Source organism: Mugil cephalus, chromosome 2 (genome assembly GCF_022458985.1).
Source record: "Mugil cephalus isolate CIBA_MC_2020 chromosome 2, CIBA_Mcephalus_1.1, whole genome shotgun sequence".
Lineage (NCBI taxonomy): Eukaryota > Metazoa > Chordata > Actinopteri > Mugiliformes > Mugilidae > Mugil > Mugil cephalus.
Genome location: NC_061771.1, coordinates 13033967 through 13098429, shown reverse-complemented (window position 1 = coordinate 13098429; position 64463 = coordinate 13033967). Strand labels below are relative to the sequence as shown.

Sequence of the window (64463 nt, the reverse complement as noted above, 5' to 3'; positions counted from 1 at the left end):
TTTATTAGCGCGCTGTACATGAGGTAATAAGGTTCAAGGTACAAAGTGTTTCATGTTCTTTACAGTAAGGAAAGATGTTTCCTTGTAGGAGTTCAAAATAGATAGATAATAATACAAAATAAAGGCAATTTTAAAAAGCAGCATGGTAAAAAACTGTCAGAAATTCACAATTCAACTGTCTGCTTCCACACAAACTGGCTATGTTCGCATTCTTTACATACATCACTACGGGGAAAAAAAGTTAAATCTATAGATGAATACATGAAACACATTACAGAGACTATGGTAAGTCAGTTATAGGGTATACAAACCTTATATTTTCATTATTACCATGACGATGCCTAACCTGCTTCCTGTGACCTCACAAAGATATATAGATACATACATACATAGATTATCAGTGTATGTATTTATGTGAAAATCACTTTGATTTCATTACATTAAGAACATGAATTTACAACACTGAAGCTGCTTGACTTCAGAAACCAAAGCTAAAACAAAGGCAAGTGAACCCTGTGTTTTTTGTTTCATCGCTCAGACAGATGCCCTCTTTTGTTCTAATATGTGTGTCTTGTCCCCAAGAGTGTCACCTGAAGGACAAGGGACACTCTTTGTCTTGTTGTCCTCAAGAGTGTCTCTTGTCCTTCTGATGTAGGTGGACTGCTGAACTCTCCACCAGTCGTTAAGAACCTCCACAAACTTAATGGTCGTATGGTTTCTTTTGTGAAGTCAAGAGGATCTTAGCGACATTGTTTGGCCATTTTAATCTTTTTTTGTCTTTTTGAAAAAAAGAAACATAAACTATATTCCCCCTGTTTATTTTTCTATTTGCATATTATTATACCAGATAGGTATAGGTAAGTTAACATTTAATGTTTTGAGACAGTTATTTAGCGTCACGTTGACCTGGGTCACCCTGACATACTTCACCCTTCTGAACTGTAGTACAGAAAAGCCCTTCACACCACTGCATCAGAAACTTTCCTTAATCATAATACTGTGATGTTTTTGTTTGTTTGTATTTTCTTTTTTTTTTTTTAAAAAAACACAGCTGTTCTTTATTGCTGTTTTGGTTATTTTCCTTGTATGCAACAAGGGAAGCACGCATATGATTCATTACAGACTGAGTGGGTTTGGATTGTTCAGTATTGAGACAATTTGAAGCTCATGGAGGTAAGTGTGTGGTACAAAACTAATGTAATTTTATTGTGATTTTGTATCTGAAAGAACGTGAATGAAAAGGACACAAGAGAACAAGATGTTCCTTTGTTGACCTCTAGAAGCACAAAGTGAACCGTACAGCAAATGAGCTGCCTTAACTCAGTCCCACACTGCAACAAACAGGAGAATCATCTCGTCACATTGCCTGTATCAGTTGTGATGACAGAAGTATCGGAGTTTTCAGTTTGTAGGTGAAGTTATGGGTTCACGAGAGATATTAGATGAACAGACTTTTTCCTTTGTGCACACAATCAGCAGTGCAGGGCAGTCGCTTTTAAACTGGAATGAGATACGTATCTCAGATATTTGCTTCAATTTCTCTAAATTAAAACTAATTTGCTCAGTCCACAGGCAGCTCTAAACCTTGAATGATGTTCCTTGTTAAAGACAGACTATCCCCCTCCGAGGTCACGGTGACAGCAAAGCAAAAACTACATAAAATTTCTTAATTGTCAGTATTTCATGGAAATACGGTATAAATACATATGAGTTCACAGAAACCCGGACAAGCTATTCAGAGAGTATGTGAGGGATGGTAATACACCAAATTAAACCAGCTTTCAAGTTTGAGTTTATTTTATTTATTTATTTTAGTATGAAAATAATTTCTGCAACGTAATATTTGTTGATTGACAGCTGCGATAGGCTCCAGCAACCCCCGCAACCCTAGTGAGGATAAGTGGTTGTAGAAGATGAGATGAATATTTTGCTGATTTTACCAGAACCAAAATAATTGTTTAGTTCCCAGTAACCTTATACCATGGGATCAGTCCGTGAATCATTTTGGATGGAAAAAGACACTCTGGCACTTAACCATTGCCACGTCATCCAAACATGACCGATTTATTAAGTGCACGGTCAACAGTTCATTAAGTAAGTAATTTCAGCCAGTTCAGGGGAGTCTCACCCTGGCTGTTAGCATACCATAAAGAAAGGGATGAGGGTAGCAGCGATTGTTAGATGTGGGTCTACGTGACTCAAACGCTGAGGCTGTGTTCTGGGCAGGGCTGCAGTCTGACACTTGATCTGAGGTTTCGCAAAACAGCAAAAGGTAAAAAGTTTTGATGCTGTTGTGGCATGAGCGATCATATAAAAAGAAGAAGAAAAGGAAGCATGAAGCTGTAGAATAACCTCTTTCATAAGAAAAATCTAAATGTCAGTCAAGAAGACAATTTAACATAGAATGATTTTAACAATGCAGACAGACATAAGAGGATAAAACATAAGACAAAGATTTGTTGCAAGGTTGTTTGTTTTTGAAACTTCAGATGAAAAAAAAAGGAAAACTAACAGGGTACAAGAAATCAATATAAGCCACAGCCACAGACTAAAATATTGATGGGTTAATGGATGTTTTTTTCTCTTTTATTCTGTCTCGGGAAGAGCTGAAGCGGAGGGAAAGCATTATTTCTTTGTGAGTTCGGAGCAGTTTCATGGAACTGACAGAGTGAAATTGAAATAAATGATTAATTACTGGACTGTTTCTTTTTGTGCTGTGAAGAGAAAGACGTCCACTGCATTGACTGTGTTCAGGAGTCATGTTTTTCACTAAATGAAATGCGACAGTTACTGCACCAGAGTCACAGGGAGGTGATTGGAGTAGATGGCTGCCAATATGTAATTTGCATCCGGACCTGTTAGGTTTATGTAGCAGAAGTGACTTGGTTTGGTGAGAGAAATAAAGCACTTTCAGCTCGGTCACTGTTCCTGTATTAACCACAAACCACAACCTGAGCCCAGTGATGCCGCTGTACAAACATAGCAAAGTTTAAAGTGTTTTCAGACTTGAGTAAATCCAATTCATGTTGTTTGCTGCTTAATGCATATTTCCAGTATATTTTCAAACCTGGCCCTAAACCAAGAATCCAATTCAGAACAGTAAATCTGTCGTGTTGCAGTTGCTTAAAGGTTGAACATTGTTCTCCACAGAGAAGAGAAAAGAGTTTGCTGCCACGATTGACAGTTATTTTGAAACATATACTTTAAATATAGCTCAAATGGAAACATGCGTTTATTTTGCTGCTGTGTTTGTAGACTTCATGGTCATAACATCCCGAATAATAGTTTCAGATATTGCAGCCAGAGGATGAACCATAGATTATTAATTATTGCTTAGAACTGAGTGCTTGATGCAAAGAGCATTAAAGTGTTTTCTTTAAAAATTAATAAATAAATAAAAAGAAAACCTTCTTTCTTTAGTGGTGGTAAAAGACGGTGACTTCAACTTTAATTAAAATTCACCATTTAAAAATCCAACCTGTTATAAAAACAGAAGTACTCAAAACTGAAGTTATAAATATAAGACAGTTACTAGCGTTAATAGTGCTGCTCTTGCTCTTGTAGCTGGAAGCACTAATGGAAGAAAACATCCTCTCTACAAAGTTGGAATCATTAGACGCTCTCATCTTTATATATTTCTTTTTTTGGAGAGAATATAGGGAGTGCCCCCCCCCCCCCTGCACTTTGTGTTGCATTTTTAATGTATGAAAAGTGCTCTATAAATAAAGTTTGATTTGATTTGATCTAATATGACCATCAACTAATTGATTAATGCTGCCAACTCCCTTTCACCTGGAGGTCAGCCCGTGTCTGTCATAAATATTCATTTTAATTCAATTCAGTTCAATTCAATTCAGTTCAATTCAGTTCAATTCAATTCAATTCAATTCAATTCAATTATATTTATATAGCGTCAATGACAATACAAGTTCTCAAGACACTTTACAAAAACCAGCCTGCAACCTCGAGAGCAGCCTGAAGGCAACAGTGGCAAGAAAAACTCCCTTTTAACAGAAAAGAACCTGAAGCGAATCCAGCTCATATGGAGGGACCCATCCGCCGAAGGTAGAAACAGAGACAATAGAGAGAAAAGAAGAACAGGAGAAACAACATAAACAAACTTCTGTCATACAAATGTACGTTGGAGTGGAAATGCAGCTAGAACCAATTCCTCTTTCCCCAGAGCTTTGTAAGTGCGACACATTCGCCCTTTGGTACAACTGTGATTAAATGGATGTGGTGTACGTCAGTGTTTGGTGACTCATCGTCACAAGGCTGTCATTAATGCTAATTTGCAGTTCCGAGATGGCAGAAAAATGGCAGTTTCTGCCTTATCTTTTTAAAATTCTCCTTCACCTTGCCCGGTGGTTAGTACAAACAGAGTTATTGTTTATTATTTACGAATCCTCTTACCTACGCAGAACAAGGCCGCCCACTTTGGCCTTACATTTCTGAAGCTCTTACTGACTAAACTTGAGGAGGACAGACAACAAAATGCTTAAAAATAACATCCCAAAACTAAATAGGTTGATTGCCACATTGAATTAGTTTGTTAAAGGAATGTTTCTCTTTACATTCAGCATTTACCACAGACACTTCCTATTACCAAAAGTGTTCCCTTTAATGGCTCAGGAGGAGATGGACAACACATACAATATAAAAAAACAATATGTAAACAACAACGTAAACAATGTGGATTTGGTACAGCAATAAATAATGTGAAGCATAAATTAAATTTAGAGTGACACTGTAATGAAACGTATTGCACAAGTATAAACTTCAGTTACTGTAACTGCCTTAGAGTTCAGGAGCAGAATAACAAGGAACAATGGTTGGTCTCACTAGGGGGTTGCCTGAGCCTATCCCAGCTGTCGTCGGGCGAGAGGCGGGGTACGCCCTGGACGGGTCACCAGTCAATGCCAATGACATCTCCTAAAACACGGTCAGCAGTTACAGTCTCAAGATCTGACAGTGAAGCGAAGCCTTACTAAAGCAATCTGCTTCCAGGAGGAGACTGCGACTCCACATGCCAACAAGTCTCTTTCCTCTGAGTACATGTATTGCTATGTAACTCTGTGAATGCATGAACACGGTGTCAGATTGTGAATCTCTCGGTTTGTTTAGTGGAACAATAGAATTTATCCAATTTCTGTCTGACAATGTCTCACACAGGTTGTTGCCATGGAGACATTTGAGTGCTTGAAACAGCGAGCATTAGCATGGCCCTTGAGTGGATGAGATAAGAAAATGAAAACATTAAACAAATACAAAACCAACAAGTTATATAAAAGTGTAATTGTATGTTTGTGGTCTAGTGGGAGCAGACTTGGTGGTACAGCCTCACAGGAACAGGAAGGAAGGACTGAGCATTCATCATAAAGTGGCCTAGTGTGGCCAGTCCAGTCCAGTTCTTTGTTCAGGTGAACACCAAGAATCCACTGTCTCTCTGTCTGTTCCCTGGATGCTGTCTGGTCTGTATGGTGTGCGTTTGTGGCTGCAGAAACACACCACCATCTCCTTGGTTTTACATGCATTCAGCTGGAGGCAGTTTTCCTGGCACCAGATTTCAAAGTCTTGGATGGGTCCTCTTGTCTATATTGTCCATCTTCCACATCCTGGATGAGGAGTCAGCTGAGAATTCCTGCAAATGACAGCCAGTTGAAAAGTGTCAGACATGTGCAGTGTGGAGGGAGAAGAGGAGCATCCGACACACAGTCCCTGGTTTTATTTTCTGTTATTAATTCTTTATATTTTATCATTATTTTACCAGGCCAAAACAGCAGCAGCACAAAAAGACAGGACACAACATGTGTTTATGAAGGCTGCTCTGGGTAAAAGGAATCTGTGTATACATTCACATTCATATACAGTCCAGGTTTCTTAATGCTGATGGACTTGCTTCTAAATGTCTGAGTTGTGTGAGTCCTTCCTAAATCATTGTTTTTGTAGCGAATCCAAGTCATTTATTAAATTCAGTGCAACTAATTGTGTAGCCCCTTTTAGCATGAGGCTGGCAAAGCAAGGACAATGGATGCAGAGAGTCAACAAGGTAAACACAACTTAATTAAATTAATTCGTATCTGTAGCGTATACAACCCAAAATGACTGGAGATATTTTTGAGAACCCAGAACTTGAAACTCACAGAGCAGAGTTTCTTCTTTTCTTTATTCCCCCCTGTTGGAAATTCGAGTGTCCGGTAGCCTGTACACGAACAGAAGTCAACATAACACATCAACAAAATCAACACAATAGCAGCACTAAGAGCAGTGCAAAAGGAAAAGGAAGACTGTTAATATGTATAAGACTGTATTAACATGTATGTCTGTGCAAAAGAGCCGAGTTGGAGTTGGTGGTTCAGAACCATGTACAGTTGACCAGACATCTTTACAATTTACAATTTTTTTTACAAGTGAGTATTTCAGCATTTAGACAGTGGCGTTGTACAGTCTGGTGGCTGTGGGGACAAAGGACCTCCTGAACCTCTCAGTCCTGTAGCGTAGTGAGAGAAGCCTCCCGATGTTGCTGCTTCTCTGCCCCTCCAGGATGTCATGAAGGGAGGTGCCTGATGTTGTCCAGGATGGACTTCACTGTGTTGCATGTGTGCGTCTCAACAATAGTCCCCAGTGAGTTCAGCTGTCTGGAAATCAGAAAAAAAAAACAGCCTTCTTAACCAGTCTGTCCAGTCTCTTAGAGTCTCTTTGATTCATGCTGCCCTCCCAGCAGACTGCAGCATGAAAAAGAGCACTGGCAACTACAGACTGGTAGAACAGGGATCTGAGCCTCCGAAGGAAGAAGAGTCGGCTCTGTCTCTTCCTGTACACGGCGTCTGTGTTGGCAGACCAGTCCAGTTTGTTGTCCAGGTGCACCACTAAGAACTTACAGGTTTGCGCCTCTTCAGTGTCCTCCCCTGTGATGCTGACTGGCAGGAGCCAGCAAGTTGGCATGAAAAAAAGGCTTAACAGGAAGAAACCTTGACCATAATTCAGCTTTTTAGCGGAGCGTTTACTCGAGGCTGGCTGCTAGAAAAGTCAGAAGAAGAGGAGAAGAGAGAGAAAGAAAAAAAAAAGAGAAAAAGTCATTATGGGATGTTTCTCAGCAGCCTAGACCCAAACCTGTTCTAGTGTCAAGGTTGTTATTGTCAAAACATGAAGCTACATGAAATGGAACAAAATCAAGTACTAAACAATCTCAAAGCAAGAATCAAAACAGCACTGTCATTTGTGTAAAGTGGATTTTAGTGCTTTAAAAATTATTGGAAGTTTCACAATAAGCACATCATACCGTGAGTTAAATTTTCATGGTGAAAAAAAAAAACTAAAATAAAACAGATGAGAGGAAGCCAGTGAGTGAAATTACTTCAGATCAGTACAAAAATAAAATGAGCAGCAGGAAATACAAGTGAATTATTTAATTCACCCTTCAAATCAAATCAAATCAGACTATGTTTATGTAGCACTCTTCATGCAAAACAAATGCAACCCAAAGTGCTTCACACAAATGAAAGCACAAAACATTGTAACACACACACACACTCAATATCCACATGCCGACACATAAAGTACACTCACACATACACACACTACACTGGCACACACACATGCCAGACATTCGCCTCTACAAACGCAGAGACTTTAAGTAGCTTCATTTCAACATGAATGTCTGTTTATTGTTATTTTCAACCTGTAGTTGCAGTTTTTCACTCCAACAATAACCTGCTGTACAGGTTTGTGTACAGTTCAGATTCATACACAAACACTAGCGTTATCTCCTCTGCCACTGTGTGTCCCATATTTAGAGATCCACTCAGGAATAGCATTCTTAAGAGCTCTGCCCGTGTTCGTGTAACCCGGGCCCCGTCACGGATCTTACGAAAACATATCTGTGATAAAAGCTGTTAAATGACAGGACACCTGCAGAAAGGATTTGTCCATGAACTGCTCGTGCTGCTATCACATCCTGCTGTGGCCACTAGACGCTAGAAAATGAAAACAGGAACTTGCACAAGCGCAAGGTGTTGACCTGACCTCCCAACCCACCAGATCCCAAACTGATAGAGTATCTGTGCGATGAACTGGAACAAACCTGATCTGCAAAAGCCTCCTCCACTCAACCCACAGGACCCAAAGCTGGATGTGCTCATGGAAGAGACCGGCAGCAATGTGGCAATAAGAGGAAATGAAATCAATACACTTCAGTGAGTTGATTTGAAAACCTGTGGCGAACCAAAAGGAAACCAAGTCAGACTTATCTCACTTATCGTTGATTCAAGCGATTAAGGTGTTGACCACAGAAACAAGATGTCGGTCTGGCAGGTTTGATTATTCCCATACCACAATCCATTCAGTGTTTTTAATTTCACAGTCATGGTTAATGTAATTACCTGAAAGAATGATGTTTTGACACAAACCTCTGTTTGTGCTGAGTAAATTATATCTTACGTTTCTTATCACTGTGTTTTCCTTCCCTGGTGATTCGCTCACTACACAAACCTCAAGCCACCAGTGTTCAGCTGCATTTGTTGCTGTTGTTGTTGCATTGTGGGTGAACATCTAGTTGCTCTGGACTCAGCCTACATCATGGGACGCTGTGTCACCTCTTAAAAAGGCATTATCTTAAACCCCTGAGGTAATTAAACTGTTATCTCAGGGTTTTGTTTATGTCATGATAACAGTAAATTGTCTTGCCGGCTAGGGAACACAATTAATTGCAACCTTAAGATAATGAGATGTAATTACTCTTATAAAGTTAATATCCTTTAAAGTCAAATGCATTAAGTTGCGGTCTTGACGTGATGTGATTAAAATATTATATGGCATGAATCTTTCACTGGTATGCAGGTGACACAGTCTGTACATTTAGGACAGTATCATTGCTACATCAGTATTATATCGTGTTTTCAACAGACAGCTAAGTCCCAACTCATCCAGGTCACTTGTGGTGAGGTGGAGGTTTTTAGTTTGTGCGGTGGGAAGTCTGTCTCATTTTAGAGATGCGACTTGGAAATGTACACAGGACAAGAAAAATAGAAAGAGGAAGCAACACAAAAGTATCCAGTAAATGCAGCCCCTCCATTAAGAGACGGCAACAGAAATAACAGTGTGAACAGTGTGGTTCAAAAAATGTTGAATGCTGGCTGCCAGAGGCACCACAGCTTCAAAACAGCTCTTCACTAAACCCGTGGGTTATGTTTCCATGTGCAGCCTAAGATGAGCACCAATAAACATAAAATTCAATTCGACATGAAGCTGGCTCCAAAAGCGACCATGATAAAAGATATAACTTTACAGCAGAAACCACCTCTCTGAACTTCAGAATAGCTCAATGGAATTCATCATTTATAATTAAAGACATATTAGACCTCAAAGAGATGCCTTCACTGACACGTCTGATCTGGAGTGACTGAAATATCGTCCCCGGGTTCTCAGTTAGATCCACTGACTAACTCTAACCCTGACTAACCTCTAATAAAGGTAAATGTAAATAGATAAATAAATTAAAAAAGCAACGTCCAAGTCAAGGTTTTAAACAAATAGATGACGTTGTTAATCTTTTACACACAGTCAGAGGTGTCAAACATATGGCCCACAGGCCAAAACAGGCCCACCAGAGGGTCCAGTCTGGTCAGGAGCATGAACTTGTGGGTATTCATTCATTCAATGAATATTTTTCTAAAGAATCTTTAGGTTGTTCGTAAAATGTTTTGCAAAAGCATAGTTCATCAAATGTATACATTGCCATAAAAAACATTTATAGGTCACTATGGCATTATGTTACTGATCCGGCGCCCATGTAATCAAACTGGGCTGAATGCTGCCCCTGAAATAAAATGAGTTTGACACCCCTGGTATAAGTTTCCCATGTAACATAATGTGCTTTCCTCGTCCCGTAAGGAGCTACAAATTGAACTGTGAGGAGGCCAGGTTTGGGTTGGGGGTGAGGAGCACGACCATGTTGTGGTGGTGGTGTGAGGTCAGGACGAGAAGCACTGTGCAGATGGAACACCTTCTCTCAAACTCATCAACTCCCCCATCGCCCATAGATTGGGAAAATATAGTGGATTTTTGTGAACCAGCTCCCAGTTTGGGTTCAGGAGGCAGACACCGTCTCTACTTTTAAGGTCAGGCTTAAGACTTTCCTTTCTGACAAAGCTTATAGTTACAGCTGGACTTAACCAAGCCTTAGTTATGCTGCTATAGGCCTAGGCTGCAGGGGGACGATGCACTGAGGACATGTCCTCATTTAGGGCCAGAATGCTAAGCCATACAATGCTTAGCATTTATGAGATGGATGTAAGGGTTATTTTTAGAGCCCAAGTTTCGAGACATTCAAAATGAATTATATTAATCAAATTTAACAGGCCATTAGAGTTAAGAAATTACCAATGTAAAAATTCGAACGAAACTTCATACTTGTCATACTTATCGCGGGCTTCAGCTGGACTTTCTTTTTCCGACTGTCTGATCACAAAACCCTCATGCAGACTGAACATTAGAGGAGAAATGGAAATGTCAGTCTACCCTCCCTGACTAAAAAAAGAGAGGAAAAAGAGCTGAAGAAAGGAGCTGTCAGTAGTGACCATTATGACGTGTTGACTGATTGGTGAAGCTGGAGTGAAATCACCTTTACTGACTCAGGTGAGCATGGTGTGGTTTGATGGGATTTGATGAACCCTCTAACTCTCCTCATACTTAAAATCCTGACTGGCGTTAAGAAGCACAGCTCACAGTCTGATGTCAAACCAAATAAACTGTTACAGCTCTGACAGAAATATGCAAGTACATGTTCTCTCATTTTAAGAGGCTGCACATCAGTTTCCAGAACTGGCAGCCATGGCACCCTTTTCCCTGTTTCTCACCCTTTCTATCAAGTAATAGGTGTGAGATGGTATGCAGTCCTTTGTCAAAGACTAATACCAGAGTCTGAGTGAGATTACATACTGTTACACGGGAAAAAAAAAAAAAAAAGAAAAAGACCTGCACTGAATCATTCCAGTGATTCATTCATCACATTTAGTTTGAAATAACCCGAACTCCATGACTGGGTTTAAAAAGATTAACAGAGTCAGCTCTACTTGCTGCCACTGAAAACGAGAGCTGATTCCAATTTGTGTCAAGAGGAGAACCTTGAATAGAAAAACTGGGGACAGGACTTATTTTGTCATGAATGTTGATTTTGCATCCGCCCACTGCAAAGAACATAATAGAACGGAATAGAATAGAACAGAGGGCGGCACAGCGACTCCGTGATAAACGCTGATGCCTCCACAGACGTGTTCGTTAGGCTGATTGGTGACTCTAAAATTGACCCTAGGTGTGAGTGTGAATGGTTTTTGGTCTCTGTGTTAGCCCTGTGATAGGCTGGCGACCTGTCCAGGGTGTACCCTGCCTCTTGCCCAGTGACTGCTGGGACATGCTCCAGAAACCCCCGCAATCCTAGTGAGGATTAAACGGTAGTAGAAGACGAGATGGGATGAGAATAGAAACCTTCATTTGCCCCACAGTGGGGAAATTGCAGTCTGCAACAGCATAGATAGTGCAGACAAATAACAAGAACAAAGAGTGAAAAAGATAAATAATAAGATTAATAAAAGAAGAATAGAATAAACAATATACAAGTATTGGCATATATATTCAGTAAGTAATGAATTGCAACAAAAAGTAATTGGATTGTAACAAAAAGTATTGAATTGCAAACGAATATATAACAGATATTGCACAGGACTGTACAGAATAAGTAGTGAAAGGATTAGAGTATTTAAACCTTGAGGGTTAATAATATTGCACACATTATGAGTGTCAGCTGTAGAGCCTCACAGCAGCAGGAAGGAAAGGCCGTCTATATCGTTCCCTCACACAGTGAGGGTGCTCAAGCTGCTTCTCTGCGCTGTCAGGTCACCCTGCAGGGAGTGGTGCTCGTTGTCCAGCATGGAGGACAGTTTAGCCAGGTATCTCCTGTCACCTCCTGATGACCTTGTCCAGCTTCTTCCTCTCCCCGTCTGTGATGCTGCTGCTCCAGCCGACCACTCTGCACAGAATGACCGATGCCACTACAGAGTCATAGAAGGACTGTCTTCTTCACTCCACAAGACCTCAGTCTCCTCAGAGGGTAGAGCCTGCTCTGTCCCTTCTTGTAGAGTGCACAGATGAGCGTGGTGTCCTTTATACAACTGAGATCCAGATTTTTTCATTATCCATGTGTTAAAAGCATAAATTCAGCAGCTCTCATAGGGGTGTTATGTTTATTTTATTTATTTATTTATTTATTTTAGCAGTACTAGTATGACCACGCGTGTTACTTGTTTGTTTACAGAGGTAGATTGCATGAAAGGACCCAGATGTAGGACACCAGATGAGGCAGGGGTTCAAACAAAAAGCATTTAATAAGAACAAAACCTAATAGAAGGCGGGTAATATTTCCTTATTGCAATTCGACATCAATAACCAGGCTCCGGTCAGACAGTCACTACCATGCTTGTTTATTTGAGTCTCTTCTCCACACTGTTATGACTGAGGTTTCATAATGTTGTTTTTCTTGTACTGAAAAACTCTCTCTCCTCCCCTCCTTTACAGAGAGATTCAGGTGTGTGTGTGTGTGTGTGTGTGTGTGTGTGTGTGTGTGAGCATGAGAGACAGCTCAGGGTTAAACTTATTATTCCTTCTTAGCCTTCTTATGTTGATTCTCTTTCTCCTGTCTGTTAGGAGTTAGGTCAGTTCTTTTTAAACAAATTGCATCCAAACATCCATCTTTAGCTTACAAGTCTGCCTTAACTGCAGAAAGTGCATTTTCATTCATTTTTCTTTGATGTTATAACCTGAATAGTGAGGGGTAGACTACCCTGCCGCTAAGACATATGCTGGGGATTATTCTGGCCCTTTACAGCACTTTCTGTCTGAGTCACACAGTCTGTGAGATGAGTTGGCAGTCTCTTGGTCCTTTGAGGTCTGCTCTTCTGAATCCTTCTCCTCCTTTACAGCATCAGCCTGACGAACAGCAGCATCCTGTAGTGTAGGTTGTAGCTGTGGTTCTGACAGTTCAGGAAGTTTGGTTCTGATCTGGACTGTGACCTGTGACACAGTGAGGGGTGCTGCGATAAGCCAGAAGAAATGCATCCAACTCAGCCAGACTGCGCCAGTCTTTTCCCTGGCCTTACAAAGTGTTCTGTTCTGCCTTTCAACTTCACCATTTGCCTGAGACCAATATGGCGTGACACGGTGATGCGTGATCCCATGCTCCTGTAAATATGTTTTGAATTCCCTTGATAGAAATGGATTGCCTTTGTCTGTCACGATGCATTCTGGGAGTCTGTGTGTTGCAAATGCGTGTCTCAGACGATGGATAATGTTCACAGAGGTGGGGTTCTGAAGGATAACAACACTCGGTTAGTAGCAGTAGATGGTGACCTGATGGAAACGGGCCACACAAGTCCATTCTGTCAGTCTGTTGATGTGGCATGACATGACTCACTGGCTCCTCTGCTTCTTTATCGATTCCTGGCCACCACACGTTTGTTTTTAGTCTCTGTTTCGTTTTCACATTTCCTTGGTTATCTTGACGTGCTAACATGAGGGTCTGTCGTCGTGCAGAATGAGGACTTACAATTCTGGAACCTGTCAACACTATCTTTTCCACAGCGGAAAGCTCAGATTTAACTGTCTCATAAGCACATTTACTCCAATCACAGGTTTTGATACAATTCTACAATAACTACAGTGGGGTACAATTCCAACAATACAAGTAGAATTCCTCCACTGTTGACAGGCTTGTTCACACAACACCCACCATTCCCTCTGAAATGTTGTCCTCAGAAAAATGTGATCAATTTGGTTCTTTTATTTAATAACAAAATCATTACTATTAGCCAAAACATTAGTGCCCTTAAATCTAGCACTGAACTCACCATTCCTTTCTCCAGGAACTACCCCTGTGTCATGTCTCACTTTAACTGTTTAGATCTGACAGAACTTGACAATATTGTTGATCAGCTCAGGTCCTCGACCTGCTGCCTGGATCCTCTCCCAACTGCATTTTTCAAAACTGTCGTTAACTCCCTAGCACCAGAGGTTCTACATATCATTAACTGGTCTCTTCAGTCAGGTATATTTCCCACATCACTAACAACAGCTGTCATCAAACCACTTCTGAAGAAGAACAATCTGGATCACAATGTCATTGCAAATTATAGGCCCATCTCCAACTTACCATTCCTTAGCAAAATACTTGAAAAAACAGTTTACATTCAGCTCAAGAATTGTCTTGCATCAAATAGCCTTTTAGATACTTATCAGTCTGGTTTTCATCCCCACCATAACACAGAAACTGCACTTATTGAAGTTTTAAATGATCTACGTATAAACACAGACTCCAAAAAAATTTCAATTTCTTGTTCTACTTGATCTTAGCTCTGCGTTTGACACAGTTGGCCACAAAATTTTACTGGAAAGGCTTGAAAGGTGGGTTGGCTTGTCTAGCCCAGTTCTAAATTGGTTCAGAACCCACCTTTGTAATAGACAGTTTTGTGTCTCCATTGGTGAAGTCAACTCAAACAAAATGAACATTACATGTGGGGTACCTCAAGGGTCAATTCTTGGACCCCTGCTTTTCAATCTCTACATGCTTCCACTCTCTCATGTCATACGCAAACATAATCTTAGTTACCATAATTATGCAGATGATTCGCAACTTTGCATTTCACTACACCCAGATGACCCATATTATCCCTCACTCAGTGTATCAAAGATATTAATCAATGGATGTCAGAAAACTTTTCACAACTAAACAAAAACAAAACAGAAATAATCATCTTTGGTGCACAGGCTCAGAGACTGAAAATCGCAGTGCATCTCAACTCTCTCTCTCAAAAGCAAAACTGAAGCAAAGAATCTGGGTGTAATTATCGACAGCAATCTAAATTTCAGAAGTCATATCAATCACATCACAAGATCATCTTTTTATCATCTCTAAAATGTCTCCAAATTGAGGGACTTTCTGTTAAAATCAGACTCGGCAAAATTAATCCACGCATTTATAACAAGTAGATTAGATTACTGTAATGGTTTATTCACTGGACTCCCGAATTCAAGTATTCAGAGGTTACAACTAATTGAAAATGCAGCTGCATGTATTCTCACTGGTACCAAAAAATATCAACACATCACACCTGATCTTTGCACTGGTTACCTGTTAGAACAAAAATCAATTTCAGGGCGTGATAGCGATAGGGCTGCAGCCCTAAAGCCCATCCTGGCAGGAGGTTTAGACTTTGGTGAAGAGATCGTCTCCAGAGGTTTATGGTCTGTGACCAGCACAAGTCTTTTCCATAGAGAAATACATGGACTTTCTCACATGCCACACAATAGCGAGCGCTTCGTTTTCACCTTGGGAATATCGACGCTCTACATCAGACAAGGCTCTGCTAGCGTAGTAGACACATTTGTGTGTACCATCATTTTGTTTCTGGCTCAGTATTGCTCCTAATCCCTCTGGACTAGCATCCACCACCACAGGTGTCTGTATCTTGTTACATGTAATACGCCACTACATGTGAACTGGTCAGCTGTCTCTTCAACTTTTCAACAGAAAAGCTGTTTTCTGCTCTGATCCCCATGTCCATTTGCAGGATTGCCTTGTCAGCCTCCCCAGTGGTTCTGATGTTGTGGCTAAATTAGGGATGAACCTTCTACAATAGCTCACGAGACCTAAAAAGCTTCTCATCTCAGCAGCATTCGTTGCTTAATCTTACACTGGGCTTCTCCTATTCCATTTTTTGACAAAACATGGCCCATGAATTCCATTTGTGACATTCTGAACTGGCACTTTTTGATGCTGACCGTCAGTTGTCTCTGTTGCAGTTGTTGCAGTACTTGATGTAGTCTCTCATCATGTTGCTGTATGGTTTCTCCTGAAACGATGATGTCATCCGATATGTTGTGCACACCAGGGATGCCTTATAGAACTTGTCCAATGATGTGTTGATATGTCTCGGGGGCAGATGAGATACCAAACATCGGTCTCTTATAACGGCATAATCCTGTCTGTGTTACTAAAGTGGTGAATGACCTGGACTCTGGCTCCAACTCAATTTGATGGTATCTCCACTTCAGTTTTGAGAATACAGTGGCTCCAGTCAGGTCCTCCTTTCTTGTACTATGGCCTCATTTGCTCTGCGCATGTCCACACAGTCTAGGCTCTTTCTTACCATGCGTCACAACTAGAGGTGATACCCATGGTGTTGGTCCGTTAACTCTTTCAATGACATCTCCTTCCTCAAGTTGTTTCAGTTTCTCTCCCACTTGTTTTCTAACACTGAACTTGTATTCTGCAAACAGGCTGTGCGACTGGCTGTACGCTACCATCCACATGCAGCTTCAGCTGACAATCCTTCAGTTTTAGTAACCCTTGAAAACAGTCTTTGTGTTTGTCCTCTAGCTCGGCTGTGAAAGCAGTTACATCTTGTGGCTGGACCGTGTTCACCTGTCCGATAAGGCGAATGTGTAAAAGTCCCAACTTGATAACAATGTGTCTGCCTAACACACAGACCCTTCGGTCACTTGGATCGCTGCTGTGACTGTTTGTGATGTTGAATTCAGCAGTGAAAACACCTTTTATGTGGAGTTATAGATCCGAATGGCTTGACTCTCTTTTCTCGGCACTGTAGGTTAATGTCACTCTGTGACTTCAGCTGTCAACATGTCTTCAGGTTGGTCAGTTATTAATATGGACAGTATTCCCTCTGCAGCGTAATCGTTAATTGTAAACACATGGTCACTGTCACTGGGTCCTTGTTGTGTTACTGTGGTTATGACACTGTTTACGCAGTTATTACACTTTTTGTTCTTTTTTACTGTGCGCTCACGGCTCATATGTCCTGCACGTCCACATCAGGTGTCACTTGATGCTGTGTTCATCATGTGGTGACTGATATTGAGTTGTTTTTATTGCTCTTACATATTTATCTCTGTCTTTGTCATGTTTCTTTTCCACAGCATTCACTGTTAATTTCTCCATCTTTTCTGCCCGGTAATCTGCTGTCTCCATCACTCTTGCAATTTCTTGGAGCACTGGGAGTTTAAGTCTTTTTCCTTTCCTCTTTTTTGGGCGCTATTTCAAACATCATCCTCACCACAAAGTATCACTTGAAAGAGAAATGGATCGATCTAAAAAAAAAATGCAACACAACTAGTCCACTATCTAGTTGCTACTAGCAACAGCATGCCACACAGTTAGAAAGTTGTTGGAAAGATTGTTAAACAATCGTTATGCATTTATTATGCTTCAAGCAGAACACAATGAACGTAATAAAAGATACAAAACTAAGCAGAGGACGGCGCCAACGGTGTAATGGATTCAAGGCAAGCTTCCCTACTTGGTCTGTGGCCTCTTTATCTGTGGCCTTGAATTTTTTAAGTTTCTCCTTCATTTGTTTTGCCGTCCTGATAAAGCCAAGTTTGGCCACCTCAGCTGTGATTCACCGGAAAACCTTATCGTTCCGAGAGGTTCAAGATTAACAATTTACGTGACCTACACCATTAACTGCCACTGTGGCCTGACTCACCTTACTTGTACTTTAATGTGTTAACATGTGTACCTGGGTCACACTGGTTTCTAAACAATTCTAAGCTGATGACACTGCTGGACATCTGAAAGTATTCATAGTTTACAGCATTTTTTTTCCTGCCTAACACTTTTGACTTTTTTACTTTGCAAAACCTTGGGCATGTGTGAGAGAATGTTTTAAACTAAGAATTCTTTCAAAAATGGTGTGATATTTGGTGTGACCACCCTTTGCCTTGAAGACAGCATCAATTCTTCTAGCTGCATTTCACAGAGTTTCTGAAGGACTAACTGCAGATCTTCTGTGGATGCAGGCTTCCACAAATCCTTCTGTCTCTTCACGTGACACTTGAATTAATTGAATTTGTACAGGCGATTACTACCCTTCCACAAATGACTTTGACACTTAATGACTCATCACTGCTGTTCAGGGCTTGATAGGCTTGTCATAACTACAGTGAAGTTATTTCATGTGATAATGGGAGTCACAGATGGCATAAATTAGACTCTTCCAGAGTCTTTTCTTTTTTTTCATTATTATTACATCATTACACAGCTGCCATGTGTACTACAAGGTGAGTGGAAACATGTGAGCATAGTGCACTTCCTTTCCATTATACCTCCAGTAACATGTCATTCTTACAGCAAAGGTGTTCTGCAAATGGCTTTGTGTTGACCCGGTAGTGCAACGTGTCCTTTTAGCTCAAAGGTCACCCATAGTATTTGAAATTATCTACATTTATGCTAATGTGGTGTTCCATCGGTGACAAAACAGTGTGGTAATTTGACGCTGATTGTGATTTGTGTGACTCCCTGCCACTCAGTTGCAGCTTCAATCAAAACCCATCAGTCATCTTCAGATACACAGTCTCAGTGGTGGACAGGAGACCACCTAGGTCAAACAAGTTGTCCAAGGTGTCTTTGAGAAATTTCACTACTTAAGTGCTTTCATCAGTTCTAGAGGAAGCCACCTCTCTGAAGTTTTCACTCCTATTCACGCCCTTGAGTCTGGAGTACATTGTGAGAGTAACACTGATCATGGAAAAACAGCACACCACCCACGTTAATTTTGCCAAATTGCTCCATTTACAGTTGCATATCTGGTTGTTGGCAGACTCTAGTCATGTGAGTTTCAAGTGTGCACCACCCACAGATGTTCCTAATAAAAACACACAAGTCATTCATAACTGAAAAAGCCAATATGATGACGGTGAAACGTCTTCAGCACACATTCATATAAAAACAAGAATGGCTTCAGCTCAATCCAATACCTGAATCCAATAGAAAAAAAAAAAATCTGAAAATTGAAAATCTGCTGGATGGTGCCGTGAACAGGTGTCCCCCTCACAATTTCCCATATGGTTTAGTTTAGTCACCCAGGTTTAGTCAGGTCTGGTTAGTCTGGTTTAGTCACCCAGGTAATCTTTTTTTCGTGTAGACTGGTGGAGAGCTGCAGTTTTATTCTAAAGGTATGCTGGTTGCCTATACTATATTTTTGTAATATAAAACATATGAGCTAATGTTGGTGATTTAATTTTTATGCTGTGGAAGGTGTGTGGGAAAGATTTGATGCATTTTCATTGCACTTTTAATCAAGGTTTTACGTATATTGGATTTTTTTTTTATATAGTGTACTGTGTCTCCACATTAATTGTATGTGTGTGAGCTATGCCGTATATATTGTGTAGTATACAGTGTCAGAGCTGTGTGAGCTCGGAGCAGATTGGTGGAGGGTTGCAGTGTGGGCTCGGTGTGACGTCTCTGCTTTTTTCTTCATTCTGAAGATTAAACTTCATAGATTCTCAACACCAGTGTGTGTCTCACTTCCCAACTGTATAACACAACGCAGAAAACAGCCTGCTACACAAACCCTCAATTTGCTCTGCGTGTCTACCTGAGGCTGCAGACCACCAACTGTACACACTACTGTGTGAATAAATGGATTAGTCAAAGAGCACGAACAGAATTTCCCCTCAGGGATCAATACAGTATCTCTTATTATTATTATTATTATTATTATTATTATTATTATTATTATTATTATTATTATTATTATTATCAGCTACCTCAGCTGCACCAGAAACAGAGGAAATGAGGATTGTACTTAACATGTCACACAGCTTCGCATGTGGACAGCTTGTGCATTTACATTTGCTTTCAACACGATGCAGGCTTTTTGAAGATAGAGAAATGTTCACACTGATTGAATACAAACATGCAAATAAATGAATAAATTTATTAAAATTCACAAAGTTACGTGAACATTACGGTGCACTGCAGAACTGAAAATGAGTACATTGACAAAGTATCCTGGTTTTACCCAGATTAGATTGTAAAAATGTAAATAAATGCAAATATCCTGATTGACCAAGGCATTTAAATAAATACACAAGTTAGTGCAGCAGCCCATTCCACTCCACGGTCCTTATTTTCTCTTCCACATTTGTTTGAAACTGTACGAAATGAGAGCAATGGGGACACAGGTGAAAAACAAAGGCAAAGTTGTTAACTGTGCTAATCATGTGCTACCGTTCCACCCAGCAGGTCCAACCTACTCTCTCATTAAACCTTTTTTTTTTTTTTTTAAATGCACAATGTGCAAACATGCAGAAAAATGCATTCATTACACCCACACTATGTTTTTTCAAAGATCCCTATGTTGGATTTCATCAATGGGGCTTTTGAAGGAACTGAAATTTTACTAAGATAAAGATAAGAGTCCTGTATGAAAGCATTGGGGACATAAATGGAGAACAGCCAAAGCCATTGTTTGTCTAATGGACATAGGATGTGGGGACTGGTATCATAATAGTCACTTAAGTGCTGCTTCAGTCCATCAGATCAGAGTGCAATTTCCCAACAACAACTATATATATATATGCATGTGTGTATATATATATATATATATATATGTGTATATATATATATATATATATATATATATATATATATATATATATATATTTATATATACACATATATATATACATATGAAGCCTCAACGTTTTTTGAAGGCCAATCGTGTTTGAAATGATGAACCACTGATTCGGTTTTTCTTTAGCACCATATGCCTCGTGTTAATATATTCTATCAGAACAGGATTTGATTGTACTGGCTCAAAAGAAAGAAAAAAGCCTGAACTTTCAAAGTGAATGTCTGGGATCGGGCTTAATTGTATTTATTTATTGTATTTTTTATCCTATTTGTCATAATGGTGTTACAGAGGCAGCAAAATGTCACTTTCCTGAAACTTCACTCAAGAGAGACATTCAAAAAAAACAAACACATTAACGTTGCAAAGGTTTTATTTTTGCAGGTGCTCACAAGTAAGCCACGAGTAAGTAAGCCAAAAAGTAAAGCAAACATTGAGTTCATGGGTAAGAAAAACAAAAAATCACATTATACACATTTTTTCTTTTACACACTACAAGTATACCCATTTGAATATGTACACACATTTTACTACACAAAAATATTCTTTTTTTCCCCACAAAAACACTAAAAACAACAATTGTCTTCTTAGCTGGTTTTAATTTCATCCATTCTTTGACTGAATTAACGTGTAAATGTGATGTTTTGTGTAGAGAAAAGTTTCCTACACAACCCCTTCCATAACACTGATACACAATTACAGAGCACCACTAAACCTGTCACACTCATTACCACCCATAAATCTATGTATCTTCATTGCCATGACAACATGGCACAAAATTGTTGCTTATTTGATTAACACGTTTTGTGTGTTTGTGCAGATGATATGGATGGTATTTTAAAAGGCGGCGAGGACACGTAACCAGCAAACATTTTCATTTATTTTCGTACAGTAAGCTCAGTGTAAACATCACAGTCAAGTAACCACATCTATGTTGTATTTACAAAAAGTGCCAGCAGTTAATCTGGCCTGAGTTTACATGAAAAAGTTTGAAAAACTAGAATACGCAAAACTTGAAATGCTGGTCATACGATCATTCGTTACTTCAGCTCATTGCTCTTATTTGCTTAGCTGTATTCTGGTCCTGTGTGTGTATTCTTGATACTCTGCAGAGACTTGTTAAAGTGTACCTGAGATATATGTAAAAATATTCTGGATGTACATTCTACTTGACTTTCTCCTTTTTTTTTTTCTTCTTCTGTTGATTAAAGTGTAAATTCAAGCTTGCATAATCCTCCTTGTTTCAACATGTGAGGATATGAAGTAAAGAAGGTGGTTGCATTTATGAATGTACTGCTGAAATCCACAACCAGACGATTCTTAAAATGACAAAAAACATGAATAACGTGCCAATATTTACTTGTATGCCTTGGATGTTTGATTGACCAAAGGTCTGACAACAATATCCACATTCAGATGGCGAATGCTTAGCGGTGTTCATTGAGTCTTCTGTGTGGACGACTCTTCCTTAATGGACAGCGTGACCGTCCAATCACGTCGACAGCTGTCCAAATCGACAGGATGGTCACGCCTCGGTCAACATCAGCTGATAAGACCAGGTCACCCTACCATCGGTGACCCTTCTGAGGAAGGCAAAAACATGTCAAGGTACGAGTGACATCGTTTTGTTATTTAAAAAATCCGTGTATGGAAAAAGGGAAAATGAAATCCATTACTGTCAGATGAAAGCTTAAAAAAGGAACCGTTTACATGGATGCTCGATGAAATTACGCAACAACATATGTTTACATGACATCAACATAATGTCCCTGGATGTATGGCCACTGCATCACAGGGCCAACACAGAAAAACAAACACTTATATATATATTCCCGTGCCACCCAGCAGGGCCGACCTTGTTTTTAAACTTACATTGTGCAAACGTGCACTTGGAAAAATGCATTCATTACACCCACGTGGTTGCACGATTATTTAGTGCTAATCAGATCTTTTTAAAGCTTCTATAACAAGCGTGTCACCACCAATTCGTGACTGTTTTTCCTTCATTCAGTTCATTCATTCGTAGTCTTACTTTGCGGACACTAGCAAGGCCACTGATAAACATTTTTACAGATCACTGTGTTGGAATTTATCACTGTGGCCTTTGAAGCACTTAAAGTGGAACTAAAATAAATATAAGATAAATCTGACTGCAGTAATATTTATCTATTATTTTTTCCCCAAATGTAATATACCCTGTAAGTCCTCTAGATAAACAACAGTGAAGGACAAACAAATTGAAAAATACTGCACTTGAATGGAAAACTGAAGCTGTAGAGGTAAACTTATTAGCAGAGCTCGTCAACAGTGCAGACTCGGGAAGGCTGCTTAATGAAAAGACTCACAGTTAGAAAATCAGTCACTGAGTCACTGCCTCCGTTATCGTGACCACCAATCAACTGAAAGGTTTTAATGTGTGTGCAATTGCGTTTGGCATCCTGGGTGAGAATGGTATTTCAAAGGTTGATTTTTTTTTCTTTTCTTGTGAACCATAAGAATAGAAAAAGAAAAAAAAAGCACGGAGATGCTATTTGACGTGACTCATGGTCATCACAAAAGCCTTTTTCTTTTATCTTGCTGCAATTGAAATCCTGTGTCCTCTGAGATTTTACTGCCCTTCGTTTAAAAAAGAACAACTTCATGTGATTTTTAACAGGATTGTAGGCGCCGTCTCCGGTCAGCTCACGGCCACGATGGGCTCCACTGAGAGGATGTCCGTTCTCCCTGTGAGCGCCTGCCTGGCAGTGAAGAGCACATGCGCGTCCTTCAGGTTGTGGGACTGACTAGAAGTGGCGTAGCTCGGCTGTAAGGACGACTGGCCCACGTGTGACGAGGCGCGCCGCGGCCTTGAGGACTCGTGGTTGTCTGGCCAGGCAGTCCTGTGACGGGGGGCGACCGCCGGGCGAAGCTCCGGCTCCAGCCCGACCACCGCCCTCCGGCTCTTCCTGCACTTGTTGAGGAGGTGCCGGAGCTCCTGGCGGAAGATGGGGTTGAGGCAGCAGTAGATGAAAGGGTTGTAGCACGTGGAGCTCATAGCCAGCCAGTGAAAGCAGAAGTACAGCGCGTTAGAGGAGTGGATGGCCTGGCTGGACAGCAGCACCACGTAGCAGTTGAGGGGAAACCAGCAGACAGCGAACACCCCGACCACCAGGAGCAGCATGGCCAGCGTTCGCCTGCGCTTCCTTCTCTGGGTGGCGTGCTGAGCTGTCGTGGCGTCGCCGATGGTGTTGTGGCGCCAAAGCCGACGGGCCACTGTGGTGTAGCAGGCGCTGATGATGAGGAGAGGCAGCATGTACAGCAATATGAAGGTCAAGAGGTCGATGTACTGCCAGTAGACGTCCGACGGCTCTGGGAAATCTGGGACACACAAGCTGCGCTCCTTCTCCTTGCTGGTTTGGGAACGTGATCGCAGGGAGAAAAAGAAAGGAGGACAGGTTAGAGAACAGTGGGATCAACTAATTATGAACAAAGAGCTGCTGCAGTCAGATCTTAAACTGACCACAGTGAAGATCTGAAGGAATGAAAGTGGTTCTGTTTCAGCTTCAGTTTGTCATGTCTTTTATGTGTTATTATTGTGTCTCTCGATTCACTCCACATTTAATGGGCGTGCTGAGCCTGCACACCTCGCTGCAGCCTTTCAAAGTCGGGTGCTCATCTCTGACATGACAGCACTTTTGACTTCATGCACACACGGGCACTAAATCCAGCTTCGCACAAGGAACAGTTTAAGACCACACAGTGAGGTTTCTCTCTCTTCACACTGAAGGCCGACGCAGGGAACTCAAGTAGCAGTCACATGATTGCGGCCGTCAATCAAGCTCCGATATTTTGCTGCATTGTATTAGAACTAGATTTATATTCGAGAAAGTATAGAATAGAGTTGTTTGAGATTGTTGTGTTGTTCCGGTGTAACTCTGAATCAAGGAATATATAATGGTTAATCAGAACAATTACTGATATATACTATATTATATCTATCTTTATCTAATAATTAAGGGTAAATCAGAATGACAGTCCCCTTTCTCATGAGGTTTTTATAATCAATTCTAAAGTAGTGGACTTCAGGTTGGAAAACAGTCAGTGTGTTTACATGCACGTGAAAAAAACAAATTATTGCCTTAATCGGACTATAACAGGAGAACTTTAGTGCATGTAAACACGTTACTTCGATTAAAATCGGAGTTCTCATTACCCGATTGAGACACCCAGATAATGCGATTGAATCGGAGTTTTCAATTGGATAATGCGTGTGCGCATGCTCCACGACCGCTGCGCTGACGTGTGACCCCAGAACAAAAACGTCCAAGAAAGCCGATCACAGAAGAAGACGATAAACACAGCCGTCTGAGGGATAGCGCGGATCTTACCTGCATCAGAAGTGGCGCGAACATTACGTACATGATTAAAAAATGTACTATTATCTGTCTGATTGTTGTTTGAAATGTTGATCTGCCGCATGAACGACTCTTGTTTATTATATCACGTAATAGGCCGTATTAACGTGGTATTAACCCACTGAAAAGACACGTATCGCCACCTAGTGTGGAAGAGGTTATTCGATTTCCTTGCGCTGCATGTAAACTGGGACCAGGACTGTAGTGAGAAAGTTGAATTTTGAGCATAGCTCGATTAAGCTCTGCATGTAAACGCACTGACTGAGAAGGATTATGTTGACATTAGAAAATGATTTAAGGTCATTATGATGAACACATTTCCCACTGATATTCACACCTTATTGAGATTTAACGAGAAAAAGAGAAAGGAAAAAAGCACAAACTAGAAGCCACTCATTCATCACTGCATCTTCATTTTGGTTACCCTTGCTACTTACTTTTTTATGCCTCCTGAAATTAAGTAAATCTGTAAATCTCTTTCAAGATCCTGAGTTTTTACTGGGGAGTTAGTTCTTTAACAACGCACCAGGATGTCCACAAAAATAGTAACTCATAATTGGAAAACTTGTGGTAAATGCACTGTTGCAATTATCTTATTTCACAGACATTCAACAACGAATCAATAGCTACTGATTCAATAATGTAGTCTGGTAACTCGTCGTTATCCACTACAGATCCTTAAATCTGATTATCTGGGACATACTCACTTGTTACTGATTAATTAAGTTGACCTTTCATGTCTTATCTTTGTTGTTGGTAAAACAATATAGATACTATGTGCATATATTAATGTGACATGAAGTATGGTAAGTTTGTGAAGCTAAGCAATGCTCAGAGTTAAATAAATAAATATATATAAATAAAAACATGATCTGACAGATGTTCAGTGAGAAAGACGACTTAGGTTTACAATTCTGCCCCTAATTCATGTTGCTGTATCACCAGCATTAATCTCCAGAAATGATATGTGTTTATTTTTAAACACATAAACACTGACTGTGACTGTGGATGGATGGGTCAACAAAACCCTGCACTTAACTTAGATCCATGCAGATGCCGTTCATTCCCCAGTTAATTCTTATGTTTGTGGTGGAATATTTGTAATTCTAAATCATATTTCACGTCCATCCTTAACCCCTCTCTCTGAATGACATGTGCGACTGTGTATCGTTTTACCTGTACGCAAATGTCAGGAGCTTTTGGTAGATGGCATGCGGGAGCGAAAAGCAGCTGGCCATTATCCAGATGACAGCGATCCAAACGCCTCCTTGAGCCGGAGACATGCGGGGTCTCAAAGGATATAAAATCACCTTATAGAAAAGAAAAAAATCACCAGAGTCAGCGCAAACACGCACACTGTACAACAGATCAGTATTAGACATGGAGTCATGGCTTCCACTAGGAGAAAACGCTGCCCTTGAACTTTTGTACCTGCTTTTGTTGTCATGGTATAGACTTTATTTCTCTGTAACTCTTTCATGTGCTGCTTTTTTTTTAAGCTTCTTCCTTGATGCTTCACACCGTGCTTTACTTTCTGTGGTCCCCCCCTTGATTGTTTGATTGGTAATAGGAAGGTGGACGTGATGTTATGTCTGATTGCTGTATATACCTCTGCCTTTCCCTGTCCTTTGTAAAGTCGTCTGTGAAGTTACCACTGTGGATTTTGACGTTACTCCTGTTGATGTTTCAGTTCAGTTCAGTTCCTTGCCCTTGCCTGTTTTCTGAGTTTTTTTTTGTCTACCGTTAAGTTTTGGCATTTCTTAACTCACTTAACTCAGCTGATGGGTAAACCCACCAGGGTTGACACCACTAAATAACTAAATCCTTACTAGACTGGATCAAAGATAGATTCTGTCTGACTGTCGCAGTGATCACGCAACTATTTTCTGTGTACGGAAAATGAAACGCTCTCATCTTCCTCTGAAATGCATTGAAATAAGACAAAGTAAGAATATTAATTTAGACATTTTTTTTTTCTTTGATTGCACTAAGTTGGTACAGATTCCCACTTATGTCTTTTGCTGAAGAAGCCCGGGACTGTTATTATTCAGAACTCACACGAGTTATTGATAAGCACAACCCCATGGAAAGACATTAAAGTCAAAATCAACACTTGCCCTGGATCAGCTCTGAATTAATTAACCTTTTTAAATGACGTGATAAAGCTCGGAAGAATTACAGAAAAATGATGGTTGCTACTGACTTTGAAAAACACAGATCACTAAGGAATTTATGTAAACAAACACTTGTAATGCTAAACCAGAGGCCTGTATCACAAAGCGAGCTCAACTGTCTCCCAACCTGTCCAGCTGAACCTGTCCACAACAATGACAATCTGGGTAAGCGGTGTCACGACGCTGGTTGTCATCTCAGTATCTTAACCGTATCTTACAGTACATGACGGTAGGAGAACTGTGGGTAATTTTACAGTATATGCCAGTGTGTTATAAAATCTGCCATTTCTGCATTCGTATAAATCTCAATGAAGAGACATTCTTTTGTTATTGCCAATCATTCCTAACTTCTGACCTCGAATAAAATTCAGATGCAGACCTTTCAGTAATAAGTCTGAGAACTCTGGTGTAGAACACAAGAGAATATGCATGCCATAACATTGCTGTAGTTTTATTACAAAATGCTCATTTGTACAGCAGACTTTGTAAGATTAGTAACATTGAGAACATTTGCATTAAAAAAATGAGAAGGTATTGCATTTACCATATTTGGAAGAAACTATCTCCAATACAAACATTAGCGACAGACTTTACTGAACTACATAACCTCAGACACTGAATTAAAATACCATCTAAAACTGTGTAACACTACATTAAAGTAGAACAGTCTAGCTTGAAAACAAGTCTATCGCATGTGAACAATGACAGTGGATGTTGAGAAAGAAAAGAGGGGAAGAAAGAAAGAGCGAGCACTTCTCAGCAGGGTTTGGCTGGTCTCCTCAGTCACTGATGACAAGTGCCTGTAAAAAAAAATAAATGCTTGGGTAGTGCATTTTCTGAAAAGATCTTCACAGTTAAGGGCATCAGTTACATTCTGTGTGTCAGTTTGGGCAAGACCAACATTTACAAGCTATTCTTCGAGTTTGAAAAGCAAGTCTGACTGACTAATGTCATGCATCTGTTGATAGTCCTCTATGATAGTCTGAATCACAGAGGCTGGAAGTAGAAATTTGTCTTGCAACTTGAGATAAAACATCGCTAACTTTCTGAAGAACTGATTTTCTTCTACAGCCTCTGGGCAGACCTCTGTTTGCTCACAACTCAACTGACCTGGCTCATTAATTTGCATATCACTATCTCAATCAATATCTCAGGAACTGGACGGATTCACAACGCAGTCCATCAAACCCTATTCAGAGCATTTTTTAATGTTTCCTTGAAATATGTGATGTGAATGAAGACTGGACTTTAAATCGTTTGTCACAGTTTCTGAAAGGGCATGCCACCTCTTTCCCCTCTATGATATGCTCTTTCAAATGTGAGAAAAAGTTCTGAGTATTGTCACATTTAGTACCTCACAAGCCAACATGAAATGTCAACCACACCACACAGTGTAGACCTAGACTGGCCACGACAGCAGCGGTAGCTGTGAGATTTAAATGTTCTGAACTTCTGGAAAATTCTATGACATCCAGGAAAAACATACTTTAAAGAAGAATTGGGTGTGCAACTGTGGGTGAGTACGTGTGCCTCACATGTTAACATATCAGCGTATGTCTGTCTTTGACAACAAAAATGTATTTTCAGGTTTTGTGTGATAAAAGAGTAACTTCTGGCATTTAAGAAAGTAGGCTACTGTGTGTTAGCCAAACACAGCAACACTTGGCTAATATGACAATATCATGCAGTTTAAATGCACAGACTTGCCTATATGATGAAATGATTAAGCAAAGTTAAGGAAGCTGATTGTTTTTCCTTCTTCAATTCACTGACTGAGAAAGACAGACAATGGAGTACATGATAAAATGCGTTTGATTTTTTAATGTTGCTCCTGGCTGGAGCACACCGACACACCTTACTTCTCCACCTGGTGAGAGACTGGCGATTATAGATCCCAACTCAATCCCTTCGGAAAAAAATCCTCTGTTCAGCTCTATAAAAGCACAAGTTAACACAAGTTAGTTATATCCTCATAAAATTGGCGATTAACTTTAATAACGTAACAACCTCTAAGATGTTAATGACACATACATTTTACAAAAAAAAAAAAAACTTTATGAAGGTCAGCAACACCTACAGCTAATTGAGCTCAAGCTAGCTACAGAGCTTGCTCTATTGAAACAGACCTAAAAAAAAACAAACATCTGAAATGTCAACAGTTCAATTATCATGCAGACAAAACAACACTGGACACTAGCAATTCTGGGAGATAAGCATAACTTTACCTCACCTGCTCTGTTGAACTCCACATGGACTTCTTGAATGGAGCTGTGCTCTCCAAAGTCAAGTTCAGGAATAGCCAGTCGGTATATTGTCACTCAAAAATGAGGAGTTTGAGAAGTTTGATCAGTAAAGAAGTACTATCATCAAAATAGAAACAGAAACCCGCAATCATCAGTGAGATGCTGGTGGATAATGACTGGACTTGAGAAGGGACGTCTCCACTGCTCGACAGAAAATACTATTTTATGCTGGTAAATTACAGTTTCTTATTGTTGACTGAAAATTGACTGTTAATTATTACTATTTAAAATACAGTAATATATTGTAGTAAGATGCTGTAGTAATCCACCATAAATTTACAGCAGTTCATTACAAATACTCTTTTATGCTGTTAAATTACAGTTATCTACTGATATTGTTAAATGACTCATTTAACTATTAATTTACATGTGAGGGGTGAATATTTAACAGTATTTTACAATTATTATAAAACACAGCAGGATACTGTTGAACGCGCACGTATAAAAGGGCGGGTTCCAAGGTAGCAGACCAATCACAATCATGAGGCTGATCCACCAGCAAAAAAGGAGCAAAGACTGATTCTCCTCAAATATAAAGAAGAAAAAGTAAATCTCACCGAAAAGTCAAATACCGCGGCTGCATCGAAGAGATGCCACATGGCATGACAAAGGACAGCAGATTGCATAAATGCGTAAGTTACAGATCAATGGCTCAATTAGTTTACATTTACCGCAGCTATGAATCCCAATCACTGCACTGCACAGATGACAATTAGTGTCATTCCCCCAGATGTAAAACCTCTGGAATAAAAGCAGATAAAAAACAAGCACAAAAACATCATTTCATCTGTGGAGTTGGATTTCTTAATTCCATAATGTTACATGGACTACAATAAAGATGGAAGCTGATGCCCCAGTTACATCATATTCATACATCATGTTGTTGGCCGGAATGAAATTATCCTGCTTGTGAGGTTGTGAGCGTAACCTCTGAAAGTTACCCTGACACGAAGTAAGTAACTTCAGAGTAAGTTACCATGGTATCATACCTCGATAAGAATAAATCCAGCTTTGTGGCACTGGAAACCCAGGATTAACCCTGAAGTTACGTCGCTAAACCCGTGATCGTGATACAAGCCTCAGATTTCCATAAAAATCAACTGAAATCATGAACAATCCAAAATAGAAATATTAATAACATCCTCAGCAAATCAATTTAAAGAACCAGTACCCAGATTCGTTTCAATAATGACATCATTCAAGATTAATTAGTTATCTCAAACATTTTTAACCAACGTTTTACATCTGTAGTGTAGGTAGTTCTTACATGTCTGACTCTTCTGCAGCGAGTGCCGTCTCTTGCTTCTCTTTCTGTATAACAGCTCTTTTTGTATTTGTAAAATACGACCTGATGAAGTTCAATTTTTATCTTAGTTATTATTCTTTCATTAATTGTGTGTGGGTACTGTGGGTTTGTGGGAACAATGCCTTATGCATAATGTATGTGACTGTGTCTGTTGTGCTGTGATCGTTTTGTTGTGTTGCACTATGTTTCTCTTGGATCTCCTTCCAAAATAAGATCTCAAGCGGCTCTCTGTGGTTTGTGTTATGAATTCGGTTAATTTAATGAACTGGCTAATGTTCCATTGAGATGTAAATAGTGATTTACTGATTTACTAGTATAGGTAAAGCTTATATAACACTATCTTTCTTTATGGCTGCATGAAAAAAAGGAAGAAATGTATTTTTATTCCGTATTTATTTATTATTTTGATGTGTATTAAAGGAACCAAAAGCATTACATATATTTATCTACCTCAGAATCTATTCCTTTAATAAAAGTCTTTCTTCTCTTATCCACTTTCATGAGGTCACTATCTGTAGTGCTTCCCTGGTTTCCACATACCCTAAACGGAGCATTTGTTGGCTCTGCTGCCCAGCAAATCCCAATAAACTGGGTTTAGGTCCGGTCATCTGATGCCACAACCCATCAGTCTGCTTCTTGGTCAAATAGTTCAGAGAGAGCAGAGCTGTGCTTCGGCTCATTGTCCTGTTAAACAAACAAATGATGGCCCCACTGAGCACAAGCCATACTGTGTCTGTGCAGGGCGTAGTGGTAGTGAAGGGCTGCTTCATAAGGTCTCATAACAGTTGATTGTGAAACATTTCTGCTGCTTGAACTCTGGGAAATATTTATGTGGGCTCTATCCTGATGAGGTACCACTAATGTGCTTTGTGATGACACACTTTCATCTGCACCAGAGGTAATTGTAGATCTCATGAGAGCCAGTTTCATCAAAGCATTTGATGATTTCTGGAGTCGGCAAATTTCCAAAGTCCTTTATTTTCCCGACTTACTAACCTTCGAGATGAAACATTAGTCACAAAGCTATTATTAACAATGTGACACACGACTTGTGAGATGCTGTGCGTTGAGAGTTTCAATTCAATTTATATAGCGAGAGATTTGTGGATGTAGAACCACAGGCAGATTCGTTGAAAAGTTCTAATGAACCTATCTGCCATGAATCCAAACTCCACTAATAATAAACACACTTGAAGGACAATAATATGTTATTGTATAATATATGTATCTGAACTGTCTCATTTTACGAATTTACATTAAGTGCATTTCTTTGCAGATACCGGCACAAAAACCTTATATATATATATCTACCACATGGAGGGCATATGCAAAATGCTGCTTATATTCGCAATCTCAAAGGCCCCCTTCGTGATTTCTTATTTTTTGCATCTTTGTCACATTTAAATGTTTCAAACAAATTTAAATATTAGTCAAAGATAAAACAAGTGAACACAAAATGCAGCTTTTGAATGAAGGTCTGGCGCCTAAAATATGTTGTTTAAGGCTTTTATTTGGTGATGGTCATAATTCTACCATAAATTATTCCAAACTGATGTTTAAAAACACCCCCATTCAGTGTCTGGAAATGCTGTTATTTTGTTGTTGCCTTTTATCACCTTGCCATGCTTTTTAGACTGCAATTGCTCACTGTTAGCGATTATATATTTTTTGTTACAAAGTCTGTTTTTTATTAATATGAGTTGTCCGTCGCAATAGATTTCAGTAAAGTGAAAATGTCATTCTCTGCCAGCTATTTCTGTTGTAGGGACCAGATTTGATGTAACAGTAATTGGAAATGGGGCAAAATCGCAGGAGGAAGATAGAACAGAAAAGGTGCTTTTGTTTTTACACAATCAACACAACCCACAGGAAGAAGCCAAAAAGTGGGCAAAAACTAATATGCAATAAGTCGAACTGTTGAAACATGGAAACTAAACTAGAAAACATTGTACAGCAAACTGTACATATGCACACAAGAAGAGAGCGGGCGTAAAACTAAACAGTGGCTAAGAGTGAAAATAAGCGACAGGACAAGATAACAAAACAGGAAAGCAAATGATGACCCACATTCAAAATAAAGACACAACAATATGACAGAGAAGGTAGTTGAGGAAAGTAACTAAGTACAAATTTGATTGATCTGTGCTTTAACTAAAATTCTTCATGTCGTTTTATTACTTACTGGTGGTCTATTAACAGAAACAGAGAATTTCATAAACACATAAATTATCTTAGTATTTAATCATTTCATGGTTTTGTCTGTTGGTCAGACAATACAAGCAAACGTGAGAGAATATGTTCTGAATATTTACACGCCAGACCATCAGCAGATTCAGCAAGAAAATGATCCACAAATTGTGTGTTCATATAAATAAAAGCATCTGTGATAAATACATTATAATATGTAAAAAAAAAAAAAAAATTAAAAAAATAGTACATTTACTATTTGTGCACATCTTCCTCTTGTACAGCTTGAGAAAGTCATAGTGGGAGGGGGGTTACCATTATCATTCTCTACAGACGCCACCTAACTGGTGCTAAAAATACCACCACTTGAAAAGAAACAGGGATGATAAGTCAATCAAGTGTAAGATGAAAAGCTTTGCATGATTGACAGCAACTAAAGCGCCCAATGTGCGGCAGGGGGCTAGGACATGGGAGGAGGCAGGAACATCAAACAAAATACCCTTAATGTGACTGACTTTATAGATAGCAAAAGGTTGTGCTATAATCAGATAGGAGAACACAAGCTAAAGAGGTATTCAAGAAAAACCAAGAAAAAACAGTCCACAGCACGCTGAGGGGACTCAAAAACACAAGGAGCAAAGAAACATCAGGAAACTGCAGGTAAGCACAACATGTGTGTGTTCAGGGAATATAGGCCAGGACTATATATACGCACTATATATACACTGCCTGCCAGGTCAAAAAAAGTCAGATTCAACTATGCAAATAAGTACGAGAGACCTATTGGATAATTATTGCATGTGTGATTAACTTTCAGCTGGCAACAAGTTATTTAACCAAGTGACTCCCGACCACTTTGCCACCGCACATTAGTGTTGCTGTGAGAGATCATCAGGTGTGCCACGGGAAATTATCCAATTTTACTTTATTGGCCAAAAAGTTATTATTCATATACTGCAAATAATTAGTTTGTCTATGCCAGCAAGACGTGTAGTGACAGGCAGGCAATTAAATCCTCTTCCACTACATGGCTGAAGGTAGATAATTAATCTGTCTATCTACCTGTTGCCATTCAGACAACGCCACTAGTCATGATGGTTGGAGTGAAACAGCAGTGATAGCCATGGATAAATACTGGAAAAGAAAAAGTACTCAGCCCAAACTGGAGAAAATTCAGACCCAGCTGAAGGTATTATTATGAGTAGTGGTCATAAGAAAGCAAAAAAAGGTGAGCTCAAGACAGTACAATGAAAGTTATCTTTCCCTTGGATTTACTTTTACCGGGAAACCAAGCTGACTCTGTCCTACTTGATGTGTGGAGAAAAGCTGTCTAACACTGCAATGCTTCTATGTGAACTTAAACGCCATCACCACACAAAAAAACCCGTCCCTTCAAAACAGAAACACAGAGTACTTTCTTAAACTGCATGAACAGACTGAGAAACATGCAGCTTTATTGAGGGAAACCACAAAGATGAATGAAAGAGCCTTCAAAGCTAGAAGTGGCTGAACCAGTTGACAAATTCAAACAGCCACACACCGTAGCAGAGACAATAAAACTACCTGCCTGGAAATAAGCCGGGCTTTTCTAGCATGACTGCCATAATAACTAAAGAACACGGAGCGGAGAGACGCATACTGTGGTGGTGGAAAAGATGTTGTCTGAGAAATCAAATCAAATCAAGAACTGTCCAACGCCTTATTAAAAACTGTAAGCACAGTGGGGAACCATTGTCTTCCAGGAGGAAATGTGGTCGGAAAAACAATCCTGATTGATCATGGTTGGCAGTCAATCAAATTGAAGAAAAACAATAGTATAGAGTAGAGTAGAGTACAATATACTCAAGGCTATGTCTCTCAGTGAAAGTAAAAGGATTTCCACATGTACAATGTGAAGGGAACTCAGGGGATTGGGACTGAACAGCTGTGTAGTCTAAAGAAAACCACTAACCAGTGAGGCTAACCAGAAAAATGGCTTCAGCTTGCTAGGGAGCATAAAGATTGGACTCTGGAGCAAAGGAAGAAGGTCATGTGCTCTCATGAGTCCAGATTTACCCCTGTCCAGAGTGATGGGGCATCAGGGTAAGAAGAGAGGCAGATGAAGTGAAGCCCCCATCATGCCTAGTGTCTACTGTACCAGCCTGTGGGGTCAGTGCTATGATCTGAGAATGAGGTCAGCTGACTACCTGAATGTACTGAATGACCAGGTTATTCCATCAATGGATTTTTTGTTCCCGGGTTCCAAGATGATGATACCAGAATTAATCAGGCTGAAATTGTGCTCAAGACGGGTTCAGGGACCACGAGATATCATTTCCACACATGGATTGGCCACCACAGAGTCCAGAGACCTTAAACCCATTGAGAATCTCTGGGATGTGCTGGAGAAGGATTTGATCAGTGGTCAGAGTCTCCCATCATCCATACAAGATGAAAAATTAGTGCAACAGTGGATGGAAATAAATCTTGTAAAACAATGATACAACATATGCGTGCTGTAATCAAAGCTATAGGCGACCCAACGAAATATACAGCGTCTGACCTTTTATTGGTGGCAACTTCTTTTTGGCCAGGCAGTGTACGTACACGTGAAGCTAATGAGGGGAGCAGCATAGGAGCACAGGTGGTAGCAATTTTTATATTAAACAGTCCAAAATTAAAAACCATGACACCAACTTTGAGCCAAGAAAAAACACTGAACCTCAAATATGCGGTGCTCTTACAGGCACCACCACATTAATTACAGTTACAAAGCAGCAGTGGGAGCAAATTATTATTCAAGCTAATCTGTTTGCTATTCATTGTGCAGCACCCTAATAGGTTTTATCACATGGGCGACGTTGTGATTCCACATTATTGTGTACTGTGAGAACAGGAGAGCAGTTGTAGACTGAAGAACATGATGACAGTTTATGCCCTTGTACATCTCCGTGTCTTCATGCTGGAGTGGGGGGGTGGGGCGGTTATTTGTTACTTTCAGATACCTCATAAGCACTGCCGGTTTTACACAGGGGCCAACAGGGGCCAGTGCCCCTGTAAAATTGCTCCTGGCCCCTGTCGTGGCCCCCGTGCTGAGCTTTATTAATTTCTTACAGCAACATGCGCTGGCTCAAAGATCAGAACCAACGACTCCTTGAAATGCTACACACACAGTGTTACCCGCTTCTGAAAGACCGGCAGCGCGAATTGGAACTTTGGATGTGAAAGTGAACAGCCAGCAGCCCTGCATGGACAACGATTCAATTTCGTAACATCAGTGATGAAATAACGTCACATATTCGTGTTTTACTGTTGTTCACTACAAAGATAAAATCTGTTTTTATTGCGCTTGATCACAGCTTGGTCTTATTATGTTTGTGAATAAGCAAAGCTATTGAAGTCAGTAAACATGATGTCATGCTTGGGAAATGGGTGAAATAACCCAAAGCATGTAGCTACTTGTTTAATGAAAAACTTGAATGGCCTTCTGAGAGTAGACGCTACAATCCTCTCCATTTTCTTTTTAGTAAGTTATCATCATGAAACGGAGCAAGAAGGACGTTATGTCCTTTTTTATTTTTTATTTCTAATTTTCCTCCTTGCTGTACACATAGGGTGAGATGATGAGTGATTTAGATAAAGATAGTGTGATTGTACATTTAAGCCTCATGCTGTGAAAAAGAATTCTGCATGTAGCTAAATGATTAGATTAGAAAAGTGTCATTGTGCAGATAAAAGTTTTATTTTATGCAAAAACCGAAATCTTATTTTACAAAAAAGACAAACATGGTTTCAAGGTTTATTGAGCACATTTTATTTTATGTTGATTGAGACAAAGAATTCTTGTCTTATTGTATTAACACTTAATGAATTATGTTTTGGTTTTAAACAAATTAAACATGTTGAACGCTTAAATATTGCCCTGTTTTGCCCCCCTGAAAAAAAACACTGGCCCCACCTCGGCCCCCCCTGGTAAATTTGATCTAGAACCGGCACTGCTCATGAGAATTCAAGATGAAGCTGGAAAACATTACATGCAATGTAATGAAGCCGTTCATAATGATTAAAGATGCCGATGCCTTCAGTAGACACAGATGGCTTTGCTCTTATTGACCTGTATCTTGGTATATAACTATATAGAGACAAGCTACCTGGCAATATTTGTATTGTCTTTATATCATTGGTATTCATAAATAACGATGCTTGTTTTTGTTTTTTTTTGTTGTTTTGTTTTTTTACTGCAGTTACGCCATCTAGTTGTTGTTGTTTGTTTTTCCCCATCACCAACTCTCCTTCGTCCAATTGAATCACACATTATGTGAGTTTATCTCAAGCAGTTTCGATAATGAGAAAGCAAGATGTGACCAAAGCGACTGCATGTGTCAGTCAATTCATTATAGAACGTTTCAAATCCTTAGGAGATAAGATATGAAATCGCCTGCAGCTTGGCATTTCCAAGAAGCTGCACCCCCCTGTGTCTACTATGTATGTGGCTGCTGTTCAAGGGGATAAGTTGGCAGGCATCCACTGTGTAAATTCACTCATTTATTTGACACGTTTTCTCAGTCATTACTGTACCTGGCCTGGCCTTGGGGAAAAAGTGACATTCTTTGATTCCTTTGATCACTTTATTCTTGCTCCCTTATTGATATCACTTCAAAACATTTGACATTTATCCCATTCTTAAAATGACGTATTACTCCTTTTATTCTTCAACAAGGGATTCACACGTTCATACTTAATACTAGTGTGCGACTGACCTGCAGTGTTCAGTTCTCTGCGTGCTCCAAACAATAGCAACTGTAACTGTAGGTCTCATGTTGGATTTGAAGCTAAAAAATGATGGTCAGCAGTTACTTCCACTAAAAATTACTCTGACACTCACAAAACCAGAGAAGAGGTCTGAGTAGAGGGTTGGTGGGAGGCAGAAGGAGGGATTTTCTGTTGTCGTCCGGAGATGTGCATATGTATTTCAGACCAACCACAGCTGCCATGGCTCATGTGCTGTTACATTTCTGGGGAGATGCACAAGTGAATCACGGTGTAGGCTACTAACGGCACAGATCTGACGCAGCACCATAAATCCTGCTTTAAATAATCTAATTTTTTAATGTTCTTTTTAAAAAATGTAAAGTGGGTTGCTGAAGAAAATTTAATTTAATGTACTTTATTGGAGATTATTCTGTTATCAACACAGGCATTTGATTTGACTCGCACCATTACTAACCTAATATAGTAGAAACCACCCAGTCAGGTTAGAATCCATACTTTCACACATACCTGCAATGACTTAGTATTGATCTAGTGAGACTTTGATTAAACTGCTGAACATGAGGTGTACAAACCATCGGCGTACAAACCTGACGCCGATCCAGCGCGATGGCAGTCAGTGTGAGTGTGGAGACATGCAGGGAGCAGTACTGTACAAAGCGACTGATGTGACACATTACTCTCCCAAACACCCAGGTGCTGTTCACAAAGCGTACCTGCGAAAACACACACGCACACACACACAATGCAGTGTAAGTCATGCATCAAAATTCATCCAAATATGCTGAGACATAACATTTTCAAGTTCATCACACTCGTTATCAAGTGGCGAATAATAATAATAATAATAATAATAATAATAATAATAAGAGAGGAGCCTTATGCTGTCACCACTTTATACAGCATTATTATTTGCTCTTACCAGGGTAAAAGGTGTATTGAGGACCGTGATGAAGATATCAGCTACCGCCAGGTTCAAAATAAAAAAGTTGGTGGCGGACTGGGCGCGCTTGTTTTTTACCACCACATGACACACCAAGGTGTTCCCGAACAGGGATATCACGATGATCAGTGAATACGTGGCCACAAGCAGCGCCTTGACGCTACCGTCCTGCGACTCCCCGCCGCTGCTCTTCTTGCTGGCCAAGGAGCGCCAGTCCTCCAGCATCCCCTCGTCAAAGTCCAGGAGGAAAAAATCTGAACTCCGGTTGCCCGATCGTCTGGACACGTTAAGTAAACGATTCGTGTACGTAAACAGAAGTGAGGAGTCATTGAGTGTCTGTCCCGCCACTGCCCCGTCAGAGCTGCTCATCCAGAGGACCACCAACAACCAAACACACACAGCTCCCATCTTATCTGCCCTGCTTTTCTATATCTTTTCTTTTCCTTCCTGAACTAAGACCAGCAGTGTGCAACACTTGCTCACTGAAGTGATGCAGACAAACTGAAGCAACAAGTGGAGTCATGCGCCTCAGCAGAGAGAGAGAGGGAGAGAGAGAGAGAGGGAGGGAGAGGAGGAGGGTGGTGGGGGTGACTGAGTGACACTGCATTAAACCAAGCTGTGTAACTTCTGGTGAAGAGCTACAACAGCGGCCTCTGTGTCCATATGTGGTAATTACAGGTTTTCAGTGCACAGCTATTTTTATTATATTATATTTTTATTATTATATTTTTTCTTCAAAGGTACTTTACACGAAACCCCATACTGTCGATACAGGCTGCTAAGGCAAGGTCTTACAGCCCTTTGTGGATTAGCCTGAGTGGCTTCTCTTCTTTTAGTCATTTAGACCAGCCCATCAGGTTTGTGTGTGTTGCTTAAAGTAGCTTATTTTTTGTTAATAAATCAAAGCTTAATGCAATTTGTGAGTCACTGGAGAAGCACTCTCAGATGCTCCTAATATAATCCTAAACTCCCCACCAGTCATTTGAAGAAGCTACTTGGATGATGAAACGTCTTCAAGAAACTTTACAAGTCCAGTTGCCCTTTAAAGCGTACCTACAGACACACATGTCACCTAACACTAAGCTGCCACTTCAACAATGTTTATCCACATACAGGAGAAGTCAATGTTGGCACCCCTCAGTAATTCTTCAGTTTTATAGAAAGTTGCAAATTACTCTCTCTACACACGCCTTTCTCTCATATATTTCTTGCTGATCTACGCTCAATGACATGTTTGCTGCAGGGTGGAGGTGCTGTTTTTAAAGTCAACTGCTGCCCACATCACTCATATACTATTCAGAGAGGGGCATTTCTCTCGTTTGAAGCTCTGAATGAACTGTACGGATGTTTTGAGAACTGTCTTCACCACAGACAATCACCCATCCCTGCATTTGCTGAGGACAGCTGGAGATTTCCTTCACACTTTTCATCTTTTTGAATCACTGGGATGTCAGCCAAGGCAAGTGCAGTTTGTGTATGAATTCAACCAGAGGCAGACATGCAATTATTTATTTATTTTTTGTCGGCATTTATCTACATAGTTGAGGTTAAGGGAGTCGCATAACGCAGCCCATGTTTTTGCAAATAGTCAATAGATTTTTTCAGATATATTTTCTCCAGTAATATTTATTCATGAAGAAGGTTCAACCACTGGGAGATGTTTAGAGACTGTTAACTAGAACAGACATGCAATTTAATGGGTAAAAAAAAAAGCAACTCACATCCAACCTCTGTAATTATCGGGTTGAATGTGGCACATAATGCTACACGTCACTTGTCAAGTGAAGGATGTCAGATTCAACAGAGAGCAGGTCCTTTTCATGTGGCACCTTTGGGCAGATAGTCTTTAAAAAATCAAATGCAAGAGAAACACGGATATTCAGTAGTCCATGAATTCTTCTGCCCTTCCAAAACCTATAAGCCACAGTACAACTTAATACAACGGTGCTGTGTTGAGTTGGGCTAACCTCAAGAAGCGATATGAGGTCCTCTCCAGTTTTTCTCATCATTGTTACTCCTGGACAGCCCTGACTGAAGTCAGTGTTTGAGATAAGTTATCATTTCTTCCTCCACTCCTACACTTAACATGGAACTTTTTTTTTCCATGTGGCCCCAGAGAGGCTAGATCAAGCCCCTGTAGAGATCAGCTATTTACATGCAAGTATATCTTGCAAAGCAAAAGCAGCCTTAATTGATCTGTGCTAAGTCATGAAGTAAATTTACCTTTAAATGGTAGTTTGAACGTGCCACAGCTGACATATATGAAAATGATCTGTTATTCAGTAGATTGATTATCAAGCACTGAGAGCAGCTGAATTCAATAACTGTGTCAAGGAATAAATACGGACTTTAAAGTTAAGTCAAATTAACATCAGCATGCTGCCTGATGAGATAGCGTGCTAGCTTAGCCCTGGGCTTGCTGTCGGAGGAGTATGGAAAAAAAATTTTCCTTGAACATTTTGATAGAGAGCCTTGAACCCCACATTTTCAGCACACATATTTTTTGCCTGAAGTGTTTTGATGCTCAGGGACTGCTGATATTCATAACTTATTAAGCATGACAAGGGAGATAAGTGAAATATTCATACAACAGTAACGAGTACGATCATGTGAAATCATGTGATGCTTTAATTTAGGCACATAAATAAATATCTTTTATATACAGTGCTGTGCAAAAGTTTTGCTGTAAACTAAGAATTCTTTTAAAACTATAAATAATGAATAAGAACTTTGCAGCATGGAAGACAATTTCATGTCACAGGTAAATACACTACATCACAGCATCTACAGCACTGAATGAGATCTGCAGCAACAACATCTACAGCTACATGACACATAGTAGTTATACTCCAGCAGCAAGGTTTCTCATGTTCCAAAGCAGACTGACGCTTCAAGATGTGCTATTCAAGCTCTTTTTTAAAAAAAGCACAAAGAAACAGGAAAGGTTAAAGATTGTAAACGCAGTGGTCGACCAAAGAAACTTAGTGCAGCAGATGAAAAACACTTCAAGCTTATTTTGCTTTGAAATCGGAAGATGTCCCCCGGTGCCATCAGCTCAGAAGTGGCAGAAACCAGTGGGACCCAGGTACACTCACCTGCTGTCCTGAGAAGACTGTCCAGAAGTGGTCTTCATGGAAAAGTTGCAGCCAACAATTCGTACCTCTGACATGGAGACAAGACCAAGAGACTGGGAGGAACTGGGGAGCAGAAAAATGGCAGCAGGTGCTCTGGACTGATGAGTCAAGGTTTGAAATATTTGGCTGTTTGTTCACTGAAGGGCTGGAAAGTGGTACAAGAATTTGTGTTTGATTTAGACTTCACTTCTGTTCATTCACTGCATTTTGTTAACTGATGAAACACTTCAATTTTTGAAAGCATCCTTAGTTTTGTCATACCTGCCTAAAACTTTTGCACAGTACTGTATGTCCTAATGAAAAATGGAAGCCTGAGTGAGAACGTGTAATCAGTTGTTGAAAAATTAAAATATTTAATTCCTCATGTTTTAAGCTCTGGGCTTTAGTCATTTATTTTGTCTTTGAATTAATTCATCGTTGACTGATAACAGAAAACAAAATGAATAGAGGTAATCAATTACAATAAAACAGAATGAAGACAGGAACAGCCGTCTCGTGGAGAGACACCAAAGGTCCAAGCAGAAGGAAGTGGTTGTCTGAGTTATCTACGACTTTCCCCTTAGAGAAAATCACATATATAATAAAACATCAACAACATGACTTTCACCCAGTCTGGGACCCCTTCATTTGCTATATATGGATAGATATATATGGAGTACAGATTCGTCGCATGTAATCGAAGAGTCTGTAGACATGTAAACATCTTTGTGTTACTCTTTCCCTATACTCACAAACCTGATTCCCCACCAAGAACTGAAAAACCTGAAAGGGTGGGGAGTGTCGGGTTTGACATGTTTGTTCAAAGGCAATTGTCTCGTCTTCTACTACTGCTTATCCTCTCTAGGGTCGCAGGGAGTACTGGAGCGTATCCCAGCTGTCATTGGGTGAGAAGCAGAGTACACCCCGGACAGGTTGGCAGCCTATCGCAGGGCTAACACTGAGACATACAACCATTTAGAATCACCAATCAGCCTAACGAGCATGTCTGTGGAGGTGGGAGGAAACCGGAGTACCCGGAGAAAACCCACACAGACACAGGGAGAACATGCAAACTCAAAGCATTTGTATGAGTCCATAGTACAGTTCTTTTCTGCAACCAGCAGCAGTAAAGTGCAACAAGAATAATCATAATGTGCATGAATTCAGAAGCTTATTGAAAGTAATGACCCACCGGAGGAATTTTTTTCTAAATCTGGACGTGTAAGACCAGATGGACAAAAGTGTCCGTCTGATGGCAGCGACTGGAACAGTTCATGTCCGTGCTGTGCGTAGTCTTTCAAAATGTTGGCGTCTTGAGGTAGTGAGCAGTGTCAGTGTCATGAAAGGAGGGAAGGGAGCAGCCGATGACTTTCTCCGTAGTGCAAATGATCCGCCAAAGAGATTTCATATCCGAAGCTGTGCTGCCTGCGTTCCAAACTGTGATGTTTTATGTTAGGATGTTTTCAATGGCTGAGCAGTAGAAGGTCTTAAGCAGCTTCTCCTCCTGGTTGTCCCTCCTCGACAGAGATGCTGCTGTGCCTTTTTCATGATTTCTTTGGATTCTCTTTGTTTATGGACCAGGAGATGTTATTGGATGTGGGAAGCCCCAGGTATTTGAAATGAACTTGAAAAATCCAGGATGCGTTCTTTTGACTTTATTGTGTTTAATTCCAGGTTATTCGTGTAGCACCACAGTCACTGGATCTGGTTCCTGTAATTTGATCATCCACAAACTTGATGATGGTGTTAGAGGGCTGGGCTCATGGGTGTACAGTGAATAGAGACTAATGGACTCTGATGGCCTGTGTGCGGTTAGTAAGGATGTCAGTAAACGTGCAGATGGAAGAGGAGAGACCCAAGTGAGGCAGATCATTGGTCAAGGGGTCTGGGAGGATGGTACCGAAGGCATAGTTGCAGGCAATCTACAGCATCCTCATATAGGTGTACCCTGTTGTCATGGAGACTGCATCCTCTGTGGACCTGTTTTCTCACTACGCTGGATCAAAGACTGATGGACGACAGGACTTGATGATGATTAGGAACCACTCTCTTTGCAGTTGTTTCAGTCACCTGCAGGGGTTGTGCATCATTTATTTCAAGATTTTTTCTAACCTGTCAGCATGAAGGTATCTCCTTAAGCTTCTTTCTACTACACATATTTTTGCAGTATTGAGTGTTCATTATAAATCTATAAGGTCTTCACCAAACTTCTATGTTTGGCCCAAGATCCATGATATAATTAGACTTTATGGTACATCAGTACTTCATATTAAGGGCAGAGCTTACAGGCATGTTTGGACTGCTCTGACTGAGACATTTTCAAGTGGCAACAAAAAGTTTGGATGAGTACACAGAAGCAGTCATACATCACCTTCTTCGAGGACTGCTGTATTCCAAACCTCACCAAGGTTGCTGGACCAGACGCTGTGTCTCCATCCACCCTGAAGCACTGTTCTGATCAGCTGTCTTCAGTGTTCACAGATAGCGTCAATATCTCACTGAAGTCATGTCACGCGCCAGCTTGCGTCACGGCCTCCACCTCTCCCCAAAAAGCCAAGGACCACTGGCTGACTACTGCCCTTGCTTGCTTGTAATGAAATCGTTTGCCTTGTGCTCTCACACCTGAAATATTTAACAGATCTGCTCCTGGACCCCTTGCAGGTCACCTATATCCACTATAGGTCAGATAGATGTGCAGATCATGTCTATACAGCATCAGTCTTTGCACAGTGAGTAGATCTAACAGATCTGGATGATGGCGTCAACCTGTCTCAACACCTCATCCTCCAGCACCTTGACTCCTCCAGAACATATGCTCGGATCCTGATTGTGGATTTCAGCTTGGCCTTCAGCACGGTCCTTCTATCACTGCTACAGCCCACTGCACAAAGAGACGTCTAAACGACGTCTTTTCCAAGTACTTTTTGCACGTCTAATTCAGGTCACCTGAATGTGCAGACTGTTACGCCAGACGACGGTTTGTTTTTGTTTTGTTTTTTTGTTTTTTTTTTACATCTACTGAGCATCCATTCATGACTGCTACAGTACTTGTAGTCCAGATGTGGTCTTTGTGGACATCTTTTCTATGTCAAATCGAACTCATGTTAGACATTGTTTTTATACTGTACAGCTTTTAGTTTCTTAGAAAGACGTCCACGAGGGAAATTACTGTCAACGTAGCTTTATTGCATATAAAAGGAAACACAAGAAAGATAAAATGAGATTAGATTAAAGTAAAATAAAAACTGTAATCAAAAAAAATTCCAATACACCTTTATTCATTTTGTTGTATTAACACTATTGTAGAAAAGAAAAACAGGAAAATGAAAACAAACAAAAATATGACTTTTATTCCAAAATAATGTTTAATCACACATAATCACGTTCGTACTAGGACGTACTGTAGATGTCATGAATGGACGTTCAGTAGATGTAAAAAAAAAAAAAAAAGTCGTCGTCAGGAGTAACAGTCTGCATCTTCAGGTGACCCGAATAAGACGTACAAAAATGACTTGGAAAAGACGTTGTTTAGACGTCTCTTTGCACAGTGGACTACTACTACTACTACTACTAATAATAATAATAATAATAATAATAATAATGACAATCACATTAATCATGTTGGTAAGAACAATATTGGTATTTTACATTTATTTTACACATTGCCTATACTGCCACTGCTACTACTACTACTACGAATAATAATAAGACAAACTCTCCCAGCTGAATGTGCCTGACTTCACCTGCAGATGTATCACAGACTTCCTCTCTGACAGGAGGCAGCATGTGAAGCTGGGGAAACACATCTCAGACTCCCGTACCATCAGGTCCCCCCCAAGGCTGTAAACTTTCACCTCTGCTCTTCTCCTTGTACACCAACAGCTGCATCTCAAGTCCTGAGTCTGTCAAGCTCCTGAAGTTTGCCTGCTGACTTGGTGCAGCTGTAACAAGCTGGAGTTGAACGCTTCTAGGACAGTGGACAGCTCCCATTTGAAGTCCTGGGAGATGATGCGGCCCAGGAACCGGGAGGACTCCACAATGTTGACCCACAGGGTGATGGGAAGGAGTGGAGGAACCTTTAAACTTTGTGCACATCTCACAAACCCAAAAACAGAAAAGAGACACTAAGAGAAAAACCAACTCCATCACCACCTGGTACGCTGCAACCTCTGCTAAGGACAAGAGCAGACTGCAGCGTGTCACTGTCTTTGCAAAGAAGCTGATCGGCTGAAGTCTCAATTCCCCCATGAGCTTTATGTGTCCAGGACTCAGACTATTTAACAGACTCCCCTCTGGCAGGAGGCTGCGATCGATCAAGTGCAGGGCCACTCACAACTTCACCCACTTCACCAACAGTTATTATCCATCCACAGTGCATCTGATGAACAATGCTGAGGCCCCACTAAGAACACATCAAACCCACTACCATCCCACTGTAAATGTTCCTTGTTGTATATACAGTGCATATATTTTTGTAGACTGTTGTTTATTTGAGTGTGTAAATCTTTACCTTTTTTTTTTATCTTAATTTTTAATGCAACAAAAACCAAGGCAAATACCTTGTATGTTCAAATATATTTGGCAATTAAGTCGTCTGATTCTGATATTTTCTATTCTCAGAAGGACATTATTTTATAACATACCAACAAGCTGAAGGGAAACTGACTTGTGTCCTAAGGGAACCTCAAAACAAATAAAAGATGGTGGTCCAACAGCACTCAGTATCCGATTCCTAAACTCCCACTCATAAAACAAGTACTCTGGTCATCTTTCAAGGGAGAAAAAGCAGTGAAACATCGGCTTAACAAGGATTAACAGTATCAGGGTGGCTGCACGGACACGACCTTCGTATTCCATGGAGCTCTGTGTGGTTTCACCAGCTTAACAACGACATCACATTGGCAAATACTGCAGTCACAATGATCAGTTCATAACACGATAAGAGTCATTGTACTTACTTTGTTCAAGTGTCCCCATCCAGCAGAGACCTGGGATTTGGCTCCTGCGGAGACTAATTTGGAGGTCAGTGTGGTGCATTTCCAACTGAAGTTGCGTGTCTTTTTATTCCTTCAACACTTTGAAAAGAATTGTTATATAACTTGCAAATGTATGTCACCCAGTGACTTTGTACAATGTAGAGAAAACTATATATAAACCTGTATGAATAAATGTATAATAGATTAAGGAGCTGAACGAATAATCAGTGATCTGTGGTTGCTCTGGAAATTTGAATGCGATCCATCTGTGGATAATTTCAAATAATAAATATCATGTAGAAAGTCTAAATGAGAAAAATTAAAGCAGGTTGTAAACCAAGTCAGTTCACAAATGCAGCAGCACATGCACAGTTTCGCATATGTGAAATACCACATACAGATGAAACTACAGAGATTATCAGGATTAAATAAATAAATAAATGCAGTGTACAGTGTTCCAAATTACACCTTTTTTTTTTTTTTTTTTTTAAGATAATTAGAACTTGAAATGTGCATTTTACCACGCAATTTGCAATTTGCCATGCTGACAGGGGCCATAAACTACCCCATCTTGTGAGCTCAAACAGGATGAACAGTCTCAGTCCGCACAACAGATTATAAACTATAAGCTGTTCACTGGATATATAAAGTCTAGTCACAGAAGATACCACAGGACCCTTTAAGATAGAATACGATAGGAGTTTATTAATCCAGTGGGGAAATTAAGGCGTTGCAGTGGCAGGGAGCAGAATACAAAAGACAGAATAAGGTAAGACAAGTAAGATTAATAACTGTAGTTGGTGAAAGGAGGCTGAATACACAGTGACATTCATGAATATCATGAATAAAGAGCATTGCTCTCGAAAAGCAAGTAGGGGAGGAGGGGGTAAGTTGAGCTGTTTTTTTATTCATGACTTCCTCTAGGCAAGAAAAGTATAATGAGAATATCTTCCTGTATTTTAGGATGTCTCCTGTTTCCGAATTTATGAGAATGCATCTATGAGAAAGACCAATCAAAATATGATTTATTTAAAAAAAGAAATGGCTTAATTTCTCAATTTGTCCCAGTTTAGGGGGAAAACCCAATGGTTTGAGCCACTTAGGGGTAAACTGACAAGTGTACTTTTTCCATTTTAAACCTGATCCCAATCAGTCAAAATTAGTAACGGTGTCGCTGCTGAGAGAAAAGTTTAATTCACACATCCAGCGATATGGTACAGGTGGCTGTTTTACCTGGATTAGAGCTCATCCACCCATCAAGAGCAGCAGGAACAGGTTTTTTTGCTTCATTTGGCAAATTCAAATGCTAGTTTACGGCATTTGTTGATGTGAGGCCATGGAACCTATCAGCCAGTTCTTTGATGTGATCTGATCCTTTTCTGTGAAGACTCCCTTTGTCTGTGCTCTCCCACTGTACCCTACTATAGATAGATTGATCCCTACCAAAGATGCTGAGGTCCCTACCTCCTGAAATCAATCACGTCTTTGGATGGTAAGCAGCAGGTGATTCCTTCCAGCCCACTCCATAAATCTATACAGCCCTTTATCATCCTCTTTGTCTTGTCCACTGCTTATACACCCTACAGCTGCAGGGTTATCAGAAAATCTCTGACAGCCAGACATCTGACTGCTGGCACAGATCCTCAGTACCCTGGGGATAATGTCATCAGGGCCTGCTACCTTGCACTGGGTTTAGTCTCTCGAACTGCCTCCTGTTAGTTCCTTTTCTACTTTCATGAATCTACGCAGGGTTGACCCATCAATATTTTTCTCTTTTGCCACTGTTCTCTCCATCTCCTCAAGAGGTATTGACCGCCAGTCCGTCTTTCTGCTGTACTGTCTTAGCATGATAGCTATTCTATGATGTTTAGGATGTAAGAAATTAAATATTTAAAACAATTGTAGATTTGCTTGAGGGCTTGGGGTAAGTTGATTCCCTGGCTCAATTTATCCCATGCCCTTTAGCTCACTTTTCTACACAACCACAATATTGAAAAATGCTGCAAATGTATCCATTGAGGCCAGTACTTAATGAATGCTTAATGATTTACATGGTCCTATGCACTAATAACTCATCAGCTTGTATGATGCATGTTCTTAGACCTGGATACAAATTACTTTGACAATACAGCTATTATAGTTGACATGTAAAAGGTTTACTTTAACAAAATAAATAAATAAATATAAAAAAATGTTTTTGTGAAAAAACATATTTATACAGCTCCACAAACTTGAGAAATTAATGATTTAAGAATATAAGGGTCACGTGAAAACGTTGCCTAGATACAAGGGGTGTGTCAATGTACCCACGGCTCAACTTCCCCGACTCTTCCCTCCTACACCAAAATGACACGATATATGATACGAGATATGATATTGCACTGGCTAAAACAAAAAACTATGAGGCGTCTGTGTCTTCTCATTAAAACGCAATTCTCTGCTCGGCATTAGTGGTTCCATACAGAAGCGTGACAGATACGAAATAGAAATGAAGAAAGCGGCATGTGGACTACCAAAAATTGAGCCAACGAAGAAGTAAGTGGCCGCGAGTACTTGTGGGTAGTGACGTCTTTTTTGAATGGGACTCCATGACGCTACATTGTTAAAGAACTACATATCCCAGGCGTCTTCACTGTAGATGGCTCGTTTGTTTAGGTGAGGGCGAAATTTTGTCAGGTTTGTATTTCTTTGAGAAGTTAAACGCTGTTGTACGTATTTTAATGTATTTATTTCGAGGTCTGTGTCGGTGTCGTACGTGTTTTAATGTATTTATTTCGAGGTGTGTGTCGGTGTCGTACGCGTTTTAATGTAGTTAGTTCAAGGTGTGTGTCGACGTTTTACGTTACATGCCATACATGTCAGATATTGACAACCACGTTAATCTGAACATATGTTAATCTATTTTTCCTGCTTTGACATCGCTACAGAACTCGGTTTCCAGTTTATTAGATACACAGGAAGCTAAAACGGCAAGCTAATATTAGCATTGTACTGCAATCGTCTAGCACTAAGCTTTAACGTCATCTTACCTTCACGGTTGACATGATCATGATTCTGTTTTGTGTTTTTTGGAAATTTTGCGGTGTAAAGCTCATTAAGTACACTAGTGAAAACAAATGCACTACAGTCCTGCCTCTTAAATGCCCCAGTTATATATTTAGTCTGTGTTGAACCAGAGTACGAAATGCGGTGATTTGTGTCTGTGTGATCAGCTTGGAGGGTGTTGTTAATCTGGATTGAATATAACACAAAGTAATTTCCCACAGACAAAAACAGTACTGCAAACTACAGAGTAACCACAGGAGTAAAACACAGTTAAATCAGCACCAGAAGCTTGTGAAAAGTGACCATAAGTTTCCCAGCATCCTAATGAGTCCTTATCGTTTATGTCTAGAATGATATCAAAAAGAGAAACACTAGCACTGGACCGTATATTAAGGTTATATTGCAGATATGATTGATGGAATGAATGAATGAAAAGTAACCAGTTCATTATCTTTCTACCGAATAATCAACTGCATCTTTAAAAATATGTAGATGCAAGGAATTATAAATTTACAACAAATGTGTAGTTAACAAAAAAGATACTCATTATCCTCTTGAGGTGTAAATATCCACTTCCAGCAGCAAAATAAGTACACAAAGTAATTATTCGTCGTGTGTCTTCTTCCGTACTAGTGAATCTGCAGTCGCAGTGAAAAGGTACTAAGTGTTGGCAGTTAGTACAAGGCAACAGTTGATTATGTTTCGGCATTTGACACTTTTAACCATGCCTGTTACTATCTGCTGGGAGCAGGTAGAAATTAATGCCATCTTAGGCATGTAGTTTGTACATTACTTCAATTTAAAAAAAAAAAAAAATCACCATAGAGCAGAGCTACTGGAGAGAAATGTTTTTTAATAAAGGAGCACTATGTAGAAAATGTCAACTCACTGGGGAACAAAAGATGCCCTGAAACTGTCCAGCCTTCCAAGGATAGTGTGAATATTTAAATGGACTACATTAGACACTGGCTACAAAATATTAATTAGACATCTGATTCATCTGTGTGCGTTGTTCAAATTAACAAATGTTAAATAATAACATTCCTCTCAATCATACATTATACAGTGATGGAGTTTTCAGAGGACTTCAACCAGCTTGAGCTTCTGGACTCACATGGACACCTGATTCCCAGAGGAGCCAGCAGCCTGTGGACCGGAAGCAAGGATGAAGAGGAGGAGGAGGAGGAGGAGGAGGAGGACCACAGTGAGGAGTGGTATCTGGAAAAGGAGGAAGCTCTCAAAGATAAACCAAAGGAACTCATTCTGTGGGCGGCAGAAAACAACCGCGTGAGTGCTGTTTAGTTCTGGTGCCTCCTTCGGACCAAATTACCTCTTTTACATCACCAGTGGGGGGCAGGGCCAGGGTTGAACTGACCCAGGGCATCAGATATTTGCAACACTGTTATTTTCAGAAAAACGGTAACTCTCGGCAAGCTAAATACTGTGATTTACCACTATAATTATACGAATTATTTGGCGTAAAATTATCTCGACAAATTAGCAAGGTCACTCTGGAGTGAATCCTGGGAGCTGCAGTTTTCACACCAGGCAGAGATGCTATCAGAGCACAGACGATCTATCGCTGCTCTGAAGACATTCAGAAATCTCTCAGATGATAAGGTGCTGCCTTATCTTCTTCAGCCCTATGAAGACGTGGTAGACCCATGTCTAGTCCTATGAGGTTTGCATTCTCACATTCGATGTTTTGTAGGTTTTGAGCGGTGAATGCTGAAACTTCGGCTTCTCTTTCCTAAAGTCTACCCCTCATCTTTTGATTTGTGACGTACAGGATGTCTACATGTTTCTCACATGTCATGGCTGCGTAGTCGTGGGCGTTGGGGAAACTCAGAACACAGTCTCAGGTAGTGCCAGTGTGGAGGGTTATAGTTTTGTAGATGTGTTGATGAGTGATGAGGCGACATGAATCTCAGGATCTAGGAGCAGAATGAGGAGGTGGGCATCATCAGCCTCCACTTAGACATGGTAGGTCAGACTGAAGAGGACGCAGGGAACCACATGCCATGACCCAGTTTAGGACTTTTATAGAGACCAGTAACCACACAATGATGAGTGGCTGTGTGATTTTGAAGGGTACTCCTGTTATTCATCTGTTGTTATGTGGAGAGCTAAGACTCCTTGTGTCCCCTGGGTGATGTGGTTGAAGTGTCCTTATGAATTGACAGGAGAGGGCTCAGGACACCGCTTATTGTGAGAAGTCCCGGTGCAACCAGGTACGATGCGAAAACTCTGTTTACGCCAGAGGGAATAATTGAAAAGTTACGGCGCTGTGTTCTGTAACTCACTTCATCATCATGAAGTAGTGGAAATGGCACTTCTCAGTATCATTAGGACACTAATACATATAATACATTTTTTTTGTCATCTTAATAGCAGCCCTTACACCTCTTGAAGCTTCTTCATGGTCATCATAGATCATACTCAACCCCTATGAGAGGTCCTCTCCTTTCTCTTTTCCTTCCTGTCCAAATGTCCGCTGTGAACCGATGTCGCTGGATTGTTGGAGCTGAATTTGCACATCTGCCCATTACTGTGACAAGTCTGGTTGTTTTAAAATGCTAAAAGCTGTTTTTAAGCACTTAAGAAGCTTTTAGGTCTAAAAATGATAATAATAGAGTCACTACTGCAGATAAGACGACGTGTGATCTAAAAAGCCTGAACAGTTGTGGAACAGGGGTCTTACTTCTTGGCTGTGTTCCACTAACACAACTCACAATTAGAGATGCTCTTTGGTTTCTTACTCAAAACAGATTTTGTACACAAGTAAGTCCTTGCATTTTGTTTGAGTATGTTTCCTTCTTCCATACAAACACGTTGTGCTTGTAGCCCACATTCAGTTTTTCCACGCGTCTCATCTAGTTGTTATGTTACGTTGTTGCCATGTATGAAATGTCTGACTTTTGAAAATCAGTTTGCTGGTCGGGTTTTTGCTGCTCGCCCTCTGTTATATAAAGTTGTGTTGTTTAGCCTTATAGTAGTCGGTCTTCGAGGTTTTCCGGCTGTTCCAAATTTGTTCCATGCTTCAGTCTGTCCCTGCTTCAATAGACCTTTTGAAACAGGTCAATATTTCAATTTTTTCTTCCATCTAAGGGTGCGATAATGTCTAGTAGCTCTTTCAGAGTGATTAAAATTAAAATTAAGCTCTCAGCGGAGCTGCAGACCACGTTAACACAGAGCATGTGCAGACAGAACGGAGCCTGACTTCGTTCCAATTCACCGTTTACGTGACTTTCGGAAAAGGAATATTCTATCCCTGTAAAACCCAATTAAATTTAATTTGGTTTGGGTCTGTTTATTCCAATTAAGGTGTTTATATGGAGCATTTTCATTCAGTTTGGGCGTCTTAACCGACTGTAATCGGAATATTTGCCTCCATGTAAATCCAGCTAGTCAGTGTAATATGCATTATTAAAAAAAATATATATATCAAAAAAAATGTCAAATCAACCAAAGATATTTTGAAGAAATAAATTATACTGAGAGCATTGCAAGAAGCATCCATGCTCAAAGCCAGGAGAGTCTTGCAATGGGAGTTTCTCTGAGTAGGAGCTCGTATTAGTAGTAGTAAGTCATCCTAATGAAATGTTGGTTAACATTATAGCTAATTGTTCATAGACAGTGGCTACTTACATTTCTCGTTAGACTATTAGTTTTTAATTTTCTTTGCTTTTGTTTCAGCTTTCAACACTCCACAGTTTGTTAATTGCTGATCCTTTGCTGGTGAACTGCTGTGATGAGGACGGTTACACTCCACTGCACCGCGCAGCATACAACGGACATGTCGAAGTCGTTACTGCTCTCCTCGCTAACGGGTCTAAGGTCAACCGGCGCACCATCGACGGCTGGACCCCCCTTCACAGCGCCTGCCGCTGGAGCCGCGTCACGGTGGCGCGTTGTCTCCTGCGGCACGGAGCTGAACTGAACGCCCAGACCAACGGCGGGCTCACGCCTCTGCACCTGGCTGCTTCCTACACGAGCGCCACGAAAACAGACTCCGCACAGACGCTGGAGCTCCTCCTGTCGCAGAGGCACCTGAGGCCGGGGCTCCGCAGCAGCAGCGGGGAGACGGCCAGTGAGGTGGCTCGACGTAGTGGCCCGCATCACTTTCTGTTTGAGATGGTGGAAGACTGTGTCTGTGTGGCTCCGCTCTCATGAACAGTCAGCATTAGGATTGAAGCTAACACTGAGATGTGTCCTTGATCAACTTGGTGTCTATATTCTCTGTGAATAGGGGGAAATGGAGGGTAAATGGATTATGTTGCAGATATGCCTGGGAAGACACAGGTGGACCTTTGCCTTTGTCAGTTGAAGCATCATAGTCAATTTGGTCTAAATAAATAGAAACAGAAATTGGAGATTCCATTTGTATTCGCTGTCTCTACAGTTTGAAAGTCTGTTGCTTTGAAATTCCGGGTTGTCATAGCAACCGCACATGCTATGTTGCTGGGCTCCAATGTCAGAGGCAATTAATTGCCAAGAAACGTTCCTTTTAATGCGCTGGGAGCAATTATCTTAGTACTCAGCCACTGACTTGATGTCTGTTCAGTGAAAACACTGAAAGTAGAGGTTGTGCAACACACGCCACAGCTGGGATCCTTGTATTTATTGTTGGGTTACAAACATGGCTCTTCTTATTTTCCATTATACAGTAAACCAAAACGTACGGAAGTTGCAGTAATTAACATATGTTTGCAAGTACAGAGACTCGGCTTTAATATGAGGGAGTTCATATCGGAGGAAAGGTGTCACAAATGAACCCCAGTGCACAGTGCAAAGTGGTGTATAACTGTAACGCAGCAGCACATGCTTCGCTGTGTGTCCCTACAGTTCAACGTCCCTGTCATTGTCATCTCAGTGGCATTGAAAATCAAGCGCTGTAGATAACAAATATATAAAAAGCATGCACATGAACACAACACGCGCAATACATAATACAAAGGTCATGAATAAGGAAGCTGCATGGTAAATAGTTAATATTACATAGGGTGATGAGGGTGGTGTGGGTTTGCATTTTTTCCCCCTTAATAATAAAAACCATTGAAAAACTGCATTTTGTTATCTTTGTCTTACATTTAAGTGTGTTTGATGATCTAAAACATTTAAGTGTGACTAACAAACACAAAAATGAGCCATCAAAAAGCAGGGGGGGCAACACTTTTTCACACCGCTGTATATCGTTTAATAGTACTCTACAGCTTGTTGCAAGACGGGATAGTGTCACCGGATTTGAAAAAAGGCAGGATTTCTCTGAAGCCTTCTTTGTGTACTGCAGCTAAAGGTCTAATAAATTACCTCTCTCTTACTACAAGGCATTTAGTGCAGTTGTTAACTGGGTGCCGTCTAGAGGATTTGCACCGCTCCCCCGCTAGTGTTAGCAGATGTCTTTTCAGATGAGTGTATATTGCAGTAGTCCATGTTGTGTGTTGTCAGTGTTCATTTCTGTTCCTTCTCCTTCCATTTTATCCTCATGGGTACAGTCTGTGCCGGATGCTGTAGAGTACTGATGATCCGCAGCTTGTGTCAGAGGGTGGTGGGACGCAAATAATAGATGTTGATCTTCCACAGCATGCGCTGCACAGCAAAAAAACAAAACAAACAAAAAAAACGAACAGTCCCCACTGATGCCTCTCAAAGTGGAGTGTATGTTGCCGTGTACTGCATTGATGTGTTGTGTTAAAGCCTTCACCTCCTGTGTCGTCGTCCACGTACTCGGACCAGTGGGTTCGTGAATGGCTCAGAGTTCTGTTTTCTGCGTCGTGCTACAGGTGACACTGGTGACCCCATCGAACACTGGCGCCTTAGTGTGTAGAAAAACACATTCGACTGAAAGGAGGCAGTAGACGGGCAAAGGTTCATAAACATTTCAAAACCAAATAAGGCAGTTTGCTGTTGTGACACTTTAAATATTTAAATAAGTATGTTTTCATTATTAATTATGGATGGGTATCACTACTGATTTCCCTCATCAATTTGATTCTGATTCACAAGTTCCCGATTTAATACAGATCAATTTAGCATCAGTTAATTTAGGTAAATATGAATTTTTTTTACTCCATGTTGTGAGTGGTTTTATGGGATTTGTGGTATTTCCACAGTATTTTCCCGGGATGGAAGATCTTAGAAGTGGCTTTGCATTTGCACTGCTCTGTAGCTTCTGTCATGCTCTCGATCTCCCTCACACGAAGTTCTCAGTGAAGGCTTAAAGTGTGTTCTTTGTTTGTCCAACAGTTTTATTTATTGTTGTACTTGCACTTAAAATGTCATTACTTCAAGTCTTTTTTTTTTTTTTCTGCATCATTTTTATTTATTTTTTGCTGGACACTGAAAGTTTATAATCAAAATGGTTTCATACGACTCGTTGGTCAGCTAGTTAGTCTTCTCATTGTAATTATCAGGTAACTTGAGCTTGGTTAAGAAGTCTGCCCTTAAAAAAGAGAGCGTAAGAGGTAATCTGATGTGGTTTAGAGAAGAGAAACAGGTTGTTCAGTCATCTGTCCTATGTGCCCACATGGCCAGAAAATCGTATGAAAGCTGAAAGCTACGATGATCAGTGTTTGGGATCACACTGGCTCCCTCTTGCATTTGGAAACCTGATTAGTCGGACGTATTCATGTGTATTCATGGCTCACCGCAGGCACCACAGAGTGCTGAAATACCTCTCGGTCTTGTCTTGCTCGGGTCGGCCTTTGTGTCAAGGCAGCATTTATGATCGCAGAACATGTTTCTGCTCTTTATGCATTCACGGACTAGTCTGGTCTGGTATTTGCCTCTCACTAATGGCAATGCTATTCAACTAGTCACGTAAGCATATACAAATATATATATATATATATATATCTCAAATATATATCAATTTAAGTACGCAAGCAAAATTGTTTATTGTCACTTTTGTGGAATCAAAAAGCTTCTCATCTGCAAACCAGGGGAAATGAATTCATATCAACAGGCGGTTTCAGCGGTTTGCAGTGACAATTTTAGAAAACAAATTGTGTTTCAGTGAAAGCAGAAATAAAGGAGCTCTTCAGGGGAGCCTCGTGTGTCCTCCTTAATGACATGTATTTTGAAGTGAAACTGCACCAGAACATAAAGCAACATAAAGTCACTGGGTAAGACCCGTTGGAAAGCTCTTGTTTACATTGATTTGAGACACAATTAAGTCACTTCCCCGGGGCCTTTCATTTCTTTATTTACAAAGGAAGTATATTCTTAGAGGGCTCATCAACAAACACTTGCAATAATTTATCCCTAAAGTGAATCGTAAGGACAAAAAAACAATATTGTTGCCACCGAAATTGAGAGTAATGTTAAGTTAATATTCAAACGGCCCACGCACCTTCACTATTGCTGCCTCAGTCTGCTTCCTGCCTTATCAACGTTGTTGCTCGTCGCTGTGCTCTCCTCCGAATCGGGGTCTTCATTGCTGCCATTATCCCTCGGGTACATGAAGGGGTCAACTCAGAGGGCAGAGATTTACACTGCACTGCAAATAAAGTTTGTTTTTTTTTGGCCTAAAGCACAAAGCTTCATTTGGATTTCCCCGCAGGAAAAGAAGCTCAGCGTTCAATCAGGAAGGCTGCCTTCATTCACAGCTCGCCGTCTTTTGCCGCTTCTGTAATCGGCCGACCGTGGAAGTTTCCAGTTTCACTATTCAGTTGGACTGCTGTCATTTCAGTTAACATCATTTGGTGCGACATCATTAAAGAACGTAACAGAAAAAGGTGAGAAAATTCCTGATAAACAGGTCTGAGACTTTTCAAAGACAGATTCAGGTTTTATTTTTAGATTGTTCTTGTTGTTGTGAAGTGACTGATGGAAAGGCAGATTTTTACCAAGGTTATTAGAAACGAGATTCTGTGAAAAGGTTCACTTTGGTTTGTGCCATTCGGACTATGAATTTTGCAATATGCCGGTGACAGACTGCTTGTGGCGACCAGCAGATGACAGGATATTATGCATTTCTTTGGTCCATCACATGACTGACTGACTGGTCCATCTGGAGACTCAGTGGATCAATGAACTGAACCGCTCAGGTGGAAACCAATCACACTGTCAGTGCCTGGAAAACACATACACTATAAATACATTGTTCCTGCCTGGCATGTAACACTTGAGATGGGGTGTTGATTTACTAAAGCACAAAGGCAGAGTAATGATCTTTTAGGTACAATGTTGATTCACATATTCAGTGGATAATAAACAATTTGTATCTCTTCAGTAGCTAAGAGCTACACTATCTGGTCAGTGTTAACTGTTTAAACTGCTTGTGTGCGTTTCTCACTAACAGTGACTCCTTAAATGCAAATATGTAAAAGCCCAGCGAGCATCGAGCAAACTGGAGAAATGAAACACGTAGTGTGTGACAACATAAAAGCCCGTACAAATCAAGTCACTTCCAGCAAGGTCTGCTGTAAATCTGCTTTAGAAAAGTGCATAAAAAGCAGGTGAATCATTTTCTAATGTGAAATCTTCAATCAGCCTATTCGATGCCCCAGATCTGTGCCCGCAGCTGCAACATTTGTGCATGATGAGGCACTGATGAGGTACATTTATGTAATTATTTACTTTGAATAAAAAGGAGGTTGATGAACAGCTTAACATTTAATCAGTATGCCAAAACATTCTCTTCGGCTATTACATTTTCTCATTTCAAAGTTCATGTGCGGGGCGTCACAAAAACCGCATTTTATCCTGCAGGGCATTTTTTGAAGTGACAGCATTTATCTCTCTGAGCTACAAAAAAAAAAAAAAAAAAAAAAAAGGCTGGCTTTTCAACTGCTTTGAGAATAAAACGATAGTTAATCCAGGATTCTGCTGCATAAAAGATAACAGCTGATGCCAAAAGGCAAGCAGACGCATCTTAAAAGCTTGCCTTTTAACTTTGTTTTTTCACTTCTTATTTTAGTTTGTAAGGCGCTGCATGGTCTTTAACCTGAACTTCTGCCTGAGATGCTTCTGCTTACTGAACCCGTCAGATCCCCTCTTCTCTTTTAGCCGTTCCACAGCACAGTATCGAAACCTTCACGTTGCTGCCTTCAGCCGGGATGTTCCAAGCCACTGGAAGTTCCCAGGGGATCTGAGATGAGCAAAGCCATTGTCTCTCATATAACCAGTTACTTCCATTGCTGTGTTGCCTAATTACATCTTCTGAACTAGCCACCATGATTTGTTTTTGGTGAGCTTTCAATGAATTCCTAAATTCCTGAGCCTTTCATCAGTCACCAGTTAAGGTTTAAATTAAAAGTTATATAAAAAACAATTATATAGATGAAGTTTGATAGATGAATTTATCTTTTCCGCAGGTCAAGACATTCTAGGGAGGAATTTAGCCATAACTGCATTATAAGAAAGAAATAAAGAAAGAAAGAAACCAGTGAAGACAGCTTTATTTTATTCATGACTCCCTCACACACTGAACCCTTTTGTCCCTTTCAAGCTCATTCAATGTCACTCACACAAAGTAAGAATTTCTACGTGTAATATCTGTCTAGATTGCGGTTTTACTTTATCTAATAAAAGTGGAAACGTGACGGCATGAAAGTCCTCAATCGTTCATCAGAGAGCTGTTTCACGCATCTTGAACAAATCTGATCTGCGTCTGTTGCCTTTCGAGCTTCACTAATATGAATGTTGTGTAATGTCGTGCATCCATACGCAAACAGTAACACTGTTTTGGTCATTTGTAATTTCATGTGGTACTTGTGTAACGTACCTGTTTTAGCAAACAATAGCTGGACACAGTGTTCTACTACACTGTTTACACCACGTGTTTGGCGTCTAGTATCTCCACATCACTGCAGAGTCCTGACTGTGGCCACGTATGTTGTTGCATACATGATGTCTCTCTCACTGTATTTCTGGTCACAAATAACAACGCAATTTTAAAAACAAGAAGAAAAAACAAACAAACACAACACTCAACACAGCATGCCAAATGCCACACCCACAACAGACACATAAGCATAGGAGCTCATCAACATCACCACCAGCTCTCTTGTGCACAATGTACATAACTAGTAGTGAGAGCCACCTACTCTACAAATGCTGCTTCTCTCAGTGACGAAATTAGTGGTTAGTCACCACAGGCATGTGCTGAGAACTGAAAGGAGTAAAGTTGGGTGATACAGTATATTCAATTCATTTGATTATTACACTTTTTAAACACATGGAAAATTCTTAAATTGTATTCTCTTCCCCCTCAAGCCAGACAGACGTGGTGACGTTTCCTTGAAGTCGCCAGCACATCTGAGTGTTGCCAGTTCACAAAAGGCTACAGGCAGCCATAGCAGTTAGAAATCAGGAAATCATTTCGACAGATGTTCTGTTGTGTACGACTACATAAACACACACTGTGGCCATGGAGGGCAGTGCAGACCTTTTTATTGAACTAAAGTACAAAATGCAACCTGTTTGTTGTAAACTTTTATATTATATAAATATAATAGTTTTCTCTTGAGTTCATGTTGACAGAACTTTATTTTTTTTTGGACAGTGGACGACAGGGAAGCACAGTTGTTGGAATGAGTCATCATGGTATGCTCTCTGGGTCCATACATTTACCAGCGTCAAAAATTAGACGATGGTGCCGTTTAATGGGTGATTTGTAGAGGATGTGGATTAGGATATTTTGCGTGCGCTGTGCTGCCACTTAACATGTCTGGCACAGGACCTTTTAAGTCTTGGCCACTGTCTTGTTGGACACAAGGACACAAGAGCTTCCTCTTCTTCAGAGGACACATTGTATTGATGCACCTGTTAAAACATAACTTGACTGTGGTTTATCACACCTAAGTTCAATTTGTCTGGCCACACCCAGGCCTGATTACTGTCACACCTGTTCTCAATCAAGAAATGACTGAAATAGGACCTGTCTGACAAGTAGACCAAAAGATTTTCAACAGCTAGATGTAATGCTGAGATCCAAAGAAATTCAGGAACAAATGAGAAAGAAGGTAATTGAAATCTATCAGTCTGGTTATGAATCCATTTCTGGAGGTTTGGGACTCGAGTGAACCACAGCGGGAGTCATTATCCACAAATGGTGAAAACATGGAACTGTGGTTAACCTTCCCAGGAGTGGACGGCCGACCAAAATTACTCCAAGAGGACAGAGACGACTCATCCAAGAGGTAACAAACGACCCCAGTGTTCAAAGACCTGCAGACCTCACCTCACTTTGATGAGACAAAACCTTTTGGAGAGTGTGTGTCCCATTACATCTGGCTTAAAGTTAGACCGCATTTCACAAAAAGAACCTCATACCAACAGTAAAATCTGGTGGTGGTTGTAGCGTGACGGTCTGGGCCTGTTTTGCTGCTTCAGGATCTGGAAGACTTACTGTGATAAAAAGTCCCATGAAACCAAAACATCCTTAAGGAGAATATCTGACCACCAGCAAACTTGGGTTCTGCAGCAGGACAATGATCCGAAACATACCAACAAGTCCACCTTTGAATGGCTGAAGGAAAAACAAAGTTAAGAAGAGTGGCCTAGTTGAAGTCCTGATCTGAATCCTATTGAGATGCTGTGGCATGACCTTAAGAAGATGCTTCCAAAGATGAGTGACTTGCAATGAGTCTTTTACAGCACTGTGGAGTAATTCTCCACAGTGCTGTAAAAGACTCATTGCAAGTTATTGCAAAACCTTGACTGCAGTTGTTGTTGGTGGCCCAACCAGTTATTAGGTTTAGGGGCAATAGTTGTTTCACACGGTGCCATTTAGGTATGGATTTTGTATGCATAATAAAAATCTTCATTTAAAAAAACTGCATTTTGTGTTCACTTTTGTTATCTTTGACTAATATTTAAATTTGTTTAATGATCTTAAACATGTAATTGTGACAAACATGCAAAAAAGAGAAAGAAATCAGGAAGAGGGCCAACATTTTTTTTTGCTCCACAACACTGTTCATAGACTTCAGCTCAGCATTCAACACCACCATCCCACAACAGCTCACGGGGAAGTGTTCCTGGGCCTCGACTCCTCCCTTCATGGCTGGGTCCTGGACTTTGTTACAGGTAGACTAGAGTCAGTACGGATCGAGAGCAGAGTCTCAGCCATCACCGTCTGCATGCTCAGCCCACTGCAGTTCACCCTGCTGACCCACGACTGTGCTGAAGTTTGCTCATGACAAACTTTGCTATGGCCAGCAGTTGTTGGCCTCATCAGTGACATCAATGAAACACCATAAAGGGAGGAGATGCACCACCTGGAGAGGTGGGGCAGACCCATCAACCTTTCCCTACACGTCGGGAAAACAAAGGGGGTTATTGATTCCCCTGCTGACTATCGACAATTCTGTTGTGTAGAGAGTCAGCAGCACTAAGTTCTTGGGGATGCACATCACTGAGGACCTTCTCCTAATGGACACTTGCTTGACAAACAACACACGCAATCACACAAGTTTTTGTGTGATTGCGTATTCACGTATTGTGAATATGCGTATATTCACAACCTTTTGCATTTAGCTCTGTCATTGGTACCCATTCTAGTAAAAAAAAAAAAAAAAAAAAAAATGCTTGTCCTGTATATATGATGATAATGTGCACTCTGGTTAAATGTGCTAGTACCTACAATTCACCCACACAGTATTCAGTACAGTAACTGTATTCATTCATTTAATGTATGGTGTACAAGTATATATCATACATCATATATTTGAATTTCCCTAGTGGGGATCAATAAAGTACTATCTTATCTTATCTTATCTTATCTTATCAGTAACAGTGAATGAGTGGAAGACCCCTGCATGTTGAACAATTGCCCAGCAGACAGGCACACACAGGCAGACTGAATAGGTTGTAGTGTGGTTGCTGTTGTCCAAAACCTTGTAGATATACAAATATCTCTGGGATGCCGTCCAAACAACACTTTGGCCATGAAGACTTTTTGAATCTTAACAAAAGCACTCGGTGGGTGAGCCTCTCATCTGAGCCTTCTGTGCCAGAACCAACGAGTCTCTTTCAGCGGCTTCCGTCAATCTTTGAATTTGTTCTGCCCTGGCTTCTTGCTCCACTCCGATCCACAGGCAATCAATGCCTGCTGTCCTTTGTCCTTTAGTGCTATTTGTATTTACTGATCGGTAATACCTCCGTACCACTCTCACCAAGGAATGCTCAGCACCACTGATCGATAACAATTGTCCACTGTAATCGGGCGCATCATGCATTCACAGCTCAGATTGCCTCGAGAAGTTCAGCTTTGTTACACCAACGAACCACTTAAAATAATTAATTTTTGATTTTTGAGAGCAAGTCTAGAGGTTCCTGTGCGGCACTGAAAATTATGTTAAAGGTATAAAATGGGGTCTTTGTTCATACATAGAAATTAAATGAGACATTGTCTGCACGGCTCTGGTTGAGTTTCATAAAATGGCACCCGGCATTTAAAGTTATGGAAAAGCATGAGGAGCTGCATATGAAACAAGTAAAACATAACATGTGTATATATAAAAATCAATCTAGTGCTGAACATGCAGTTTGTTAATGGAAAAAGGGATCTGATAATATTTATTACTGCGGTGAACTGAATCAGTGTCTAGATTAAAATCACTATCACTGCAGCCAATTTATCACCAGGGAGGCCATGCTAGGAATGACAAAATATATATTCATCGTTGGTTTAATTGCATGTGTTGCTTTAGAACAATCATGTTAATTATCTTGGACCACATTCTCTCTCTGAGATACAGTAAACAGAACAGCTAATTGACACAGCTTCAGGGCAATTGCACAGTGCGTAACGATGCTTGGGAGCACGAAAGTGTTTCAGGGCATGCATGCTTATCTCAGAGGTTTTTGCATCACATCACATAATGTACAGTACCCTCCTCAGTAGTAGAAAGTGTGCTGGAAAATTAGAAAGTGGGTGCAAGGTCAAATGGGAAGAGTGGCTGTCAAGGCACAACATAACCGAAGAATTCTACGACATGGTGATTGTAGGTGCAAAGGGGCACAGAAAATGCAGAGAAAATGTTTTTTATTTACTTATTTATTTTTTGTCATTTGTGTGTGATGGTGCACTTCGACTTCTGCAGGTTTTTTTTTTGAAGCAGTGGCAGAGACCAGAATATAATCAGAGCCTGAGAGATGAGCCGTCCAGGGAAGCGAAGCATAGCTGGTCTGAAGCTAAAGAAACTAGTGCTGAGACCTGAACAGTCTCACAGAGTGCTACCCCTAAAATGAAACACCTCAGGAACGTTACTAAAACGTTCTCCCAGTCCATGAATGAGGGGCAATACACCGGGGATGTGGATGACCAAAGATGTGCGCTGGGTCATTCCTATTATGCCAGCTGCACTTGTCCTGGCAAATACATTAAAACCGAACCACGTCTAAAATGATTTCAACTACAATAAATAAACACCACTCTCCTGTCTGTGCATTAAACATGGCGAAGGAGCATCACACAGAAACTCAAGGTTACTCCTAACTTCTTAATGGGGCTCACAAGCCAACTGCTCTTGCTACGTTGTGTAAACGTGTCTACTAACATATAAATGTATAAACTACGTATATGTACGTATAAACTAGCCACTCTTGTGGCATTCATAACCTCGCTAGTAACTAATTTTGTAGAAGTTCATGAGTTGTCCTGTGTTTGTTGATGTTTTTGAAATGACAAAGGTGTATGGTAAGTTGATATACTGGAACTGTGATGCATTGAACCTTTTTTTTTTTCTTATAGTATTTATAATATCTATGGGTAAATACTGATATTTCCAATGCCATCATCCATCTTTTTGTTATCATTATTATTATGCTCGATGTGATGTC

The 64463-nt window shown here is 40.4% G+C and overlaps 2 protein-coding genes and 1 long non-coding RNA gene across 3 annotated transcripts; 1 reads left to right on the top strand and 2 right to left on the bottom strand.

Annotated features, from left to right (window-relative positions):
* Positions 1-20838: 20838 nt before the first annotated feature.
* Positions 20839-39006, bottom strand: gpr83 (G protein-coupled receptor 83). The gene is made up of 4 exons (XM_047577096.1): positions 38519-39006; positions 38187-38312; positions 26054-26187; positions 20839-23872 (listed from the first exon to the last, which is right to left on the bottom strand). Exons 1-4 carry the CDS (start codon positions 38945-38947, stop codon positions 23161-23163), a joined length of 1401 nt encoding a protein of 466 aa, XP_047433052.1. The 5' UTR covers positions 38948-39006; the 3' UTR covers positions 20839-23160.
* Positions 27498-29679, bottom strand: LOC125001186. The gene is made up of 3 exons (XR_007111532.1): positions 29282-29679; positions 28906-28984; positions 27498-27851 (listed from the first exon to the last, which is right to left on the bottom strand). It is a non-coding gene; the product is annotated as an uncharacterized LOC125001186 (long non-coding RNA).
* Positions 39007-49269: 10263 nt separating the features above from the next.
* Positions 49270-54044, top strand: ankrd49 (ankyrin repeat domain 49). Its single transcript, XM_047575154.1, has 3 exons — positions 49270-49304; positions 50740-50960; positions 53370-54044. Exons 2-3 carry the CDS (start codon positions 50742-50744, stop codon positions 53844-53846), a joined length of 696 nt encoding a protein of 231 aa, XP_047431110.1. The 5' UTR covers positions 49270-49304; positions 50740-50741; the 3' UTR covers positions 53847-54044.
* Positions 54045-64463: the final 10419 nt, after the last annotated feature.

What these genes read in the sequence shown, in the direction of transcription:
- ankrd49 (XM_047575154.1), top strand. Translation starts at nt 50,742, where the DNA reads ATGGAGTTTTCAGAGGACTTCAACCAGCTTGAGCTTCTGGACTCACAT. An exon ending in GGGCGGCAGAAAACAACCGC is followed by an intron (nt 50,961 to 53,369) that starts GTGAGTGCTGTT and finishes CTTTTGTTTCAG; the next exon opens with CTTTCAACACTCCACAGTTT.
- gpr83 (XM_047577096.1), bottom strand. Translation starts at nt 38,947, where the DNA reads ATGGGAGCTGTGTGTGTTTGGTTGTTGGTGGTCCTCTGGATGAGCAGC. An exon ending in TCAATACACCTTTTACCCTG is followed by an intron (nt 38,313 to 38,518) that starts GTAAGAGCAAAT and finishes GTGTTTTCGCAG; the next exon opens with GTACGCTTTGTGAACAGCAC. An exon ending in CTCCTGACATTTGCGTACAG is followed by an intron (nt 23,873 to 26,053) that starts GTAAAACGATAC and finishes TTCCCAAACCAG; the next exon opens with CAAGGAGAAGGAGCGCAGCT.